Here is a 70,061-nt window from a genome sequence, read left to right as displayed (position 1 = left end):
TTGAAGGGAAAATTTTACCGCACGGCAATTCGACCGGCTTTGTTATACGACACGGAATGCTGAGCAGTGAAACTGTAACATCCCGAAACTTTTAAACTTGATTTATTAAAATTGATAATATTTATTAGCTTGATTACGTTTTAAATAATTACGAAATCAAATTTCGTTATTTTAAACGTTTTTACGATTTATTTTAAACGATAAATTTATAAACGAAAATTTATTTATTTTTCGGTAACGATATTTTTTTTATATATAAAGAATTATTTTAGCTAAACATTTCTATTTTTAGTAATTTCCAAAAATAGAAACAGAATTTCTGAATTTTAGTCAACCATGTGAAATTACGAAAATGCCCTTGGAGCACCAAGATTCCATTTCCCTTTCTTCTCCTTGCTCTCCACGTACAAAGCAAGAATGCAGAGATTTCTTCATTCCTCTCCACCCTCAATTCAGTCCACATTCATGCCTTAATCCCCAAGGATTTGAGCTTGTTCTTCACACTACTTGACACTACAAATAACCATGAATTGTCTCAAATTCTCTAACCCAAAAACCAGTTAACAAAATTGAGAAAACATCACCCCATTAACCACTGTCAACCGCCACCACCATTCTCTGTCACCACCACCTTCAACCACCACTTGCACCATTACCCGCCTCACCTCCGCCACCATCTCCGGCAAAACCCGACCCGAAACCCCCCTTGCTTTCTCTCCTCTCCTTCGATATACTCCCCTGCCTCCCTTCCCTCTCCTCTTCGTTGCACCACCAAAGCAACACCACCACTCCGTCAGTCACCAATCACCAACCCACGAACCACCAGCCACCACGCCGACCACCCAGAACCACCTCTGCTTCGCAATTCTCTTCCCCTGCCTTCCCCTGTTCGCGCGACCATTTCCCCCCCCCCCCCCCTTCCTTGCTGTTTCGCCGCCGCGAAACCACACCACCACCACCACCGTCTCTCCGGCGCTTCCCTGTTGCGCCGCCTCCCAGTCCACCCAGAACCTCCGCCCAAACCTCCGGTCACCATCACCCCTCTCCTCCCCTGATTTCTCCCCTGTTCGCGCCCCTCTCCCCCTTCCCTCACCTGTTTATGCCGCCCCAAACCACCATCACCGTCGCCTCTCGGCGCAATTTCGCCGCCCAGGCTGAGCCCCCAGCCTCCCTCCTCTCTTCCTCCTCCTCGTGTTTCTCCTGTTGTGCTCCCCTTGCTGCGCGTGCCCTTCAATTTCAGAAACAAAGTTTCTGAAATTGAAACTTCTTTTATTCCTCCTTATTTAAGTTGGGCCAATCAATTGGGCTTTGGGTAAGACAAACCCGAATTTCAGATTATCAATTCCTTAATATTCATGTTTTAACAAATTTTATGATATAATTATTTACTAATGAATTATTATTATTTTCAGGAAATAAATAAATTTGATTATCGAGTTTAAGAAAAAATAAATTACCGTACTAAATTTATCAAGGACATAAATTAAATAAATCTTGTGTAATTGATTTAGAATATATATGTATATATATACTTCGATTGAAATTTCCATAAATTATATTTATCATTAAAATTGGTGTTTAATTATATTTTCATTAAAACTATGAATTTATATATTTCTAACATTATTATTAGAAAATTCGTTATTTATAATAATTCGAAATTTCTAAGTTAAATTATTACCATATTAATAAATAATTCAATTATTTAATATTTTGAAAGAAATTGGACTCGGAGTTCAGGAAGAACGATCCATCGAACAGGAAGTATAAACTACGGTTGAGGTAACATCTATTGCTAACACCCACAATCCCCTTATGAAATGTGTTTTATGAGTTTATGAAATATGTTATAATAATATGCTTTATATTGGATTGTGGGATATGAAATGTATCTTTAAAGTGTGTTTTATGCATGATGATGATATTCAAATATGTTTATGAATGATTTTATAAGAATGATGTTTTATGAGTTACGAATAAGATACAAAACATGATAAATAAAAGTGTAACAGGTTCTGGCAGTTAGTGGGGTTACTATTTCTAGGTCGTGCACGTACCGCCGTACCGCGGGACACCCAACAAGGGAGAGTGCTCCTTGAGGATTACCGCAAGCTAAAAAAAAAAGAAAAAGGAAACTATTTAGGTACGGGCGTATGTCCAACAAGGGAGAGTGCTCCTTGAGGACTATCGCAAGGTGGGAGACGTCCCGCAAGGCTAACTTGTCAGTTACCAAGTAAAATGAAGGTTTTATGAAAGATAATGGGAACTATTAAAGTTTCAAGTTATAAATAATGTTTTATTATAATGCATTTATGAAAGATTGAAAGTGTTTTACTATGTTCTATTCTCCCTGATTGCAAAGTAAATAAAATGAATTGAAATGAGTTTACGCTGTTAGGGTAGTATGTTACTGGGCCTCGGCTCACGATGTTGCTTTTGTTTTAGGTACGAAGAAGATCAGGGGATGCCTTAGAGTGAGGATGCAACCATCAAATTCACGATCGATGCTTAATAAAGATAATCATGTATCACTAGTAATAATGGAGGAACAAATTAAACTCTAAGTCAAATTTTAATTATTGAGTTGGATTTTAATATTTATGTTTAATCAATGATAGGAATATTTATTGAATTTCATTTAGATTTCGATGTAAATATTAAAGAATTAATCGAAGTGAAGTATAATTACTGTTACTCATCAGTAGTCAGTAAATGTAAAAAGGTTATGTCGCCTTGTATTTCCCACGAGGGAAATACGGCATGTGACGCTCCGACTAAATTAGGGTTTCCGCTGCTAATTAAAGATAAGGGAAATTCCCATTAGTACACTCTTATTATTGACTTTTGCCAACGGTACATTCACTTTTAATTGTATTGCAAATAATACACTTAAACTATTAACTTCCTTATTTTCTTGACTTTTTTCATTAAATACTACCTCCGTTCCTAAATGATCTTTACGGTTACTATTTGCACGGTAATTAAGGAATTTTGGTGAACATGTGATGGTGGGGTAACAAATGGAAAATGAGTGGCTATAAATTGTCCAATAATGTGAGTGGGTGAAAACTAATATTAAAGTATTGTGAGTGGTAAGTTATGATGGGCCAAATAAGAGTAAAAATGGAATAAAGTAGGAGTGTAAAGAACTTTCAGGAACGGACTAAAACGGAAAGCGTAAAGAACTTTTAGGAACGGAGGTAGTAGTTTAACCATTGTTAATCATTAGGATTGAAAATTTAAAAATAAAATAACAAATAAAAGTCATATGCCGTAGTTTGATTATCTAGGCAATTAGAATCTATTACACCCAAAAAGAAAAGCCCTGCTCTTTTACATATATCTTTTCTGAATTCAGGTTGTTGTGTTGCATCACTTCCTTGACCCAACTGTTGTCTAATGGCTTTGGTTTTGGTAGGTTAGGTACCAATAATAACATTACTTATGGATCTTGTCTATTAAGACTGATAGGACAAAAGAAATACTTAAGCAATATGGAGTATTATTAAATACAAAGACAAATTAGCCATTAACAACGAATTAGTCCCGCGAATTAGTGTATACTCTACTTTTTATTTAGATTTTTAGATGACAGGGGAGAAGAGAGGAAGAAAAGAGGAATACGAGGTTTTTAGGTCTATGCGTTTATCAAAGTGTTAGGTTTTCTTTGTTTTTTTATTTTTAATTTAAGATTTATTCCTAATAATTAATTATGGTTAAACTATTTAATGAAAAAGTCAAGATAGTAAGGAAGTTAATAGTTAAAGTGTATCATTGACAATATAATTAAAAGCGAGTGTACCATTGGCAAAAGCCAATAATAAGAGTGTACTAATGGGAATTTCCCTAAAGATAATTAACCTAATTAATGGTGTTTAGAAGTCGGGGTGTTACAGAAACATTGTCACGTGCACAAGATGAATGTGGCGGAGATGCGCATGTTACGTTGGATGTGTGGGCATACAAGAAAGGATCGTTTGAGGAATGAGATTATTAGTAAAAAAGTAGGGGTTGCACCGATTGAGTTTAAGATGATGGAAAATCGTTTAACATGGTTTGGACATGTAAGCCGGAGATCAAGTGATGCCCCGGTTCGGAGGATAGAAGGGTGGCAAAATGATAGAATTGCAAGGGGTAGGGGAAAACCTAAGAAAACTTGGAGGAAGGTGATTGAGCACGATATGAGCTTTCTTGGGATTGAGGAAAATATGGCGTTGGATAGGACAGAGAGGAGGGAGAGAATATATATTGATGACTTCATTTGACTTATACAGTTTTCATGTTTCTGTTTTTTTTCTATTTTTTTTTGTTTTTTTCTTATTTTTATTTTTTATTTTATTTTTAAAATTCTTTTGAATTTTTTTATTTTTACATGCTATTTTGAAATGTACTTATTTTACTTATTCATTTATTTTAAACTTTACTTATTTTTTATTATCTCTTACAATATTTCTTCTATAATATATATACATTTTTCTCTTATCTTACTTTCATTAATTCTACTTTCTCTTCCTTGCTTTTTTCTTTTTCCTTCCTGCTCCTTTCTGGTTTGATTGGTGACAATGACGATCTCCTACGACGATTCATGTTAGCCGACCCCAAATCAGTTTAGGACTAAGACTTTGTTGTTGTTGTTGTTGTTGTTGTTGTTGTATGAGAACTTATTTAAGTTACTATTAATTATTTGGGTAACCCTTATTTTTCCTGAACTTTTTATTATCTGAACTTATTTTTTTTGTAAAATAATTGAAAATAAGGTGAACATAACATAACCTAAAACGGGTGGGTGTAGGATGGTGGGTTGTAGACTTGCAAAGAGAGTGTAAGGGGGGATATGAAGGCGTAGGTAACGTAGTAAATCATAACTATTTTTTAGCTTGTGTTGCGCATGGTAATAAATGAACTAATCAATTATTCTAGCTATCGTTCATGTACATAACATTAATGAAAAATATATAGAGAATCATGGAGTTTTTTTTTCAAACTAAATTAGGATTTCAAGGGCTAATCAATCAAAAACATTAAAAGCAAAAAACATACTTCGTAGAAAAGCGAGGAGTTGACACCCGGAAAACAAAACGCTGTGTTTTAAAATATAAGCATAGATATGAAGTGTTGTTCAATTTCTAATTGAAGCATCTTTAGTGTACGTTATCTTCGCCTAAAAAAAAGTTTCATTCAGATCTAGGATTTTTTGGTATTTACTACCATAAAAATAAACCAATTTTGTATTTACTGCCTTAAAATTTTATTTTTTTAAATTACTACCTTAAAATTCCAATTAATTTTTTTACTACCACTTTACAGTTTTCTCATTTTAAAATTGAGATATCTCTTTCGTCTCTTAATCATTTTAAGTGATTCAAAGCCCATTCTTCTCATTTATGTGTAAGGATTCCATAAGGATGTTGCTTTTAAAATTTTATAAAAGGTAAAACGAATTAAATATTATTTGTAAAATTCTAAAATATTTATGAATTATCAAATGAATTATTTTGAAATGTCGTTCTCAATTAAATCCTTATAGAAAAAGGAAAATAATGAACTTTGAATCACTTTAAACGATTAAGAAACGAAAGAGATATCTTAATTTTAAAATGAGAAAACTGTAAAATGGTAGTAAATAAAATAAAAAATTGGAAGTTTAAGGTAGTAATTTAAAATAAAAATTTCATTCATAAGGTAGTCAATATAAAAGTGGTGTATTTATAAGGTAGTAAATACCAAAATTTCCTCAAATCTATTAAGTTAAGATAAGTTGCAATCAGGTCCTATCAATACGTTCCATTCAGGTTTGACCATGTCATCAATCAAGTTTAATCAGTTCCAATAAATTCAGATAAGTCCAGGTTTCATCCGACGAAAAGAACACACCCTTAATTTATTTATATCATCAATTTCATTAGATTTTAAGTTTGATTTATTGATAGAAATTAAGTTGATGTTTGTGTGGAATATGTGGATTTTAAAGTCTTTGCCTCTTTGGTGGTGTTACCAAAAACTTGGAATCGAAATGTCGTTTGCGGCTCCTTAAAAGTCTTAAAACACTTACACAAATTTAAAACCGGCATTAAATGGATATACGTGCCTTTCTAATATTGCATTTGATTCTAAAAATGACTCTCTTTTTGCAAATATTCCTTAATTAATATGGGAACAGATAATCAAATCTAAACATATCACAATGTAAAATGAATTACAAGTTCTAATTTGTTTCTACGTACATTACAGTTATTATTGGTAATCACCCACTACAATTCTGATAAATTAATCTAAAAAATACATCTCTATAATTGACTTTTAGAGTTTCAAATTACAAGCAAAAATCATGTAGAAATCCATGCGTAGAGCATACGTAATATTTAATAACCAACGAGGTCTTAGCCTAGTGGTTAAGATTCAGGGTCTGTACGTGTACAATAGATCAGGGGTTCAAATCCGTCTTCCACCTTTCTAATATGTAATTGCCCTTGTAGCTCAATTGCACCCTGAAATATAAAAAAAACAATCATGAACCATTATGCAACACTTGCCTTTAACCCATCGAAAACCATTTCTTAAGGCAAGCTTTAAACTTAGTTTCCATTGTATATGCCCTATATGTATTAATCCTCGTTTTCCTCTTCATATCATTTTCATCAAAGCTCCAATTATCATAGGAGTTGCGACGACGAGACGGTGACGACGACGTAGACGACGATTTGTAACAAGGAGTAATTGCATACCTATGAGAAGGTTGTAATTGTATGGGTGGATTATAACTAAATGTTGGGCTTTCATTGTAGGTACAAAAACGAGCAGCATTATCAAAATTTTCTATTTCTAACATGTAATGTTCTATGATTTGTAGCTTGTATTGCTCAAAATTATCATGATTTATGCATTCATTTTGTGTTGTTTTTGGCCCTTCCATCTCTTTTTAATTGAATTACAAAATGGTATTTCTTTTCCACCACCCCAACTTTTAAGAAACAAAGGCAAAAAAGTTGGGATGGGAAGGAAAATAAGAGATTAGAAGGATAAAAGACAAAAACGAAGGTTTAAGGTTTGTTTTATATGCTTGAGAAAAGATAGACACAACTAAATTTAGATAATTCATGTCGAGGATAGACATTAGACAATCAATATGAATACCAAATTTAGGAGTTAAATTGTACTATATTCCATAACAAATTAACAACCCATAGCTCTATAAACGTTACATTTTAAGTAATTGCTTTATCTTTATAATATTGTTAAAAAGTTATTCATGTTTATGCCAAGAAGTTCAAATAAATTTTGATAAGTTTATATTATTGGGTTAATAAGTATTTCTTTCGTCTCTTTTTGTTCTTCCTGTTTGGAATTTTTTTGTGAGATAAAAAAAGTCGAATCAAAAAAAAAAACAGAGGGAATAAATATCAATACCTAGTATTTAAAAAACATAACCATTATCATTTCAATGACACATAAGCAACCCCATCTTGAAGACACATGTCCAAATCTTATTAGTCTTTCTATTTACTTTTTGTTATAAAAAATATAATGGTCATTCATTATTCCACTTTATTGTTATTAGTTTTCATGTAGAATATTACTAATCCTCGTCTCTTTAATTTATTAGAATTATACTCCATATGTCCCATATTATACCCCCGTTGACTAAAGACACGAGTTTTAAGGAAAATGCAATATAGTACACGAAAAATTGGAATATAGTACTTGATAATTGATTTGTATGAGAAAATGGAATATATTACATAGAAAAGGGAATATAGTACATAAAGAATTGAAATATAGTACATTGATTTTGGTTTCACTGTCAGTTTCCAGTTTTTGGTTTTTTGGTTTTGAAAGTCATATGATTTAGATTGAATCATGAACCAAAAATAATCATACCTATAGTAATTAGGTTGATTTTGAAAACCGACAACAAAAAACTGGAAACTACTATTTGTGGTTTTCTATTTTGGTTTTTAGTTTTGTAAAAAACAGAAAACTGGAAACAAAAAATGATACTGAACGGGCCCTTAGTTTTCAGTTTTTTATTGTCAGTTTTTAAAATCAACAGGATTACTATAAGGGGGCGTTTGGTTGGGGGTATTAATCAAAGGGAAAGGGAATCAACTACCTTAATTCCCTTTGTGGTTGTTTGTTAGACCAAATCAATCATTCCCTTTAACCCCTTCATTCCCCAACTTTCCTCTACCTTCATTCCCCACACCCCCCCAGGGAATCATCCTTACCCCCAAAATCCTCTTCATCCAACTAACATTAACTACCACTTTGACCACCCTTGACTATCTCCATATACCACACCACCCACCGGATAACACCACTACAGCCATCAACGACGCCATTAAAGTGTCCAACCATCACCCAACCACCTCTGGCACCACCCAACCATCACCCAGCCACCTCCGACACCACCCAGCCACCACCGAAAACCTACTCCAACTCCCTCAAAACCCCCCAACCTCCACCAAACACCAATCTACCATCACGAAACCACCCTTCCCGTCACCAACTTTACCTAACACGACCACCTCGAAAATTACCAGCACCGCACAACCACAACCTTGAAAATAACCAGCAATTCCACCTCACACGGGGCACCACCGAGCCACTACATCACCCCCACCCCCACTAGAGCGCCGCAAAAAGTGACTTTAGCCGCTCAAGACCACCGCACAAATTTGGGCAGTAGCCATTCTTTTGTCTTTCTTTCTCAAATTGAGGGTAATTTTCAGATCCAATTGTTGGGGGTGAAGATTTCTTTCGCGTGTTGGGGCCTTGGGGGTTGTATCTATGTGGGTGAGGTTTGATTTCACGGGTGGTTGACTGATTGTGACATTTTTGTGTGTTGGTGGCGGCGATGGATGGTTGCGATGATGGCGGTGGAGGAAGGGAGGGAGATTACTGGTAGTTTTGATTAGATTGAAAGGGAAGATGACCAATGAGTTTCCTTTCCCTTTTAACAAAACAAACAACTTGTGATAAGAAAGGGTATTGCTTTCCATTACCTCTCATTCCCTTTACCCTCCACGAACCAAACGGCCCCTAAGTATGACTATTTTTAGTTCATGATTCAATCTAAATCATATGAACTTTATAACCAAAAAAAACAAAAAAAAACTGAAAACTGACCTTGATAGCGAGGGAGCCTTAAGCGTTTGGGTAATTATTAATATATAGATAGCTATGCACCTATCTGTACATGCATACGCGATTAAACGGTTGCGTTTCATCGATAACAAAAGCACGCAGCTATTCTCTCACAATTCTTCTCTCTCCTCTAACCTCTCACCATTTTCTCTCTCATCAAAACCTCTCACCATTTTCTCTCTCATCAAAACCTCAAACTCTCTTTCCTCCATTGAAGTCACTCTTTCTCTCTCCTCCCAAACAATCCGACCTCCTTCCCTCCGCCTTTCACCGCCGCCTCCCTTCGATCTAACAACCGCCACTTCCTCAACCGCGCGCAGCTACTCAATCGTGTTAGATCCACGCGACATTGCGCCATAGATATTGTCGCTGAAGCCTTCTCGTCCCCTGCGACGTTGCCTCTCTGATCTTGTGCCATGGCGGTCGACATTCTCCGCCGCCGAACATCGATGCTCCGCTCTCTGGAAGTTTCTCTTTCACCGCCGACATCGAAGTCTCTCTCGGCATTGTCTGACTCATGCTCAACTAAGAACCGTGAATCCTTCCTTCTCTTAATCTGGTAAGTTCTATCTCCTTCGTTTGTATAACTTACTAAATTTGAATTTACTAATTTTGGACGAATTTTTTTGAAAGTAATTAGTTGTTAACCCTAGATTTTGTGTGAATTTGATTGAGAATTTTCATGTTCATGTATTCAATTTTGTGTGCGAATAGTTCACTTATTTCGTCAATTAATAAAGTCAAATTGCAAATAGTTTTCTGATTTAAGTGTCAATTTTATGAATTTTGATTTGATAGAGAAATTGCAATTTATTCATTATTGATTATGATTTGGTGACAGATTATTTGATAAAGAATTATAAGTGTGATTAGAATGAACAACATTTGTTAATTTTGATATTGTTGTTGTTGGTGGTATTGTGGTTAGGATTGTTGTTATGTATGATAGTTCACAAATAATAAGATTTTTGTGCGATGTTTAGTTTTTCAACTCTCTTGTTCAACTTATAAAGAATTATGTTCAATTTTACACAAAATCATGTTCAAATAAATTTAAATTGTTAAATTAATATAATGTTCAATATTTTTGTGTGATGTTCAGTTTCTCAACTCTCGTGTTCAACTTATAAAGAATCATGTTCAACTAATTTCAACTTTTAAAAGTGATGTTCACAACTAATAACATTTTTGTGTGATGTTCAGTTTTTCAACTCTCGTGTTCAACTTATAAAGAATCTTGTTCAATTTTAGGCAAAATATGTTCAATACTTTTGTGTGATGTTCAGTTTCTCAACTCTCGTGTTCAACTTATAAAGAATAATGTTCAATTTACACAAAATCATGTTCAACTAAATTTAACACTTTTGTGTGATGTTAATTATTTTTACGGATATTTCATGAAATGCCCCCGAGTTTTGCCATAATTCACCAAACGCCCATCAAGTTTCAATAATTCATAAAATACCCCTCACAATTTGTTTAAATACCCAACATACCCTTACTAATAACGGACCGTTAGTCTGCCGTTAGCCAAGTTTCCAATTCTCCCAAATGCCCCTATTCTGAAACTTATTTCACCAAATGCCCCTATTGTAAAACTTATTTCACCAAATGCCCCAAACTTAAATATAGCTATTTTGATGTTTCAGCAACTAGTTTTTGTGTTTGAAAGGTAGCCGTTGGTCATGGTTGACTATAAAAGCCCCTTTGCTGAATGGTTCTTGTAAGTTAGATGTTATTTTGGTTTGCTTTGCTAATTTCATAAGATTTTTGTCATGAGTTTTCTTTCAAAATCATCATCCACACCCAATGAGTCCACATATATTAGAGTACCTGCCAAATTTTGTTATTGTGGTAGGAAATTTGTCATTCGAAGCTCTGATACAACACTCAATCCACAAAGGTTGTACTACAAGTGTGATCCTTAAAACAATCTGAGATGGTGCAAGGGAGTAGTTGAGCAAGAAAACAAGGGGCAACAACACAAAGGATATTGCGGGGGAAGCTTAGACGAAGGAGAAAGTATTGAAAACAGGCGAAACAGTAAGATGCAAGAAGAATTGAAGCAAATGAAGAAGAAGCTAAAACAACAACAAAAAGTAGTCAAAGTTTTAATACAAATGAGGATATTGATGTTTGTAATTTTACTGTATTGTAATCATGAAGTAATGAGAAACAAATTCACATTTCATACATAATTGATGTTGCATAATCTGCACAAAATACCAAACTGGGAAGCATTTCTGTTTTTAGCCTCACTTACAAAACATCTTTGCACCAACTACATTTAATGTTGTTTTCTACTCAATGAATATGTGCAAGATCAAAACAGATGTGCAAAAAACTACCCAAAAAGCATTAGCAACTATCCAGAAGAGCTTATGGAACAATTCTCCACTTCAACCTCCATTCCTACCACAATAACAAAATTTGTTAGGTACCCTAATATATGTGGACTCATTGGGTGTGGAAGATGATTTTGAAAGAAAACTCATGACACAAATCTTATGAAATTAGCAAAGTAAAGTAAAATAACATCTAAAATACAAGAACCATTCGGCAAATGGGTTTTTATAGCCAACCATGACCAAGAACAACTTTTCAAACACAAAAACTAGCTGTCGGAACATCAGAATAGCTATATTTAAATTTGGGGCATTTGGTGAAATAAGTTTCAGAATAGAGGCATTTGGTGAAATAAGTTTCAGAATAGGGGCTTTTGGGTGAATTGGAAACTTGACTAACGGCGGACTAACGGCCCGTTATTAGTAAGGGTATGTTGGGTATTTGTACGAATTGTGAGGGGTATTTTATGAATTATTGAAACTTGATGGGCGTTTGGTGAATTATGGCAAAATTCGAGGGCATTTCATGAAATTTCCGTTATTTTTATCTTTTGAACAATATATGATGTGATTATCTATCAATTATGTTTGGCACCAAAAACATCTATCGTATTATGTAATTTGTGTAATTGTGAAATGTTAACTCAAGTTGCATTGCTTAACTTTTGGTTGTGATATGTATTAATTTCATTAATCATAGTAATTAGTATTAGCTTCATCTATTTACGCTGATAATATCGCTGAACAAATATTTTCTTCTTTTAGAAATGATTAATTTGCTACTTTGTTAGTCTTGATTTTGAGTGATGTTCAGTTTTTCAACTCTCTTGTTCAACCTATAAAGAATCACGTTCAACTTATAAAACTATAATATGTTCAACACTTTTGTGCGATATTCAGTTTCTCAAGTCTTATGTTCAACTTAAACAAAATCACGTTCAACTAAATTTAACTTATTAAACTAATATATGTTCAATACTTTTCTGTGATGATCGGTTTCTCAAGTCTTATGTTCAACTTACACAAAATCATGTTCAACTAAATTTAACTTATAAAACTAATATATGTTCAATACCTTTGTGTGATGTTCAGTTTCTAAAGTCTTATGTTCAACTTATATAAAATCATGTTCAACTAAATTTAACTTATAAAATTAATATATGTTCAATAATTTTGTGTGATGTTCAGTTTCTTAAGTCTCATGTTCAACTTATAAAGAATTATGTACAACTAAATTTAACCTATAAAACTAGTATGATATTTTCAAAAGCATTTTTTAAGTAGGTGCTCATTATTCTTTAATAATGTTCAGATTTTATAAGCAGATGTTCATTATTTTTTACTAAAATATCAAAAGTGGCGTTGTCTAAAAATTGCCATGTTCAGTTTATAATTCATCATGTTCAACTTATAGAAGATGATAGTTCACAAATAAGAACATTTTTGTGTGATGTTCAGTTTCTCAAGTCTCATGTTCAATTTATAAAGAATCATGTTCAACTAAATTCAACTTATAAAACTATGATATGTTCATAAATAAAAAACACTTTTGTGTGATGTTCAGTTTCTCAAGTCTTATATTCACCTTAAACAGAATAATGTTCAACTAAAAACATTATGATTTTCTTGCAGGAAGGTAAATGTTGATAAGAATGCGGCAATAAAAGAAAAAAAGTTGATTTAGAAATGGAAGATATGGTATGAAGAGATGTTGTAAGAATTGAAGAAGAATTGAAGGCAGAAGCAACAAGAAAAGAATCTGGAAATAAGGTCGCAGATAGAAAGAGAAAAGAGACCGATGTACATAAAAAGTGAAGCCGAAAGGAAGGAAGCAGAAAAATTAGAAGCATATAGAAAGAGAAAATAGGAAGTAGAAGTAAATAAATGAAATGTTTATTTTTTAAACATGAATGTTCATTAAATTACTTTAAATGTTCATTTATGTGTTTTTTATGTGTGCTTCTTGTATCTTACTCAAATGTTCAGATCTTTTTTTTAGGAAAACAACTGTGATAAAAAAGTTTTTAAAAAAAGAATTCAAAAAAAAAAAAAAAAAAAAGGAGGACACAGAATAATGGACTAAAAAAAGAAAGGAGAAATCACACAAAACTGCTAAAACGGAATATTTGTAGCTCATATGCATGCAGAATTGCATAGGTATGCAGCCAAAAATTTGGTAGCGTTTGGGTAGGTTTTTTTGCCAAAAAGGACCTTTTATAAACGTTTTTTTGCGAGAAAGGACCTTTTATGACGAAATTGGTGAAATGGGACCTAATACATAATTTTTTTTGTTGATTGGGACCTTTTACCGGTTTCTTGGAGTTGACCCAAGATTCCGGCAACGACTTTGACACGTGGCAACCGGAGAAGGCCACGTGTCCATTTAATGATTAAAAAAAAAAAAATCCCCCCCCAAAAAAAAAATTTATCGATTTTTTTTTTTTTGCCCCAAATCGATTTTTTTTTTTGCCCCAAATCGATTTTTTTTTTTTGCCCCAAATCGAAATTGATTTTTTTGCCCCAAATCGATTTTTTTTTTTTGCCCCAAATCGATTTTTTTTGCTCCAATTCTCCCTCCAAAATCCCAATTGCCTTAAAGTTCGTCACTAAAATTGTCTACCACGAATTGTTATTCATAGCCACACGAATGAGGTTTGCTAGTTTTCCCCCTCAATTGTTCTAATTTTGCGTCGAAAAAATTAGGGTTCTTCGCAAAATTGGGGCATAAAAAAAGAAATTCGATTTGGGGCCAAAAAAAAAAAAATCGATTTTTTTTTATTTAGGCTTTTTTTTTTTGGGCAATTTTTTTTTAATCATTAAATGGACACGTGGCACTCTCCGGTTGCCACGTGTCAAAGTCGTTGCCTGAATCTTGGGTCAACTCCAAAAAACCGGTAAAAGATCCCAATCAACAAAAAAATTTAAGTTTTAGGTCCCATTTCACCAATTTCGTCATAAAAGGTCCTTTCTCGCAAAAAACCGTTTATAAAAGGTTATTTTTGGCAAAAAATTTGGGTATTTTATGGAGTTTATAGTGGGGGTTGAACAAGTCGATAAACCAATCCTGCGCACGATAGCTCATTTCCCAGAGGAAAGGTTATCCTCCTCCCCTTCATGCGCTCTACTCCCCCCTTCCCCAAAATCTCTCCCCGCCATTTTCCCACTCTTTCACCTCCAATTTTTTGACCGTTGATTTCCCATATTTTCCAGCTCCCCAGCTTCAAATCAAATCTATAGGTATGTTCTTCAATTATTCTTCTGATTACTATTTAATTTCTAAGTCAAGTTCTGGATGTTTTACTTACTATATTTTCTTCATTTGTTCTAGCTTGATGATTTTTATTTAATTTTAACTCGATTTTTTATGTGGGTTTTAACAGTTAGGATCTGAAATTCTGAGTTGAATATTTTTGTGGGCTTTGAAATTTTGCACATACCCAACTGAGGTTTTGGCAATTCAAGGGTTTTACAAATTGGAAAACATAAAATGATAAAAGTAAATTCCATAATTGATGATGGACTTGAATCTCAATGTTGCTGGTTGCATGAGAGTCAGTGGGGATTTGATGATGGCCATGGAAATCTGTAGAACTTCAAGAAATTAAGGGGTAGCAGCCAAGCGGGGGCTGTTTCTCATCGAAACTGATTGAGCATGACCTATTAGAGTATTAGACCTTCCAATTTGATGTTTGAAACCTTTTTTGAGCTATAAATTGAAAGAACCTGGAATAAATGTGGTGATATCAACGGTGGTTGGATTAGCCAAATCATCAGTCACCTCCTCGCAAAAACCTTCACTATCCAATAAGTACATCGCCTATGTGGCCACAGAGTGTTGAATCACTGTGTTTTTCCTTTGCTAATAGTTTGTAATTGTATACTTTAGCCTATGTCCAAAAACAAAATTTGAATTCACCTCATAATGAAGTAGGAGTAGAAATGTAGAAAAATAGTACATACGGAGTATGTAAACTCGTTATAGATTCAAAAACCGTTTATGATGTGTGAGATCACAGCATGGAGAAGCAACATGTGAAATTTTATCTGCTGGCAATGGTCTTAAATTCTAAATATATGTACTTCATGAGAAAGTACTTGGATGGTTTATGAACATACACATTCCCTTCAATTAGTTGCTTTTGGAAGTAGCTTAAAGAAGTTCTTGATTTTTCTAATCGTTTTGAGTATTTGACATATCATGTAGGTGATTCATTTTGGAGCTAAATGGTATCCCGACATTGTATTTATTCATATCTACATAGACTACATTCATTGGAGGATGATACATTTTAGGCTCCAAAGAGGTAAAAATTTTCTATCTGATTTTACATAGCCTCGATTCTCAGTGGGACTAGTGCCTAAGTTATTGAACAGCATCTTGTCCTAGTACTGAGTATTTTGCTAGTTTTTTATGACTCTTGAATGAAGGAAGATGGTTTAAGAGTTACTAACTCCATAATATGCACACTTGAAAGAGGACATGTCTCAATTGTCTGTTTATTGCTGCTGGTACACCGAGTACCAACTACCAAGTGTGCTTGGCTCGATATTTTCCTGATGTTCTGACTCAAAACTTCCGAGTCTTCGGTTTAATGAATTTCTTTTTCATGCAAATGAAGGGGATTTTTTAAAACTCGGTAGAGGACATAGGAACTTTGAGACTCTGTTAGAGACTTAAAGCTAATCCCCGTTTCTCACCACGTTTAGTTGGTTAAAGCTTAGCAGTTTTCATGGCTTTATTTTTTAAGGAGAAAAATAGTACAGTTAGTGAAACGCAGGTCAGTGATCATGATTCTTTCTTCTTGCTGTAACCTGGGAAATGAAGCATTATATGTGTTATATTCCTTCCAATGGATCTCCACTTATCATAAAATTTAGAAACAGATTGTTGCACGGCCATGAGATACACAAAACAGAATCTAGGCTGTCAATTCGGAGGCTTCTTGGAATTGAAAAAGGCTGTTGAACAGGAACTGCTTATGTGTGTTGTTCTTGACTAGTGTGTATGCGTCTGGAGAAAACAGCATGGAATTGGAAAAGACTGTTGAACATGAACTGCTTATGTGTATTGTTCTTGGCTAGTGTGTGTGAGAAAACAACTGGACGGGTTACCTCTGTTTATCGCTGATTGGGGGGGGGGGGGGTCCTACATTTGTTTCTGACATAACATGCAGTTGCCTGAACTCACACCAATAAACTTCATCATGCGTACCCTAGCTATAGACAACAAAAAGGCGCCATGCTAATCATAGTAAAGAAAAGAGCACGTTGGAGGGTAAAATGTCTGTAACCTTGTGCCTTTATAAATCATTAACTTAGCTTTATTGGTGAAGGAAAACCAAGATTGTATGTGCCATAAATCACCTAGCTCAACTGATTCAGTTATAAGTCCTTGATTTTTTTGGTAGACTTGCATGTAACTACCTTAACAAATAGAAATATGGTTGTATCTATCGAAAATAAAAAAGAGAAGATGGTTGAGAATTTTTCAAACTTCACTCAAAAAGAAGGAAAGAAAAAAATATACGTAACTCTAAAATGGAAATTCATCAGGCTCATGAGTGTTACAATCCGAACTCTCTAAATGTGTTTAGCTTCTTGATCTGCTTATAGCTTATAGACTTGACTTAAGCTTTGTTCCCTCAGCCCACACTTGAAAGAGTTATTTGATATTGAGATGACCACCACAATTATTTTGCATCAAGGTAACAATACAGATAATACTTCTCCTTCAGAGATCTTTTGTAAAGAAACTCTCCTGCAGCTCAAATATGTAAGTTTACATGTGCGCGCGAGAAGACTTATTCTTGGAGACTTGTACTCGGGTGAATATGTTTTGTTATAGACAAAAATACTACTACATATCATATGCTATCTAGATATTTTAAAATAAAATGACAGTTAAAACTTAAAAGAAAAGGTAATGTGTTTTTTTTCTTTCGCTATATCAATTTGTACTTTTTTCATAACTACAATAATACAATCAATCATTATCACCAATCCGAATACAAAACTCGTGAATCCTCTGGTACACTTATTTCCTGGGAAACTTTGAAAGAGGGAAGTATTCCTCTTTGGCTCACATCCTTTTACTTTGAACTCAGAGACACCATATGTATTCCATTGGAAATTGGGTGGCTATTCTTATTTTATTCTTTTTTACTTTTAGGAAAATGAAAATAATTACTATGCTCTAAAGCTTCACCAGAACTGATGTGCTTGCTACCTGCTTTCAGCTTTCTGCCTTTCTGAATGAATGATGCAAGAAATGACTAAAACTGGAAATCAGGATATAGAATCCTCTGAGAATGACACAGATCTGTCGCAGGACATCATTGGGTCTGTAGAGGAAATACCGGAGGATACTATATTGTCACGGCAAACATCTGTCAACTTGGTTCCATTTGTCGGGCAGAGATTTGTTTCCCAAGATGCTGCCTATGAATTTTATTGCAGCTTTTCCAAACAGTGTGGCTTTTCAATCAGGCGCCACCGCACCAGAGGAAAAGATGGGGTGGGTCGGGGAGTCACGCGAAGGGATTTTACCTGCCATCGTGGTGGACATCCACAGGCAAAGCCTACAGAGGAAGGGAAGTTACAAAGGAATAGGAAATCATCACGATGTGGTTGTCAAGCATACATGAGAATTGTGAAACGGTCAGATTTTGATGTCCCTGAATGGCGTGTCACGGGATTTTGTAACAATCACAATCACGAACTTCTTAAATCAATTGAAGTTCATATCCTTCCATCTCAATGCACCATATCTGCTGATGACAAAAGTCGGATTTGCTTGTTTGCAAAAGCTGGAATGTCAGCCCGCCAGATGTTGAGATTAATGGAGATTGAGAAAGGTGTTAAACTAGGTTGCTTACCATACACCGAACTAGATATCAGAAATCTGCTACAGTCTTTCAGACACGTTGATAGAGATAACGATGCTATTGACCTCGTCAACATGTGTAAGAGATTAAAAGATGAAAATTCTGATTTCAAGTATGATTTCAAATTAGATGGTCATAATAGATTAGAGCATATTGCGTGGTCATACCCTTCATCCATCCAGAAGTATGAAGCCTTTGGGGATGCGATAGTTCTGAACACTACTCATCGTCTGGATGCTTATGATATGCTTCTAGGCCTTTGGATTGGAGTTGATAATCATGGAATGGCTTGTCTTCACAGCTGTGTACTTTTGCGAGATGAAAACCTGCTGTCCTATACATGGGCACTGAAGGTACCTATGACATCTTAATTATTGAACTCGAAAGTTTAGAACCCTGTCCTAATCCTTATCCTTAATTTCTTTTCTTTGAAAAAAATGTGCAGACGTTCTTATGCTTTATGAAAGGGAAAGCACCACAAACAATACTGACTGACCAGAATATGTGGCTCAAAGAGGCAATATCTTGTGAAATGCCCGACACGAAACATGCATTCTCTATATGGCATATCATGGCCAACTTGTCAGACTGGTTTTCTTTGCCACTTGGGTCTCATTATGATGGCTGGAAGACTGAATTTTATCGTCTTTATAGCTTGGAAGTGGTTGATGAATTTGAAGCTGGATGGAAGGAGATGGTTGATAGATATGGACTGCAGTCAAATAAACACACCATCTGCCTTTATGCATTACGGCACTTTTGGGCTCTTTCCTACTTGAGACACTACTTCTTTGCTGGACTTATGAGTAGATCTGTGACAGACTCCGTTAATGCTTTCATTCAAAGAATATTAAGTGCACAATCTAAACTTGACTGTTTTATTGATGAAGTAAGTTCTTTTTTACCATTCTACTGAGCACATATATGTGTTTATCTTTAGTGATATTTGAGGAAAGGGAATGAGTGTGTCTGCATGCTTCTATTTTAGCAATGTTTTTCCTTGACTACTTTTTCCTTACAAACTTGATTTTTTTCCAAAAATGCTTCTCTACTACTGTTTTAGATCAGTAAGTTGCAACGCTATTCGACCATGGAATTCTCAAAGCTTACCGATAGTGAGTGGAATAATAAACTGACAAACTAGTCTTTTGGATTTGATCATATTTAAGTGATGAGTCAGTCTATTCGGTTTGAAGTCGAGTTGGGTCTATATAGGTGAGGCCATACTCAGGTTTATTGTCAATTTCCTTACTTATTGGCTCGGGTCCATGTTGTTTTGGGTCAAAATCAGGGTGTGCTTATCAGTCATAGTGGTAGAACCGTGAGATTGCCAAGTTGTATTGCTGTTTTTGCTCTTAGAGAAGGAAGAGGGGTTTTTGATTTCTTCAATTTCTTGTCAATGTAATAACATGTTTGTAATTGTAGGTAGCTAGTATTGCAGAGTACAACGACAATAGTGGCTCAAAGCTGAAGATGCAGCAAAAAGTTCAGAAAGTCTCTTTGAAAACAGGTTCCCCAGTGGAGTCGCATGCTGCTACTGTTTTAACACCGTTTGCCTTTTCTCTCCTCCAAGAGCAGCTCGTTTTGGCCCCTCAATATGCCTCCGTTATGGTTGATAAAGGTTGCTTCCATATCAGACACCACACAGAGATGGATGGAGGATGCAAAGTGATGTGGGACCCTAGTCAAGAACTCATCCATTGTAGTTGCCATCAGTTCGAGTATTCAGGCATCATTTGTCGTCATATTCTCCGTGTTCTCTCAACAAATAACTGTTTTCACATCCCAGACACTTATCTTCCGTTGAGATGGAACCTTGTATCAAAAGAGAACATTGAAAAAGACCGAATGGAGCAAGTCAAAATCCTGGAATCCTTGGCTTCCACAATTGTGTCAGAATCTGTGATAACTGAGGAACGTCTGACTTTTGCCTGTGAGCAAATGTCAATGGTATTGTCCCACGTCAAACAACTCCCTAGGTTGAACGATCATCATCATCACCAACATCAACATGCAAATGAGATTGGATTCAACAGCCCATCTGGTCCATTGATTATACCAGAAGGTCCTGATTCTGAAGGTATTGTTCAGAGTTTTACTCTTGGAAATCTTCACGAGGCAAACTTGGGCAAGTTGAAAGAACAAAACCCAAATTCTGGGATTGATTATATTATGTCTAAAAAGAGAAGGCGTTGTTCTACTCCTTGCTGTGGACAATATCCACATAATGCATGTGAATGTCGAACTGGAAGTAACTTACATGCAGATAGAGATGCATCAGGCTTCTTGTAAATTAGGGTCTTAAGAGCAAGTTTCTGATTGGAAAATATTTATCAAAGTAAATGTATATAGAGATGTGCTCATCTTTTATGGTCTATCCTTGAGCTGATAGAAACCTGTTCGGCTTTAAAATGTGTCCCGATTCCTTTGGGTGTGTGTGGTGGCTGAAATACAGTCTAAATTTAGGTTCCCTCGGCTCAATTACGGGGTTATACACCTTTTTTTTGGTCTGGAAATTTCAGATTGTCCTGAAACTCTCTGAGCTTTAGTCAATTCTATGATTGGATCAGTAATGCCTATGCCCCTTTTCACTTTCTTTGTCTGCTAAAATTTTATACTGCAATGAAACAACAATCGGTATATGTTGTTTGTTACCAGAAACTTCCTGCAAGTTCCGTTCGCTGTAGAGACAAATATCGGAAGATTGGATGCTCTTACACAGGTATGTGCTTTCGATTCCATTACCAGTTTACCACCATAGTTGATACTTGATAGGTGAGAAAATGAACACTTTATTCTACAATTCTGGAAAGAATCAGATTCCATGTGGGGATGTTCCACTGATAATACAGTCCTGGTAATTATAGGCAACAACGAGCTCAAATGGAATGATCAGAAAGCAGGAGTATGTTTCAGACAACGCGAGCCATCAACAGGTCAGAAAATTTTCAATGTTTTAGATTTGTATAAATTGTTTTGGTAAGTCAGTTTTTCTTGCTTCAATGATCAATGGTCAGTTCCATTATATTAGTATATTGTAGTACTGAAATTTGATCAATGAAAATGAAATGGTGGTAGAATCAGATTCAAGTGATGTACGTACTATGTAGTAATCCGTATAATACGGACTTTGTTTGAATAATAACTATTCATTCAATGTTTCAGCAGGGAAATTAATTTATAAGAAATTCAATAATTTTGTAACGAAAAATTGCCGAAAGTTGGTTTTATGATTGAGTCAAAAGACATTTATGTTGAATATGCTTTTAACAAGGCATTATTTTTTATCATTTGGCAACCATACTTGGTACTTGGTTGGTGAGATGAGAATATGAGATCATGAGAATCATGCTTGTTTTTGGTACAGGACTTGCAGGATATAGCATCAGGTTTTATACTTAACTGGCGCGCAACTTGTATGGGAGTTTAGAGACAATATGAGTAGTCACGGAAATGATTTTGGCACATCAGGTACTCCGTATTATTTTTGGTGCTCTACTTATATTAAGGTGTGTGAAAATCTGTTTTCGAGTATTCATTTGTCACAGCTCAAGACAGTGATTTTTTTCTTTAGAATATCACTATTTTTTTTATGCAAGCAAGGAACTTCAATATATAAAAACTTTAAGAGTTACGAACTATCGTCAAAACAAGCCCCGGGGGAAGTTCGAAAGATATTAAATCATAACTAGATGTTACATCAGTTCTATACTCATCTTGGCCAGTCTATTCGCTAATTTGTTAGAATATTCCTACTCGTTTTTTTTTTGAAATGTTGGGAATGTGGGATGGTGTTGTAGATAATTACTTCGTACATAAAATGAAGTCTTGTAGAAAACTAATGACTTTTTTATTATTAGTTAAAAAAAAGGACTTTACTAAACCAACTTTTTATCACATGTCGGTCAGTCCAGCTAGACAGGTCTACGCTTGAACAACTATCAAGCATTTTTGCATTTAATGACTTGTTGCGGGTGTAACGACAATGGTTTTATACGTAGTATTATCGAGAATGCCTAAATTCTGATTTTTATTCCCTTTCGCCTTCGTCCCTCTTTAAAATAACACGAAGTACTTCGTATTGCCACATTGTAAAAGTTATTGACCTTTGATTGACCATATTGGCTTGGTGTTTACAAATAATTACAATAACATGGTTAAGTGAAATGGGTGTCCGTTGTATAAACACTTGATTATGTGAAGTTCTAAATCATTCGAATTACTTCCTTTTGCATTCTACACCACTGAAGAAACCTAAACTGATTTGATGAAGTTTAGAGAGGGAAGAATTTTATTCCATTAAACTCTCATACAGAGAACGAAAAAGAAGGGAGGCAGAGTGCTTATATACAAAGCTAATGACAGCACATTCTGTTCACATTCACAACAGAATCTCTAACTGTCTAACAAACTAACTGTTTTTAATAAATAATAAAATATTAAAATAAAATTATTTCCTATACTCCCCCTTCAAGCTGGACCCTAGAAATAAGTCCTAGCTTGGCAGAAAGATGCCTGTGAGCAGTAGATGCTAAAGGCTTGGTAAGAATATCAGCAATTTGATGAGAACTTGAGACATGAGAAGTTTGAATAAAACCATCTTCAACTTGTTCTCTGACATAGTGCATATCACGTTTCAAATGCTTGGTTTTATCATGGAACATAGGATTTTTGGCCAAGTGCTCAGCAGAAGTATTATCACAGTGTAAAGAGATGGGCAAAGGGATAGTGACTTGAAGATCTTCGAGGAGGCCATGAATCCAAACAAGCTCACTTGCAGCAGCAGACATGCTCCTGTATTCTGCTTCAGCAGAAGATTTACTAACACTTCTCTGCTTCTTGGTCTTCCATGAGATCAGATTGGGTCCAAGAAACACTGCATATGCACTAAGGGACCTACTACTAAACTGACAAGAACTCCAGTCAGCATCACTATAGGCTGACAGGGTAAGATCAGGACTAGCAGAATACCAAATACCCTCAGTTAAAGTACCTTTGAGATACTTGAGAACATGTAATGCAGCACGCAAGTGTGGAACTCTAGGAGTATGAACAAATTGACTGAGATGCTGAACAGAATAAGACAAATCAGGTCTGGTGATACCCAAGTAGAGTAATCTACCAACCAATCTTCTGTAAACATCAGGTTTATCAAGGAGATCACCCACATCAGTGGATAATTTGAGTCCACATGAGAGTGGTGCTGATACTGGTTCACAATTTTCCATTCCAGTATCAGTGAGAATATCCTGAATATATTTCTTCTGAGATAGAAATATACCTTTTTCATTTCTGTGGACTTCAATACCCAAAAAATAAGCCAAATGACCAAGATCCTTAATTGTAAAAGCTTGATCAAGAGCAATTTTAACTTCTTCAATCTGAGTAGATGAAGTGCCAGTAAGAAGAATATCATCAACATAGACAAGCAGGATCAAAAATTCACCATTAAGAGTTCTGGTAAAGAGAGAATAATCCTGTGTAGATTGCTGAAAATTAAGAGTTTTCAGAAACTTACTCAACTCTTTATTCCACTGTCTAGAGGCCTGTTTGAGTCCATAAATGGACTTCCTGAGTCTACATACCTCACCTGGCTTGGCTTTAGTGTAACCAGCAGGAGGTTTCATGTATACCTCCTCATCAAGAAAGCCATGAAGGAATGCATTGTTAACATCAAGTTGACAAAGAATCCAGCCTTTCATAGCTGCAAGTGCTATGACAATTCTAACTGTAGCTAGTTTAGCAACAGGTGAAAATGTTTGAGTGAAATCCCTCCCCTCAACTTGTTGATATCCAATGGCTACCAGCCTTGCTTTGTGTTTGTCTATTGTATAATCTGGATTCAGTTTTGTCCTATAAACCCACTTTGAACCAATAGCTTTCTTGTCCTTGGGTAACAAAGTAAGATCCCAAGTATTGTTGCTTTCAAGGGCCTGTATTTCCTTATTCATAGCCAAAATCCAATTCTCATCATCTTTGGCTTGATTATAATGTTGTGGATCAGATGAAGTGGAACATACAGAAAAAGCAAGAGAATCCCAAATATCAAAGTCTTGTAAAGCCAAACTTAGCAGCCAATCAAAATCAGGTACAACTGAAGTGTCACTTTCAGATTGAATGCAATCAGCAGAAAAAGATAAAGACTCACTGTTATTAGGCTGAATCAAAGTATTTCTGTGTGGAACATAACCTCCCACAAAATCAGTAAGCACTGAAGAAGGCTTTATTAGCCTAGTAGACTGTCTAGGAGGGTGTACAGTAGTATTTAGAGAATTAGGAGATGAATGAGGATCATCAGAAAGCAAAGAAAGATTTGGAGAGGAGTTTGAATGAGATAAAGTAGGAGAATCAGAATGTATAGAGTGATTAGAAGGGGTAAGAGAAGAATGAGAAAAAATAGGAGAATGTGGAGGTTGTAAAGAATTATCATATTCACTGGTATAGTTTTGGAAGTTGGAACATGAATTGAAGTACCAAAATCAACCAAAGAAGTAATAATAGGTGGAACAGAATCAGGTGTCATGTCATATGGAAAAATTGTTTCAAAGAACACCACATCTCTAGAAATAAAGACATGATGAGTGTCAAGATCATAGAGTTTGAAACCTTTGAAACCAGAGGGATAACCTATAAACAAACACCTTTTGGCTCTTGAGTCAAATTTATCCCTCTGAATGTGACTATTGTAAGCAAAACATAGGCAACCAAACACCCTTAAAGTGTCATATTTGGGTGGTTTATCAAATAAAACTTCAAAAGGAGTTTTCAATCCCAAAATCTTAGAAGGAATTTTGTTGATCAAGTGAGTAGCAGTAAGAACACACTCTCCCCAAAACTTCTTAGGAAGCCCTGCATGGAACCTCAAAGATCTAGCTATTTCCAGGAGACTCCTATGTTTTCTCTCAACTCTTCCATTTTGTTGAGGAACATAGGGGATACTTCTTTCATGAAATATCCCTTTGCTAGCAAACAGATTCCTACAAGATTCTTTTACAATTTCAGTCCCATTATCAGACCTGATTCTTTTGACCTGTGTATTGAATTGGGTTTCAACCATGGACAGAAAACCAGAAACAACTTTCTCAACTTGAAGTTTATTGTGGAGGAGATATGTCCATGTTGCCCTACTGTGATCATCAAGAATAGTAAGAAATAAAGAAGCTCCATCTATGTTTTTGATTCTATATGGACCCCATAAATCCACATGAATCAGATCAAAACATGCATCAGCTTGACTAGTACTAATAGGAAAAGGCAATTTATGTTGCTTGGCTTTGTAACACACAAAGCAATTATATTCAGAAAATCCCTTACAAAATTCAGAATTCACACACTTCATCTTTGACAGGGATGGATGTCCTAATCTAGCATGAAGCATGTGTAGTTTATTTCTATCCAACTCTTTAGCCTGAGAGATACCAGTAGCAGTCTTTCTTGGCAATACACCTTTATTCTCGTCAATCTTATTTACATCAGAAATACTTCCTACAGTATTACAGCTTGGTTGCTGATGAAATATACCTTTGTTGACTGCAGCACTTGACAACTTGTTGTTTGAAGATGTAACAAAGTAATATAAACCATTTGTCCTTTTTCCAGCACCTATCAATTCATCACTAGCAGGGTCCTGGAAAGTGTATCCAGTGCTAGTGAATATAACTTTTATACCAGAATGTTCAATTAGTCTACCAATAGACAACAGATTATGTTTGAAACCTCTAACCAATAGGACATTCTGTAGGACTAATTTAGAGCTCAAGACAGTATCACCAATAGTATCAACAGTCAATTGAGAACCATCAGGTAGTCCAACTTTGATTGGATTAAAAAGAGTCCTCATGTTGGTTAAAATGGTTTCATCATAAGTCATGTGATCACATGCACCAGAATCAACAATCCACAAGCATTCACCATGTAATTTACTAACACCACAATTGAATGAGTGAGAGAGAATACCTGCATAATTGGCATATGAACAACTAGCTCCAGTTGCATCAGTATTCTGAGATTGTTTGCTATTCATGACTTTCATAACTTCTTGACAGATAGCATTAAGCATGTCATTATTCAAGACTCCACCATCAGCACCTGCATTGCCCAAAGGTTCATCTCCCATATCATCAGAATATGTTACATTTGCTGCAAGCCTACCACCAGTAGAACTACTTCCCTTTGAAGCCTTAATAGTGTTATACCAGTCTGGATAACCAATGATCTTAAAACATTGATCAGCTGTATGTCCTTTGCCTTTGCAATGACTGCAAATTCGATTCATCTTTTCCTTTTTCAATTCTTTCCAATCTTTCCTACCAGAACCAACAACATGCTTCTGAGTTTGTCCACCCTTGTAAGCCTGTGTGGCCATTGCACTGCTAGTCATAGCATTAAAATCAGTAGTAACACTACTCAATTCTTTCTGCTTCTCTATTTGTTGTGTTATGGAAAACACTTTGTTAATACTAGGCAGAGGATCCATAGATAACACATTTGTCACAGTGCCATCAAAACCTCCATTCAATCCTAGCAAGAACTTCATCATTTTATCCTCTTCTTCAAATTCAGCTATCTTCTTCAGAAAATGACAACTACAGTGAATCATTGCACCACATGTGCAAGTAGGAAATGCTCTCAGATTCTGCATTTCATCCCACAATTTCTTCAGCTTTCCATAGTATGTGACAATAGTCATATTCTGTTGTGTGAGATTCTCAATTTCTTTCTTCAATTGATAAATCAAAGGACCATTAGACTGACCAAATCTTTCAGTCAATTCTTTCCACAGTTCAGCAGCATTATCAATGTAACCAAAATCATCAGCCAAATCATGGTTAATTGAACTCAAGATCCAGCTTATAACCATAAAATCAGCTCGTTTCCATTTTAGATAATCTTTATGATTAACTGCAGGTTTTGTGATCTCTCCATTAATGAAACCTTCTTTGTTTTTAGCAATCAAAGCTCGCCTTACATTTCTACTCCATCTAACAAAGTTTACACCAGTAAACACAACAGCAACTAATGAAGATGTAGGATTATCCGAATTAGCAATGAAAAATGGATCAAAACTATTACCATTACCTCCATTGTGTAAGTTGTGTTGCGAATTATTGCTCTCAGTATCTTCAGTCGCCATTGCAATCAGTAGATGAACTTAATCAAAACGCAAGAACTCCTGAGTTACGCAAGAAATTTCGCAATCGCAATCGCAGCTTGCAAGAAATTTCGCATCAAAATACTCAGAAATTAATCACAAGAAAAGTGATTAAAACAATCTCAAAATGAGATAACCTCAATCTCAAATCAGAGATTGTGGCTCTGATACCATGAAGAAACCTAAACTGATTTGATGAAGTTTAGAGAGGGAAGAATTTTATTCCATTAAACTCTCATACAGAGAACGAAAAAGAAGGGAGGCAGAGTGCTTATATACAAAGCTAATGACAGCACATTCTGTTCACATTCACAACAGAATCTCTAACTGTCTAACAAACTAACTGTTTTTAATAAATAATAAAATATTAAAATAAAATTATTTCCTATAACCACAAATATTGCAACTTTTACATTATTCACACACTGGTTTTTAATCATCTAGTGTAATTCTTTTTATATGCAAAGGAAATCATAGCCACGAGAGTTTTAAAAACTTTTCTTGGTCTACACTTTCAAGATATCAATTTTTAATATTTTTAACTAATAATTAAAGTTGTGCGTTTGAATTATTTATACTCCCTCCGTCTCTTTTTGTTTTTTACGTTTTCTTTTTTTGTTGTCTCAAAATATTCTTTACATTTTCTTTTATATCATTACATTAATGATTTAATATTCTATCAAAATTTGTGTCAAATGATTTTTTAACCAATAAAATTCATTGGTTATTTAATTTCTCACACCTTTCTATTAGGACATTAAATTTTTCTCATATTCCCAATATCATAATTTTGATAAAAGTGAAAACATTATAAATAAACGTAATTTTTCTTATTTAAATAAAAAATAGAGGAATCTCAATGCACATTAATTAGTCATTAATAAACGTGCAAAATGGCAAACGTAAAAAACAAAAAGAGACGGAGGGAGTAGAATGGAAGAAGTATATTAACCGGTGAGTGAGATTTGAGTCATTTTGACTTGGTTTTTGGAGTCAATCAGGTTATTTCAGGGCATATGCTCTAGAGTCTAGTTGGTGGATAAACTTTTTGTAGCATACCAATTATAGTGTGTTGGTGGACATGGAATATTTGAATGAACAACTTTCAAAACTAATAGACTAATCTTTTAAACTTTATTATTATGCTTTGATTAGACTTTAATTGTTTTTTCTAGGTAAAATAGACTTTTATTTGTTATAATTTTGATATTGAAGATCATAATCTCTAAAGTAGTTAGGTGATTGATTAATCATTGAATTATGTAATGCTTTGATGATGACTACCGATTTTGTCTTTGATGTACTTGGTTCAACGGCTCGTAGGATCTGGTGATCTCTATTGTAAACTTTTATAAACGAACAATCAATTGGTCAACAAGCTAGCAATTAATAACTGTTGTATTTGGTCAACCCTTATTTTTCCTAAACTTATCTTATCTGAAATTATCTGAACTTATTTTTCCTGAAATAAGTGAAAATAAGGTGAACAGAAAACATGTTTTATTTCCCGAACAAATCTAGTATTTAGTCACTCATAATTTTATGTAAAAGAGCATAATAAAGTGTAATTCTTATCCACGTAATAAATCGAGACATCACCAAAAACTACAAAATCTAGTTTCTTTCAATCTCCTTAGGATTTTTGTTGAGAGTGAGTGTTGAAGGAGACGAGAAAATCATTACAACCTAATTTTGGTCCCTGCACTTATATTATACTCTTAACTACAAAATAATGAAAGTATAGATAAGGTTAGGACTTAAGGGTCTTAGGACCCATAATAAATAAATAATTCAACTTAACAATTTTACTTTTATATTTTTTATATTTTCTTAGACTATAGGACAATTTTTCATGTATAAAAAATTGAAGATTTGAAGGGACCAACATAAATGAAAACCTAATAATTTAATGGTGCTAATCAAAGCAATGGCGTACATAACAGTATCATCATCAATTCATCATTTATAAATCACCATCAATATATACTCGAACTTTCTTTATTTTTTTCTTTCCAAAACCATATAAATTCTTGTAAAATATTGTCTTTATAGAGTAATCCAGCAAATTGACAAACTACATGTTACGTCACTCACCTTCCACCCAACTGACAGACTACTGACCATGGTCAGTTAGTTAAATACTTCCTCTGATCTTTTTTAGTTAATACACTTTTTTTTCTAAGGGGAGCTAACACACTTTATTTTGGCACACATACTTAGAAAATGTGACAAATGAAGTTAATAGACGAAAATACGCCTACGCATTTTTTTTGACAGTAGCCTACGCATTAACATACTACCTATATAAGGGTGAAATAAGAAATTTATGTTAAGAAGTGTGTCAACTAAAAAAGAACGGAGAAAGTAAGTGTATGTGATACTCCGTATGATAAAAGTAACCTTTGGAGATGAAACAGTACAAATTTTTATAAATTATCGTATATAGAGAAAAATAAACTGTCAAACCACATGTCATGTCACTCACCTTTCACTCAACTGACTTACTCAGAGCACGGTCGGGTAGTTAAATAAGAGTTATGCGATACAATAAAGTAACAATTGGAGATGGACGAAACAAAAAGAGCAAAATGAGGTGTGAAATCTTACGATAAAAGTTGTGCAAAGGAAGAAGGCCTTAAGTTGGCACAAAGAATCTCCTTCATCTAAAGCAACCTTTCCCCCAAGCAATTCCCTATTCAACAATCTCCCACCTAGCTTAATTCATCACTTTCTCTCTCCTCTCTCTAGCTAAAACCTCAAAACTCTCACATTTATGACAAATTAGAATTAGTAATTAGTACATGATCAACATATAATTATGATGCCTAATACAACAAGAGCAAGAGAAAGAGCAAGAGGTGTAACTCATGCAGACTTGGCTCCTAAACCACAAGGTCTTCATCTCTCCAGCAAAGCCGGAGCGCTCCTTACCATTCTTTGCATCCTTTGTGGCCTCTTTTGCTTCATTCTCTCCCTCTTCGCCGAAGCCACTCGCTCCGAGGTATTGTAACTAACAACATCTATTATTACTCCCTCCGTCTCGTAATTCTTTCAATTAATCACCATCTATTATCTTTTTCTTATGTTTTTATGGTTCTATTTAATGCAATTAGTCGCGTAATTCTAATGATTGTTTGCAAATTTCTTCCATTTTACAAAAAGAAAATGATGGTATTAAGGTATTTATTACCAACACTTTTACTGATAGATTAAAGAAATAGGAGCTTGTAACTTTTTACTATTGGTTATATTCTTGTACGTATATGCTGTTTTTTTTTCATTTACTTTCACTTTTTGTGACCTTGCTCGTTATATTCTATTTTGAGAGACCTTTCTTGAAAAGTAAAATCAATACGTTAATAATTAATCATACGAAATCTACAAAAAAAAAAGCTAAATATAACAAATGCGTAGTACATAACAAATCGAATCAAATAAAGATTTTCTTCATCAAAACTATATATGAGATAATACATACAAATAAAAGATTCCTATCATTCAATTAAGTGTTTAACAAAAGAAGTAAACCATCAATAAACTATAAATTAAGTTGAATGTCATTTCATTAAAGTTATTTTAACCTATGATATTTTTATTTTTGTAGGTGACATGGATGTTAATAAACAATAATAATAATAACGATGATGCAAAGAAAGGGCAAAAGGGAAAGGGGAATTACGAGTGTATGTATAGTGGAAGTGGGAAAGTACCATTGATATGTGCATCCGTCGCATTTGTAGCATTGGCAATAGCAATGCTTGTTCAACATTCGTTTTTGCTCATTGCAATGACCAAGACTTCTCCTCCGGTGTATGTTAGTTGGGACCCTGAGTCTTCTAGGCCTATCAAGTCTCTTACTTGGCAAGCTGGATTTTTCTTCATTTCTACCTGGTAAGTTTTTCAAATCCTCTCCATCTTCACATGAGTGTGTTCTTGTAATGTATGTTACTATGTTATGATCTTGTCCTGGTTTCGGAGGGAGGTCTTCCGAGTTAATCTCATTGATTGAAAAACTTTTTCCAATCAAATGATATTTTCGTAAATAATTGATGGTTTTATTATGAAATGTCATTAGACGAGGGGTTCAACTCTGGCCGCATGACATTAAACGTGGGCCACATTTACAGTCACCATTGTATTTTTGTAATACATCAACAAGATAACAACTATGTAATATACCGTAATAAAACTAGCATTATAAAACAAAACTCTATTAATATACAATCTACGACTATAAATTAGAGCTGATCAACGATGGCTCGGCCCAAAAATACCTTGTTTTGGACAGCTTTTCCCGGCCCGGCTCGACCCGAACTTTTTTTAAAAAAATTGCGGGCTTTGGACAACGTAAAACAACAATTTTAGATATAAATTTGGCCCGGCCCGAACATGGCACGAAAAGCCCGCTATTTTTGGCCTAAAATAGCGGGTTTTGGACACAAAAAATCAGCTCGAAGTTTGGCCCGGCCGGCCCGACATAATGGGCAAATTTTTATGCCCTCGGCCCGGCCCGAACCCGACTAGACCCGCCTTTTGATCAGTGTTATACTATTCACACCAAGTAATAATGTAATATACAGTCAACAGCTAAGATTATACCACCTATAATTCTCAAGCAAAATATATTTATAAAATTGCCGATTTTTTTTTTTTTTCCAATCACTAAGTTTATCTCGGAATTTCTCTATAGGAGGATGGTGCATTGTGTACTAAAGGTCGAGAGTTCAAATTCCCAACCTAATTAGCATACCTAAATTTAAGTTATTTTTAAAATGACTAAAATGATACTCCATACTCCGCACTCCATAATTGGAAAGGTGACAAACAAGGGCAATACTTTACGGGATTCTCACAAATATTGTATTTGTGTCATTATAGAACAATACATAGATAGTTTTATTTTTCATTTGTTTCTCTAACAACAAAAAAAGGTGTAGTGCAGTAGGTGGCTTCTTTTGTGGAATAGATCAAGATCATATTTCGTCATCCACTCATTCAAGATAATTATTTAGGTCATTATTAGGTGCATTCCTAAATTATGACATTATTTAGATAATATTTATATTTATGTATCTATTTCGGTGGTTAGGATCAAAGATGCCATATACTACGTACAATAACAAAATGTACTTAATTAATACAAAGTAAAATATATTTAGGCGCAGTGGCGGATCTTGGCCAAAAATTTATGAGTAGTCAAGGTTTGAAAATTCAACATCTTACAAAATACAAATTCATTCAATCAATATGCCAACAAGTCAACAACATTTACATGCATATTTTAACTTGTATATATAATCAATACTTTCATAAAATATATCTGGGGCCTGACCTCAAATAACCCCGATGGTAGAGCTGTCAAAACGGTTACTCGAGTCGGGTCCGGGTCTGGTCATCTCGGGTCTCGGGTCATGAACTGGTCGGGTCGTGTCGGGTCATTTTATCACCGGGTGCAGGTCGGGTTTAGGTCGGTTTCGGTCAGGTTGAAAATTTGTCGGGTCATGTCGGGTTATTTTTACATTTCGGTTTAGGTCGGGTTCGGTTCGGGTTCGGATCGGGTCTTTTTCTAGCCGGGTACAATTATGGGTTCGAGTCTTAACGAGTCGGGTCAAGTTCGGATCGGATAATTACCGGGTCGGTTATAATTCAGGTCGGGTTTAGACCGGGTACGATAGCTATCAGGATTAGTCAAGTTTTAACCTTATAATTAACTTTTATAAATTTGGTTAAATTTGATTTAGCGTTTTTCACTTGTTCTATATTAGGTAATTATAAAAAATATATTAACTTGATTTAAGTTATTATTTAGTTAGGTCAATGACAAATCGGGTTGTCAACAAGTCGCGTAAATTCAGGTAACGGATTGTCACGAATTGAGTCAATAACAGGTTTCATGGAATTATAATTGGTTTTGGGTTGACATCGGGTCGGGTGTTGAATCGGGTTAGGGTCATTTTTCGGTTGGGTAAGCTGACTCAGTTTTGTTATCGGTTATATTTCGGTCGGTATCAGGTTCGGGTTCGGGTCATGCATTAACGGGTTGAAATCGGTCGTCGGTTTTAACGGGTTGGCTACGGTCAGGTTATGGGTTCCTATTTTAACAAAATTTCGGATCTCGAGTCGGGTCCGGGTCCTTAAAAATACAGGTCGGTTCAGGTCGATTTCTCGAATCGGGTCAGTTTTTGACAGCTCTACCCGATGGTAATGAGAATGAATTTGTGTTACTCATATTAAAATGTAAAATACCCGATCTTATCGGTGTCATCATGCACATCCCAAAAAGTAGTGAAACTAAAACCATGAACAAGTTGCCTTTATTTCACCAAAAGGGTGATGGATGCCTGAGTAATGTTCCAGGTTTTACGTAACGCATAAGAATATGTTCTTCGTATGATGATGAGATGAGCATAAAGGAATACAAGACATATCACAAATTTCAATCATTTCTGATTTTGTTGTTTCGCTCCGTTACCGACATGTTTTCATTTGTCCCCGTACAATCCCCAAGCATCGTACGGAGCAATTGGCTCCTAAGTGGTCGTTCGTTATTACTACGTACAAACCGAATAGGTATATTTTTTGAAAATGATAAAGGTCGAAACATGTGACTTTTAAGCGGTGTCACAATGATGACATGTCATGCTTATGTATCATGAATTCATGATTAAAATGTAAACTAAAATATTTAACTTATATAGTATATTATACATGTTTCAAAAAATGTTAGGAAAATCTTAATGTTCTAATTTATTTCCTTCCTTATATCGAATACCTTATTTACATATTTTGATAGTAAAAATATTGCATTGATAGTAAAAATATTCTAATGACGCATAACCTACGTGGCGCCTATATGTACCTATTAAACTCTGACACGTAAGATTGCGATAACTAAATATTGTCGCAACTTGCGACCTTTATCATCACCCTATATTTTTAACACGATTAATGTGTGTACAATGACTAATCAAAGAAGCCTTAGGCTTTGTATTAGGGGTGTCAAATCGGGTCGTCGGTTCAGTTTCGATTCTGGTTCATCGGTTTGGGTTGAAACCAGTTCATTTTGCTATCGGTTAAGTTCGGGTCGGGTTGAAAAAATAATGGTTCGATTTGGGTTCGGGTTATGTGGTACGTGTTCATATCAGATCGGGTTCATATCGGGTCGGGTCATCTATATGCCTACGTGATCAATGTCTACGCGATCAATGGCACTTGTACTCTTTAGTTCCTTTTTCTTTGACAACATTTTATTGATTGCTTACGTGACGCTCCTAATCCTCACTGGAAATATTTCAGGGTGTGTTTTGCAGTGGGTGAAATAATGCTACTAATAGGACTAAGTGTAGAATCAGGGCATCTAAAAGATTGGGCCTCACCAAAATCAAGCTGCCTAATCGTCCGAGAAGGAGTATTCACTGCTGCTGGAGTATTCTCTCTTTTATCAGTCTTCTTAGCTGCTGGTTTATACGCCACAGCGTTACGAGTCCAATGGCTAGGCCAACAACAAGAGACTATTAGACGAGCAATCTTGGAAGCCTCTTCAATTTACGCAACTCCGCCTCGTTCACCCGAACATAATCGGACGGCGACGACGACGACTCAAGGCGTGGCATCCACCAATGTTGTTAGACATGATCAGACGACGTCGTCTATGTTGTCTCAACAACATCAATCGATCCTAAGTAACAAGGAAGATAGTTTACTATGAAGATGCAATTAATTGAAGACCGTCTTTTGATTTGTTTGACATTGTAATTATAATGGATGAGGAAAATTGTATACATAATTAACATACCAGATGTACATGTATCTTAAGAGTGTAAATATACATTATAAGAAATTTTCAAATTTATTGAGGTTATGACATTGATCACGTAGACACTTACCATGGTACGACAACTTTTGTGTAAGACCGTCTTACCGAAAAGACCACTTTGATTGTTTAACTAATTGGTTCCAATGGTTAACTAATTAGTTCTAGTGCTTAACTAATTAGTTTTGTTGCTTAACTAATTGATTTCAGTGTTTAACTAATTAGTTGCAATGGTTAACTAATTGATTTCAGTGCTTAACTAATATGACACCAAGGTGGTCTTTTGTGTAAGACCGCCTTATATAAAAGTTTGTAGTAACCTAGTAAGTTCTCGTTCTCTTCACCGAAAAGTATACTTTGTAATATTCAATTCAAATCATTAATACTCCGTAATAAGTTTCAATAACTAGAGGATAGTTCTCATATGTCAAAAAAAATTATAATCAGTAAAGTTTAGTAACTTTATAGAATTATCGCAACAGTGAACTAGAAATAAACAATTAAAGGTATGAATACTCAAAATCAATTTCAAGATATTTAAGTACAAGTAGCCCAAATTAAAGATATGAATGCTCAAAGTTGTGTGATGACAAATATGAAAATCAAACTGTTGCGATTAACCTGAAACGTGAAAAGTATTTTTTTTAGTGAAATAATAATATCACAAAACAAAAATTCATCAATTCGAATCGAGTTCAGGTCTTCATTTATGTGTCATAGTTCTAAATTTCTCTCAATAACTTTAAGTTGAGTTCGCGTCATGTGCTCGGATGAGAGACGATGTTGGGCCTTTGATTTGGGCTACGAGTACTTCACCGAGAACACTCTTTTGGATTAAAGTTTTTTTTAATAGCGGCTATCAATTTTCAAAATGGGGATACTTTATTATACCTAGCCAATAAGATGAAAGATTAATCTCAATTATTTTTGAAAAAACCCATTCTTTTTGAAAACGACGGTTTAAATTAAAAATAAAATCAACACTTTCCCCCTCACCCAACTTTCTCTCTCCTCCTCCAAAAACCCTGCCTCCTTCCCTCTGCTCACTCGTTCAATCTCTCACTTGGTAATTCTGCTACTCAATCTAATTTCTCTCTTCAATCATCACCTGCAGTATTGATTATGCTTCATTTTGTTTGATTTCTGTTTGAATTGGTGTGTAATTTTGATTTGTTAAAGTAATTAGGGTTTTAATTTTTGTTAGAATTGATTGAATTTCAGAAAGAAACGATGTCGTTGAGGCCAAATGCGAGGACGGAAGTTCGTCGGAACCGGTACAAAGTTGCCGTCGACGCCGATGAAGGTCGACGGAGAAGAGAGGATAATATGGTGGAGATCCGGAAGAATAAGAGGGAAGAAAGCTTGTTGAAGAAGCGTCGTGAAGGTCTTCAGCCTCAGCAGCAATTTGCTCCTCCTCTTCATACTTCTACTGTTGAGAAGAAGGTCTATTTTTTGGCTCCGATTTTTTTGGATTTTTAAAAAATTTAAATAATTATTGTTTGAGTTGATGATTATGGCCGATAAGTCGGATGTTATGTGATATCTGCCTTTTGATGTTTTGTAGTTAGTTTTTTTGGATTTTGAAATTTTTAGCTTAATCGAGGTCATTGTTTTCGCTATGTGCCGGAAATTTTGTACTCCGCAGTTGATTAGCTTTTAGTTAATCATTTTTGGAGTTTCGTTTAGGAAATTTTACTGGAAAGCTTGTGGCAGATTGTTTAAGCTGAACTTGATTCATTTGTTGACGAATATTCTATGTGAAATGATTATAGGTATGGTCGTATTGGGATTTGCTTATCCTCTTGGAATGTGGAGGGCTAGGCGGCTAGGGTCTAATAAATAAATAAAATACAGCTTCCTTCATCCCTGAATAAACATACATTTGATTTCGGAGTTTGGTGTTCAAGCTCAAAAGTTTAGAGTGGTTTTCCTCATTTAAATCCCTCGATGCTACCATGGTTTTCCTCGTTTATTTTCCTGGTTCAGGATTAAACTGCTAGCTCAGTTGCAGTGCTTGCAATTCTATTTTTATACAATACAGGATAAATCACTGCAACACATAGCTAATTGATTCAGCGGCTTAAGGAGAACTAAGCCGTGCTCGATCCTCTTGGGCACATGCTCACACAATTTTACAGAGTCTAAACAAAATAAACGATGTAGTATTAACATTTTGGTCTCGATTGGTTGGGAGTTTAGGATTCTGGCAGCATGATACTCCTGTTACATGTTTGAATCTCCTTGTCTCATGGTGAAGCTATTTTTCATGTGGCTTTCTCCTCCCAGTCACCTTTTTTATACAAATTCCGATAACACCGCTAAATGAGTTAGGTTTACCCCATAAACCACTAGCTTGGTGCCTCGAATAGTGTCTCTTTTGTGGACGGTACCATGGTAGTGCTTTCAATACCGATGCAGAAGTACTTTTCTATCATATTTATTTTTAGGTAATCGTTCAATAATTGGCTATAAGTTTATCAAAATTATATCGAGGTACCATGTGAAAAAACATTTCCTGATTTATTGTTAGACATCTTTGTAAAAATATAACTTTATAGATTGTTAGTCCATTGAAGCTTTTCTTTAAGCATAGAGATTAGAGAGAGTATTGAATTGTAAAGAAAAATCTCTTTGGTATGTGAATATGAGTGTAGTGTATATTTAGGTAGTCCGAAATATTGCGTCCTTTCATTTAAATGACAATCAAAATTGTTTGTAGATTATTAAAACTGGTCAATATTGATTAGGAATGTATTGGATTTGTGGGTTCCTATTTGGAACTTTTTTTTTCTGCTGTCAGTGATGAGTGTGTTCTACTAACCCAGTGTTGCTTTAATCTGCGCTCTTTCTCTAATCTTGCCCCTTTTAAATTTTCCTCTATAAAAGACAACCTTTTGCTTTAGGTATTAGCTCTTGTTATGAATTATCCTGTATATCTTTCCTGAATTTCAATTGGCTGCTTGTCTCTTTGCAGCTAGAGAGTTTGCCTAATATGGTGGCTGGGGTTTGTTCTGACAATAATCAATTACAGTTGGAGGCCACTACGCAGTTCCGAAAACTTCTGTCAATTGGTATTGATAGTTTATGTACTTGCAATAATTTTGGCATGTGAAATGAAGTATTCTATAATTGTTTACGTAATATTGTTTTTGGTATTGCATTCTGTAGAAAGAAGCCCGCCAATTGAGGAAGTTATACAAGCTGGAGTTGTTCCCCGCTTTGTGGAGTTCCTTCAGAGGGAGGATTATCCACAGCTACAGGTCTTTACTCCTGATATTTTTACTTAGCTTCGAGTTGTAGTGTCTTTTGACTTTGTTGGTGGTTGTTCATTGTTCTGAAAAGTTGAATTTTGTTGTGTAGTTTGAGGCTGCATGGGCTCTCACAAACATTGCATCAGGGACCTCAGAAAACACCAAGGTGGTAATTGATCATGGGGCTGTTCCAATATTTGTGAAGCTTCTTGCTTCTCCCAGTGATGATGTTCGTGAGCAGGTATATGCCGGAAACCTTTAACCTTATCTTTGTTTATTATTGGTGTATTGTTAAGTGCCTTAGAGTTGTGTCTGCCTCTTTGCTATGACATTCTTTGAATCTGCAGGCAGTGTGGGCATTGGGTAATGTTGCTGGTGACTCTCCTAGATGCCGGGATCTAGTTCTTAGCAGTGGTGCACTGATTCCATTGCTTGCTCAACTCAATGAGCATTCCAAGCTGTCCATGCTTAGAAATGCAACATGGACTTTGTCCAACTTTTGTAGAGGAAAACCACAACCTCCCTTTGAACAAGTCAGTGCTCTTATTTATCTCTGTCATTGTTTAAATGGCTTTAAGACTAATTTTGTTGAAACCTTATACTCTGAAATTCCATGAATAGGTGAAGCCAGCTCTTCCTGCACTTGAACGTCTTGTTCATTCAAATGATGAAGAAGTATTGACAGATGCCTGCTGGGCACTTTCTTACCTATCGGATGGACCAAATGACAAGATTCAAGCTGTGATTGAGGCAGGTGTATGCCCAAGATTAGTTGAGCTCCTCATGTATGCACCCTAGTTCTGTTATCTGTAAGGTGGTACATATTGTCTTGTGCTTTTAGTTCTATTTACATGTTCTTTTGTCTTTGTCCAGGCACCCATCTCCTTCAGTGCTGATTCCCGCCCTCCGTACAGTTGGTAATATCGTCACTGGAGATGATTCACAAACACAGGTTAGATTTCGCCAAGAGCACATACTTTCTTTGTATGACTGGTGCAACAGGGGACAGCTTGGAAGAATAGCTTTCCTGTTGTAGACAACCTTAAATTGTTTCATCTGTTCTTTAACAGTTTTGTTTGCTTTGACCCAAATGATATCTGCTATATTGACTGTGATCAGTGACAACAGTTGAATGAACTTCGTTTCCCATTACTTGCATGAAAGAATACAGACTTGTCTTCTTTCTTCTCCTTAACTGTTTCTTTGCAATCGTGCTTGTTTGTTTTAGGGTCTTTGCAAGTGTTTTAGGGTCTTTGCAACTGTTTCTTTGTTTGTTCGTTTCCCATCATGAACTTTCAACGGCTAGGAAAAATGTGCAATTTTTTCATACGTATCATTAAAGAGCATTGCTGTTTTATGGCTTGAATATTTGGAATTTTATATGATAATTATTGCCGATTAATTGTGAAACTAATGGAAGAAGTACCTAGAGAACACACTCTGTATTATATTTACCTGGCTAGTTTTTCTTGTTTGGAATGTGCAATGTGGGAAATTTTATTCCTTCATTTCAATATTACATTTACATTGCATTGGCTTAACATTGCAATTTATCATCATTGCAGTTTATCATCAACAATGGTGCATTGCCATGTCTTTTGAACCTGTTGACATTGAATCACAAAAAGAGCATTAAAAAGGAAGCTTGTTGGACAATATCAAACATTACAGCTGGAAATAAGGCACAGATTCAGGTATTACAACTTGTCTTGTCCTTGCACCTTGGAATTAATTGAAGTTCATTTGTGATATTCCTTCCATTCCAAATTTAAATTCCTATTTGCCAATTTTGGATTTCTTGAATTTTAGTTATTAGTCCTTATTCCTTTAGTGTAGGTTTTTTCCCTTTCTAATTTATATTTTTTTTAGGCTTCCACAGATTATTTTTACTTTCTTTGTTAAGTGTTCCATTTGATATTGATATTTGGAACTCAAAACAGCCGATGTTTGTTACAATTGTTTCCCACTCAACTTGTGGTAATATGCTTTGCAAGTAACCCATCTAAAGTGAGTCTTTAACCTAATTTAAAAAGGGCAGTGTTTCAAGTCGCCCTAAGACCAGTTGATTCCATAGATAAATATAGATGCCACCAGCTTTTATGGGTGCCTTGGGATAAAGGATGCGTTTGGTATCCCTGCTGCAAGTCTGTAACAAGCAACTCGGTTATATGTTTAATTTTACCTGTATACATTTTTATTTTTTTTTTGCATTTAAAGACATTAAGTAGTATGAATAAATATATGCTTATTGTTATTGCTGAATGATATAGGGTGTTATTGAAGCTGATTTGGTTGGCCCTCTAGTCAACTTGTTACAAACTGCGGAGTTTGATATAAAGAAAGAAGCTGCTTGGGCAATATCGAATGCTACATCCGGTGGAGCACCAGAGCAAATAAAGTTTGTATTCATTGTTTTGTAGTATTTATATCATCTATCTTGTGTGCAAGATGGTAACCTCAAGTTGGCCCTTTATTTGTTAGGTATCTCGTGAATCAGGGATGCATAAAGCCGTTATGTGATTTACTTGTGTGCCCTGATCCAAGGATCATCACTGTTTGTCTAGAAGGGTTGGAGAACATCCTGAAGGTTGGTGAAACAGAGAAGAATTCTGGAACCACTGGAGATGTTAATTACTATGCGCAGATGATTGATGAAGCTGAGGGATTGGAAAAGATTGAAAATCTACAAAGTCATGACAATAATGAGATTTATGAGAAGGCAGTCAAAATTCTTGAAACATATTGGTTGGAGGAAGAAGAAGAGACTGCTGTACCGGCTGCTGATGATTCTCAAGCCGGGTTCCAGATGTGGAACAATGAAGCTCCATCTGGTGGTTTCAAGTTTGGCTGAAGGTAAAAAAATTCTATCTGATTAACCCTAAAACTGTTGTTTGTAATCACATCCACCCCTCACCCCCTTGTTCCCATTGGGTCAACTACATGATAAATTTATTTTGTTACATACAAGCTGAAGGCCAAAAGTAGAGAATTTTTGCAAAAAGAGTGCACTTTTCAGATTGCGTCAAGAACTATGTTTCTTAGACCTTACTGCAAATGTTAGCACGGTATATGTCCTGAGTTTTTAACATGGGTGCTTGAGAATTGAGATGAAATGAAAATTCCAAGTAAACTTTGGTCAGATATCTGATTCAGTAGATCCATTGAAACTTTTCGCAACCCCCAAGTCAGTTGGAAATTCAGTTTTAACTCCCAGTTTTCATCCATCTATCAGAATTCTATCTTAATGTAGAAATTTATCAAAGTACCATTCTTATTTTTACGGTTTCACATTCATTCAATATAGTGGAATTTTCTCGAATCTCCCTGATTTCTACGAGGAATGGCCCTCTTGCCCATTTTCCTCCAGAAACTCACTTTTGCAAGAACTTAAGCTTACCCATCCATACACCTGGAGGTTGGGGATGTTTGTTTCTATTACAATCATCGTTAAACTTGGACCCAAAAACAAGTTTTGAATATTTGCTCACCCAAAAACTTGAAGGCATATAGTTTATTTACTTGTTTTGCGGCTAAATACGTATGTAAACACAGGTTTTGAGGCATAAGTGGCAGTGTGTTGAAGTGAACAAGATGGATTGTGGACTCTAGCTTGACGTCAGGTGGAGTTGAAGGTCCAGCTCTGCTCGGGCTGGGTTTGGTTATGAATATAGCAAGTGTCAACTGTCAAGTCTGTGTGGTCAAGGAGGTTCTGCCAATGGTGTAATTGTGATAGTGGTTTGGTGTGGTGTTCCTCCGTGTATTATTACCCTTATGTTGGGTATTTATGTCAAATAGTGGATTCTTTATTGGATCTTTTGTTGTTTGGGGGGGGGAATGGGGGTGTTAGGTCTGAAAAGATGGGTTTTGATGTTCGATACAAGTACGAGTAGTATTTTTGTCCTATAGAGTACTGAATATTTGTTTTCGACTTGCTGTTTATTCTTTTGCCTGGCAACCCAAGTTTTACTTTCCGTCGTCATACACTTCTGACCCGGGATACATGTCCAAGTGAAAGTCATAAAATCAGGTAAACCGAAAGATGATATTTGTGCTGGGTGTATGAAATAATAAATGTGTAATGGTGCTTGATAATTTTTCCGATGTATTATGAAGACGAAGTAAGATTCATGCTAGGGTTAAGGCGTGGGTTTTATGGCGCGGTGTATTGTTAACCGTTGTAATTTTTATTTTTATTTTGACAGCACAAAAACAAACAATCACTCAATCATACCCCTCATTTCTTTATTAGCGAGATATGGGTTGGGGTTATCACCGACCTACTAACTTTAACACATACTACATAGTTTGGTGAAGACGACTTCGGATTCGAAAGAGCTTGAATAGCTTCTTGGTAATCTGTTTTAATTAAAACGTTCCTGGAGAGACCCGCTGCTATCTTCAGCCCTTCCCAAATCGCTAAGCATTCAGCCTGGAGCGCCGAAGTGGCACACACCCTAAGAGATCCTCTGATGTGACTTTTCGTATTTTTCTCCCCTTGCCACCCCACCGTTGCCCTCCATTCAAATTTTTTCCTTTTTTGTATTCCCTTCCATGCTGCATCCACAACTATATTAAGGTAATCCGACAGGATAGGCTTCCCGATTGCCCACGTCATCTTTCAGATGTACGGGTTACCATACTCGGCCCTCGAACTCTGGGTTTCTCCGTTGAGGAGATCCGCCATCTTTGACCAATTCTCCTTTCCTTCTTTGGCCAGAGCCAGGATCCTTACAGGTGAGCACTGCACATTTCGAAACACGACTTCATTCCTATGAAGCTAGAGAGCCCATAGGGTGGAAATAAATTTCACCACTCTCGATTCATCCTTTTTATCTTCCTTGAAGAAGGATAGGAACTTTTTCAACCAATCCCCAATGGTTACAATGGCCATTAGTCGAGGATAAATCCCCCAAACTACCTGCCCTCTAAACATGGCTACTGATCGTACAATCTCGAAACAAATGACAATTTGTTTCCCTTTCCATTCCACTCAGCGGACAACTATCGTCAACCTGTATGATTCTTTTCTTAACATTTACCCGGGTTGCCATAGCCTTATTGATAATTTTCCAGCAGAAAAGTTATCACTTGGGTCCATAGCGCCGCCCATAATGGGACAGTTCTCGCTTACCTGTTCGTGCTGGATTAAGTGCCAATATGCGGTTGTTACGGAGAACTCCCCATTCTTTGAAGCTCCCCAACAGAACCCATCACGTTGCCCCTCTTTTGGTAACTTTGAAGCAAAAATTGCTTCCACCAACTCCGTAGTGAACTCCCTCCAGATTAAGCCACAATTCCAAGTTCAGTACTGGTTTATGTGGTCCGCTACCCATTTGATGGGAATGTCGTGGGATAGCCCTGGTTTCCTGTGAATATGCCCCATTGCAGTCCATACCTCCCCCATAGCATCCACTGTCTCCCCACTCCCAATAGTTCTACGTATCCCACCTTTAAGCCTAGCTAGGCTTTTCACCATGCTTCTTGCCGCCCAGGACGCATTCTTTAGGCAAGATCCTCTATAGCCTATGGTGACCGAGTCTTCACCATACTTCCCTCTAAACATCCTGCTTGCTAGAAGTGTGTGGTTGGAATGTAGTCTCCACGCCTGATTGCCTAGCATGGCAATATTGAGAGCATCGAATCTCCTAATACCCAAACCCCCCTCGGATATATGCAGCTCGAGGACCTCTTTTTTCCTCCAATAAATAGGGCAGCTGTCCATAGATGAGCTCCACCAGAATCGCATAATAGTAAAAGTGATTTTATCTGAGATCCCCTTTGGGATAAGATACAGAGCCATTAGGAATTTCCACGACGACAGCTTTGATAGTATCTTGTCATGAATGCTCCACAGATCCCTTGTGGTCCTTCCAGGGGTGTATCTTAGAAACCGTTGTAAATATTGAGAACCGATATTTCCTACCAAAATATAAGGTGTAAGTTCTATAATCATCAGAAATTTGACTCTTATTTCTGGGTTTATTGGGAGGCATAAAACATTACTAACAGAATTACCATTGATGTTCAACACACTACCCTAAGAAACTGTAGTTGCCCTGCTAGTCATGTCACTTACTGTATATGACAGTTGTAGACTTGTCGAAGATTTTTTCATGAATGCAACATCACATATGCACTTGGGCCCATTCCTAAGAGCTTCAGAAATAAGTTTGTGCATTCTCACTTCTCAGTTGATTCCTTGATGGTAGTAGTCCTGGCCCATTTGTTTTTTCCATCAGAAAAAGTTGTACGTTGACTCTGTTATCTATGGAGCAAACAAGAAATAATACGAGAAAAGGTTACACCAAGTATGTCTTCACTCTCCATGGAGGATGCGACCAACTCCGACATAGAACTTCATATTAGTGAAATTTGATTGGGATGTTTTACTCAAATCAGATGAATAAAACGGGTGGACAGTTGGTCACGTCCGATTTTTCACTGAGTGGTCATAGGTTCAAATCGTGCTGATTATGTGTACGGTATTATAATCTCCATGTCTTCGGTGTATTAACGAGCATTTTTATGTTCTAACTCTCTTCAACAAGTTTGTGAAAATCAAAAGTTAAGCCCGCTTCAGTAAAAATCACGTGATAAGCGCAGCAACAATAAAAATAAAATTAAAAAATTGATCTCGAACCCTAAAGAAATAAACTTAATCAAGTATCTCTACATCGGTCCAACTTTACCTAAGTACACTTTGCTCAAGTCAAATACACCTTAATCAAGTAGGCTTTGAAGGTACATTATACAGTTAATTAAACCTTGTTAAAATAAACTAAAGTATCGTTATTAGTTATCAATCCATTAAAACAGCTTAAAAAACATATTAACAACATACTTTCATGCAATCGAGAAAGAGTACAGCTTTCCCTGTCTCTTCACCATTCTTCTACTTTGTACATTTCTGTTTCATTTTTTTAATTATTACGGAGAAGTTTATTTTTGTTTTGCAGGATTTCTATAATCATAAATCTTTTACAAAGTACAACATTGAAAATGATAGTGTAATGATCAAAGAAAATGGCCACGTGGACTGCCCATCTTGATTTTAACCGCAGTAAAAATAAATTGAGTTCCAAAATGGTAAATAATAAGGTTCCACAAGAGGGACATTTGGGGTCCTTTATTTGGTTTGGTTTTGAGGGCAAATAAAGTGACATTGTGAGATTTCATTTTCATCATAAATATCTTGATTTTTCTTGTATCGTCATTGCAATTGTTATTTTTAGACCTCTCATCATTTCTCTCCCCGTACAAAACTATTCAATTGTCAATTCTTATTATTATAAATGAGATTTGGGGTGACTTAGATCTCCCACCACCGTGATATGGGTTGTCTAAGTACGAGTACAATTTATAACTAAAGTGAGTTGTGATAAGAAAATTATAAATAATTAACAAAAAAAAAAAGTAAAAAGGGGGAGAAGCAGACCAAAACGCACTCTAGAACACATATGTACTGCAACTGGTCAAAAAGTGTTGAAATTTTATTTGACTCCAAATACAGTACTCCATTTAAGCCAACTTTTATACTTCATTTGTTCCATAAATATCGCATCATCTTGGTTTTACACTAATTGCACTAGACTTTTGATCATTTTTTGTGATTCCTATCTAAGAAAAATTATAGTAATGTGAGATCTTGTTAGATTCTGTTCATATATATTTTATAAATATAATTTCTTTATTTTATAATTGTTACTTATACATAATTCGAGATATTAAGAGTCAAAGTATGCGTTAGGAAGGACTTTGAAAGCATTTTTTTTAGAAAATTTGCAAGTCGTGTCATTTAGGTTGAATCGTGAATTTCAAATTACTCATACCTAAAAATACACTGAAAATGAAAAACCGAAAATTACAAGGTGTGTTCGATATCATGGTAAGTTTTCAGTTTTTGATTTTATAATTTTCAAAATCGTACGATTTAGTTAAAAAAAATTAGTGATATATGTAATTATCGTTTTGATTTTAACAACCGGTAAAAGATTGAGAGAATTGTTTCTTGTTTTTATATTTTTGTTTTTAGTTTTCTAAAAAGCATAAAATGGAAACAAATAACAATACCTAACGAGGCTAGTTAAATACAATTTACAATTAAAATATGTTTTGATAAATTTATTAAGTTCAATTAATTCCAGCAAACATATGTTCAGAGAAGGGGAAAAGAGGAGTTAAAATTAGGTGAAAAGGTAGATCCTAAGGATTATGGAGGGGAGAGTTTGGTTTCTTGTTTCATTTTTTACAACAAAATACAATCATACTTCGCATTTCTTATAAAACATACAAGTAGGTTGTATTTGAGGGAGGCCAAATCAGTTGCATTTGTTTGTATTTGAAGAAAATGAATAAGAAAAACAAAAGGTTTATAGATAAACTTGTGTTATTTTAAAATAATTAGTGAAATCTAGACCATTCAATCTATGGGATTGTTAATTAAAGATTAAAGGTAATCAAGGGATGGGGCACAATCCCATAAAATCTCATCCTTAAGGGGTGGCTTAAGGAAGAACTACTTGGTTTTGTTTATTGCCACCCGATTAGCCTTTGTTATTATTCATCACAAAATCTTTGTTTGAATTGACACTATGATCTTTGATCTAGAGAGTTCACATTTGTCTCTTAGTGATAATTCTTAAAAAGCAACCGAATGTCTTTAGATTTAAAATTTGGGGCACTTAAATAGGAAACAAGAGGGGGGAGTCTATAAATAAATTTATAAATACACTAGTATTTCTTTTGTCAATGCATTTTTGGGAAAGAATTTGGAAAGTTTGAACGAGAAAATTTGTTCCTGCGGATGAACCATAAAGGCCAATGTAAAGTACAAATAAGGGTGGGAGGATTTGAACCTGAGACCTATCATGTACTGGTCGGCCATCGATTTTAACCAATAGGTCGAAACCTTATTGGTAAGTTTGAATGAGAAAGTTCATGTGTGCATCATAGGTTTTCTAAAAAAAAGTAAACTTTTAAGCTTATTCATTTACTTTGGGAGGGAATGGGAAGAGGCCGGACATGAAGATGATGATCAATTGAAGGAAATAAAGTGAATATGATAAATGTTGTAATCTATGTACCATCTATGTTCCTTAAAGTTTATTGCATTTACTATTTGCAGATACTCCAATACAATGGTTAACCATTAATATATCCACTTTTATAAGCGAAAAAATTTTAAAAAGTTGATATTTAAAAATACATACCGACTAACGAGACCAATCTAATAATATCTTACATAATAATGTTTTAATGTATATACTAGTGGAAATTTACGGTCAAAAATTTCATTCTTTTGACACATATTACAAAGCATAAAGAACTTTCAATGGTGTAGGTAGTACATATTAAAAAAAGGCAGGACAGATACAAGGAAATATACGTGACATTATGAAGTACAAATTTTTGTACAAATATAGATGTGTAATTTATGTTTGTGGTAATCCCTCCAACCCTATTTGCTTGCCTAGAAATAAAATGTGCTTTGTTAAGGCTTGGACAAAAAATATGCAAGGAGATGGGAGTAAACCCGGCTGTTAGGATCGGGATCCCACCTTAGGTAGGATCGAGACGATAGAATTGGAACGCATGATCATAAGTTCCTGCAAAATTGCAAAAGGGGGTAAGACAAGCGTTCCTAAATTAATAAATTCATATCTTTCAAACATTATGGATGTTAAATACATACGTGGTATTATTATTTTTTTATCGCAAATTAAGTCATGCATGGTTTTGTAATACTCCTAGTTACATAGATTAGAGAAGAGATCTGTCATTACAAGTGAATTATTGAAAGGCTATAATAGTTGTTTTGATCTTGTCACATTAACCATTTTTAGATCCGTCCTTACACACGGAACGGTTGTTAAGGGTGTAAACGAACCGAGTCAAATCGAGTACTACACTTTTCATGTTCATGTTCATGTTCATTTGTTGACCCTAAAGTTTTGATGATGACAAAGCAAACTCCTGACAATTGGTTAAGTTATGTTGCATAATAGGTTCCGAGATCCTTAGAGGGATAATGCTAAGTTAAGGAGATCCTGAGTTGGATAAACTAAGCAACGTGGAATATAAGCAAGTAATTGATCCATGTCAGACACTACATTGAAGAAATAATCATTAAGCAAGGCGAGATCCTTAGGCGAGTTCCTAAGGCGAGATCCTCATATATTATGTGGATCCTCGGCGTTCCAGAGAAGGAACAAATTGGGAAGACTTCGAGTGAAGCTTCTAAAGGTGCAACATGAAGACTACAACATATGAGTTTATGTTTAGGATTTATGTAAGTATTTAATATTGTTTATACGTAATTTGGAACGAAAGGAACCTAAGTATTTTGGTACGTTTTAAATTGAAATATATTAACTGTAATTATAAAAGAGTTTTAAGTTGGAAAATCTTTGTTAATAAATAAAATGAATTTAATTAATAAATGTAAACATAGGATTCTGTTTTCATTCTCCTTGTTTCTCAAGCAAAAGATTTTCCATGATCCTTAAAACTCTCCCACGTATTTCTGTTTAAACGTGCAAGTAGTGTTTTGATTTGGTCTCCCTGTTTCTCTCCAACTATGCCCATGTTACTGAGCAGTAACAGTTAGTGGGTAGTTGAGGAGAACATGGGTACCCAATCTTAGGTAAAACTCTCCTATAAAAGGAGAAGAGTTTTAGCTTTTCAAAACACAACTGATTTCTACAAAATCTATCTTAAAGAGCTTAAACGTTTTAAAAGAATCAGTTGGCAAAATAGAGTGTTCCTTGAGTTCCTTATTATTATAAGCTTTATTACGTACTAGAGTTTTATATCAAATTGTATTTTGGGTTTAAGGGTTGAGTGATCCTTAATTGACTTAGAGTTAAGTCAAAGAGAAACAGAGCGACTTAGAGTTAAGTCAAAGAGAAAAGGAGCGACTTAGAGTTAAGTCAGAGAGAGAAAGAGGAGCACAGTAATCAAAGGGGATTGCTGTGGGGAACTCGTGTTCGAGAGGAACTCGAGTTAGAGAGTGTATTTGTAATAGAGTTATTACATTAATACAAAAGAGTAGTGAGGTTCTTCTTGATTAGGGTCAAGAAGGTTCCTCCATTTTATATCTTTCTTCGCTCATTATTCTCAGTTTCTTTATTGTTTAAATTCCGCAAGAAACTTACCCAAGTTCCCAAGAAACAATTCACCCCCCCTCTTGTCAAGTGTTCCTACTGAACTATCAGTTGGTATCAGAGCAGGATCTCACAAAAATACAGGAAACCCTGTTGAGAAAAAGTTCCTGGAAAATATGAACGCTTACGAGAAACTCGAGGAAGGTTATTCCACTCAAAGACCTCCAATGTTCAACGGAAAATTCTACACCTACTGGAAGAACAGGATGGAGATCTACATCAAGGCAGAGAACTATCAAGTCTGGCGAGTCATAGAAGTCGGTGATTTCGAGGTAACAATGACCAATGCTCAAAATGAGGTAGTTCCTAAACCCATGTCTGATTTTACTAAGGAAGATTTTGAGAAATTCGAAATCAACGCAATGGCTGTGAAAATCTTGCATTGCGGCCTTGGACCTCATGAACATAACAGAGTTATGGGGTGCAAGAGCGCAAAGCAAATCTGGGATCTCCTTCAAATAACTCATGAAGGAACTAATGAGGTCAAACGTTCAAAAATTGATTTATTAATGTCTAAGTATGAACGTTTTGAAATGCAACCAAGAGAAACAATACAGGAAATGTTTACTCGTTTCACTAATATCACTAATGAACTAGTTTCTCTTGGAAGAAATATTCCCTCTGATGAACAGGTTAGGAAGATCCTAAGGAGCATGCCACAGGATGATAGATGGAGAACCAAGGTCACGGCATTGTTCGAAACAAAGGATTTCACCAAATTCAACATTGAACAATTGGCGGGATCCTTGATGACGCACGAATTACATCTAGGAGCAGCTGTTCCTGAGAATCCCAAGAATCGAGGCCTTGCTCTTAAGGCTGAGGAACAGGAGGACTCGGATCCTGATGAAGAAGAAGCTGCCATGTTGGTCAGAAGAATGAAAAGATTTTACAGGAACTCTAAACCTGGAAATCTAAGAGGAAGGAACTCAATGAGAAAACCAAGCGGTTCCAAGCCTGACCAAGGATGTTTCAAGTGCGGAGAATCAGACCATCTAATCAAAGACTGCCCTCAGTGGGAAAATGAAAAAGGGAAAGGCAAGGGAAAGGATCTGTCCAAGGAAAGATTCAACAAATCAACCTTTGCCAAACCCAACTTCAAGAAGGCTATGATCGCAGCTTGGGGAGATGCTACTGACTCGGAAGAAGATGAGGATCAACCAAATGAAGAAACAGCAAACCTTTGTCTTATGGCAAAGATTGATGGAACAACCCAAGATCCATCAAAAGAAGTAAGTTCCTCAACTCTTCAATCTCTGTCTAAAAATAAGTTAGTGGAATTATTGATAGAAACTCTAGATAACTTTAAAAAGCTCAATGTAATAAAGGCTCAAAGTGACAAAGCCTTGGAACTCACCAAGGGACACATGACCTGCCTTAATAATGTTAGATCTGATGTACAGGGTAGGTTCTTTGACTTGCTTGATAGAAACACTGCTCTTCAAAACTCCTTTGAGAGAGTCAAAAATGAAAACATTCTTCTCAAAGTGGAACTCAGTCAATATAAACTGTTTAATTTAAGCCTAGATCCTAGCAAGTCCACTGAGATTAGCATGGGGGTCTTTAACGTTGATTTGGAAAACTTAAACAGTGAGTTGGTCACAGTAAAGGAACAAAAGGAGAAATTAACCAAGGAACTAGCCTTAGCAAATGCACATAAACAATCTCCTAGAATCACGCCTAAGTGGATTGAGAAGGCTCAATCTAAGAGAACTGAAGGCCTAGGTTTTTACTATAAAAGGAACAATGGTAAAAAGAAAAATTATGTGGAACTGCCTAGTGTCAAAGTTTGTTCCTTTTGTGGTACTGGTGATCATGTTGTGACTGAGTGTTCCAAAAAGAAGGAACTGTTAAATAAAAACCAGAACATTGTCAAGAAGATATGGATTAAGAAAAATGATCCTTTAGTAGAAAAGGAACTCGAGGAAACCCGAGTTCCTGTATCTAACAATTAATAATATTGCAGGTCCTAGTGAGGGGGAACAACTCGTGGTATCTTGATAGCGGGTGTTCCAAGCACATGACAGGAGATAAAACCAAATTTCTCTCACTAGAGGCCTACAACGGAGGAACTGTGACCTTTGGAGACAACAAGAAAGGTGAAATCATCGCCATTGGAAAAGTAGGAAGGTCAAGTTCCCATTCAATTGATAATGTGTTCCTGGTAGAAGGTTTAATGCACAGTCTGCTTAGTATTTCACAATTCTGTGACAAAGGAAACTCGGTAAGCTTTACTTCAGAAAGTTGTCGAATTATTAACAATTACAGTAAGGAAGTTATTTTGGAAGGAACTCGCAAAGGGAACACATATACTGTGGATCTCAACAAAGTTCCAAGGAACAACTTAACTTGTCTTAGTGTTATTGAGGAGGATCCACTTCTATGGCACAAGAGATTCGGACATGCTAGCTTTTCATTGCTTGACAAACTGAGATCAAAGGAACTAGTGAGAGGTCTACCTTCCATCAAGTTCCTTAAAGACAAAGTTTGTGAAGCATGTGCCAAAGGAAAGCATGTCAGGAGCTCTTTCAAGCCTAAGAAAATGGTCAGCACAACTAAACCATTGGAACTCATCCATATGGATTTGTGTGGACCTATGAGAATTCAAAGTAGAAGTGGAAAACGCTATGTCTTGGTTATTGTTGACGATTTTTCTCGATTTACCTGGGTTATTTTCTTAGCAAGTAAAGATGAAACGTTTAATGAATTTGTTGCTTTTGCTAAGAGAATACAAAGATCCACAGGACGTCAGCTAATACATATAAGGTCAGATCATGGAACTGAATTCGAGAATCACAAGTTTGATGAATACTGCAAGGAACAAGGTATGGATCACAACTTTTCTGCACCTAGGACTCCACAACAAAATGGAGTCGTTGAAAGAAAAAATAGAACCTTGGAAGACATGGCTAGAACCATGTTAATTGCCAGTTCCTTACCAAGGAACTTCTGGGCTGAAGCAGTAAACACAGCTTGCTATATTCTTAATAGAGTAATGATCAGGGCCATTTTAAACAAGACTCCCTATGAGTTATTAAAAGGAAACAAACCCAATATCTCTTACTTTAGAGCCTTTGGGTGTAAATGCTTTGTTCACAACAATGGCAAAAGAAACTTAGGGAAATTCGATGAAAGAAGTGATGAGGCCGTGTTCCTAGGATACGCCTTAAACAGTAAAGCATATAGAGTTTATAATAAAAGGTCGATGTGTATTGAAGAGAGTGTACATATAATATTTAATGAAGCTAACAATGTTGATGAAATTCAGGAACAGGAAGATTTCGAAATTGGATTAACTCGTTTTACAGATTATGATGAGGAAATCTCTCCTGGAAGAAAGCAAAATGAAATAGCAGATCCACAAACACTAGAAACTGCTACTAACCAAGGAGTTCCTGGAAGAAGAACCCCTGATCCTGAGGAACCAGAAAATGTTGATTCTGAGGAACCGGAAGAAGATCAAGAGACCTCTGATGCAGAGGAACAAGGATCTCAGGAAACAGAAGGAACTGAGGAGACCTTAGATGTTCCAGTGGCACAATTTCAACCTAAGCCCTGGAAACATCAAAGTTCTCACCCAATGGATCTGATTATCAGTGACATTAGGAAAGGAACTCAAACAAGGTCTCAACTAAGGAACTTCTGTGCTTTTCATGCGTTCCTCTCCACAATCGAGCCAAGGAACCACACCGAAGCTTTGGAAGATGCTGATTGGATCACTGCCATGCAAGATGAGTTAAATGAGTTCCAAAGGAACAAGGTATGGCATCTGGAACCCAAACCAAAGAATCAGAAAGTCATAGGACTAAAGTGGGTGTTCAGGAACAAGCTCGATGAACATACCACAATCATCAGGAACAAGGCAAGGTTAGTAGTCAAGGGCTACAATCAACAGGAAGGTATTGATTTCGAAGAAACCTTTGCTCTTGTTGCTAGATTAGAAGCTATTCGTATTCTAATTGCTTTTGCAGCCTTTATGGGATTCAAGTTGTATCAGATGGACGTCAAATGTGCTTTCTTAAATGGTTTTCTTGAGGAAGACGTCTATGTGGAACAACCCCCTGGTTTTGAGAATCCCAAATTTCCGAACCACATCTATAAGCTTGATAAAGCTCTTTATGGGTTAAAGCAAGCTCCTAGATCGTGGTACGAGAGATTATCAAAGTTTCTTTTACAAAATGATTTTAAACGAGGAAGAATCGATAAAACTCTATTTTTAAAATCAAAAGGATCTGACTTATTAGTTGTACAAATTTATGTCGATGATATATTATTTGGTGCTACTAACGAAAATTTGTGCAAGGACTTTGCTAATTTAATGTGCAGTGAGTTTGAAATGAGTATGATGGGGGAACTCAATTTCTTTCTTGGTTTGCAAATCAAACAAACTAAGGAAGGAATTATGATCCACCAACAAAAATATGTGAAGGAACTCCTCAAAAAGTACGAGCTAGATTCAGTGAAAACAAATCACACTCCCATGGGAACAGCCACAAGACTAGATGAAGATCCCACAGGAAAAAGTGTGAATCAAACGACGTACAGAGGAATGATTGGATCTCTGCTATACCTAACCGCAAGCAGACCAGACATATCATTCAGTGTTGGGTTGTGTGCAAGATTTCAATCAAACCCAAAGGAGTCCCACATGACTGCAGTGAAGAGGATATTCAGATACCTCAAAGGAACAGACGATCTATGTCTGTTTTATCCAAGAAGTGGAACTTTCGATTTAAAAGGATATGCAGATGCAGATTATGCAGGTGATTTAGTAAACCGAAAGAGCACATCAGGTATGGTTCAATTCCTAGGATCTTGCATGGTTTCTTGGGGTTCCAAGAAACAGAATACCGTTGCCTTATCCACAGCAGAAGCTGAATATGTAGCAGCTGCTGCATGTTGCTCTCAAATACTGTGGATAAAGCAACAGTTAAGGGATTTTGGGATCATATATGATTGTGTTCCTATTTATTGTGATAACACTAGTGCAATCTGCATTTCTAAGGATCCGGTACATCATTCCCGGGTTAAGAATATTCATATTAGGCATCACTTTCTTAAGGATAATGTTGAAAAAGGTTTAATCAAGTTGGACTTTTGTCAAACTGAGAATCAAATTGCAGATATTATGACTAAACCTTTAAGCAGAGAGAAGCATGAGAAAATGAGAATGGAACTCGGGATGATCAAAATAAGATAAGGAAGCTGACAGATCCTCATGAGGTATGACTCTTTTAGATTTATGCATTACTACTGTATACCATTATAAATACATGTGCGCAAAGCATAACTGAAGTTTACCATCGTTGAGGAACAACTAAAAATTTCGAATTAAAATGTGTATTTAATTAGTCAGTAATATGAGATACGTAATTCAAACAGTTCCACTAAAATATAAGGATCATGGATATATTTTTTATGTTACAATTTTTTTCCTATCTTCTATTTTTCCACAAATTATTTTTATTTTTCATTTTCTTTTATATATCCATAATTTTCATTTATTCCCTTAAATTTTATTTTTCTAAAATTAAAAGCTAATGGATCACACCTATGGATCTCTCATACTCATGGCCACCACAAATTAAAATTTCACCACTTCAAAACACAAGGAACCCAAAATAAAAACCCCCAAAATTCACACACCACAAAACCCTAGAAATTAAAAATCCCCAATCTAAAACCCTAGCCACCATGATCGGCGGCCAGCCACCGGAGGCAGCGGCTCGGCGACCGACCGCCCACCGAATCCCAGCAGCCGCACCAAATCGTGCCTCCCTCGCCCTACATACCATCCACGAACCTCCTCTTCTCCAATCCCACACAACCACCGCCGAAGACCAGCCGTCCGCCTCCACAGACGGCGGCACCCTCCACCTGCTTCCGACGAACCGACCACCCCCCCACCAACACTCGCTCGCGAACACCCATCCACTCCCAGCCCCGTTCGCAAACCTCCCTCTTCAACCAAAACCGTTCGAGAAAAGCCTCCCTCCTCCATCCGATCCGGTCGCGAACGCCCACCCACCACCAAACTGTTAGGTTATGATACATATGACAATTCATAAATCATGCGGAAAAACCATAAAACCCAGGAATACATATTATTTACACATAATCATTTAGCATAGAATAGATGCATACTCTTTGTTGCGTGCCTTCCCTAGCTGCGCCCGAACCGAACAAGAACAAGTCTTTAGGACTCCAAGTGTCGTCCCTCCGTAGATAGTCCACAGCACGTCCGGATCCGCCTTAAGATTGACCAACTAGAATCGCCCTTAAGGTACTAGAAAATTTCGGCAATTTGAGCAAGATGTGTGTTTGAATTTTCTCTCAAAAACTCACTTTGAATACTTTGAAACTTGTGTTATAAATTGTGAGCCCTAGCCTCATATTTATAGCGGTATGGAAAGGGAATCGTAATCCTATTCAGATACAAATTAATCAAACCTAGAATCCTACAAGAACTCTAATTTAATTAATTTATCAAATAGATTTAGGAATTTAATCATTAACCGAACTCTGCATGTTTTAGGAAACGTGCACGAACACAAACACTTGCACACACACGCACGACAGCCACGATGGGCTTCATGCGTGCGCGCGAGCAGCAGCCCACTCAGCGCCCGCGCGCGCTGCGCGCTGCGCGCGCTGTGCGCGCTGTGCGCTGCGCGTGCTGTGCGCGCTGTGTGCGCTGCGCGCTGCGCGCAGCCTGCTGGGCCTGGCCTTGCTGTTTGTGCGGCGCGCTTGGCTTGCTGGGCGATGGCCTGGCTTCGTGCTGGGCCTCGTCCGGCAGGCCTCGTCCGATGCTTATTCGTACGATGCGCTTCCGATTAAATTTCCGATTCCGGAATTTATTTCCGATACGAACAATATTTAATATTTCCGATTCCGGAATTAATTTCCGTTTCGAACAAATACTTAATATTTCCGTTTCCGGAATTATTTTCCGATTCCGGTAATATTTCCGATTCTGACAATATTTCCGTTTCCGGCAATATTTCCGATTCTGGCAATATTTCCATTTCCGATAATATTTTCCGATACGTACCATGTTTCCGTTTCCGGCAACATCTACGACTTTGGATAATATTTATTTTTCCGATACGATCCATATTTCCGTTTCCGGTAATATCATCGTTTCCGGAGTATTCATTTCTTGCCTGTGACGATCTTAGCTCCCACTGAAACCAAGATCCGTCGGTTCCGAATATTCATAGATAGAGTATCTAATGCCATTAGATACTTGATCCGTTTACGTACTATTTGTGTGACCCTACGGGTTCAGTCAAGAGTAAGCTGTGGATTAATATCATTAATTCCACTTGAACTGAAGCGGCCTCTAGCTAGGCATTCAGCTCACTTGATCTCACTGAATTATTAACTTGTCAATTAATACTGAACCGCACTTATTAGACTTAACATAGAATGCATACTTGGACCAAGGGCATTATTTCCTTCAGTCTCCCACTTGTCCTTAGGGACAAGTGTGCATTTCCTAATTCCTTTGTCGCTCGATGCTTGCTCTTGAACATAAGGTAAGAGTTGTCATCCTTATTATGTCCAGAGATGTTCCTCGGTTTCAGAGTTCAACTGATCAAATAAACAGATAATCATAGCCTATGATTCATCCGAGCACGGCCATGCATTTCACAGTTTCTAGCTCTCCGAGTGGCCTTGTACAACTTTTAAGCATCTCATCCCGATTTATGGGAGGACAATCCCAATCTTGCGATCTTGAGATTAGACTTCGTTTGATAGGTGATTACCTGAGCGTTGCCTTTATAGCCTCCTTTTACGGTGCGACGGTTGGTCAACGTCAAAGCAACCAGTTCTCAAACAAGTAATCTCAAATCACTCAGGTATTGAGGATTTAGTGTCTAATAATTTAATGAAATTTACTTATGACAGATTTTCATCTCTTACAGTAAAGTTTCATAGGTCTTGTCCGATACTAGTCTTCCCAAAGTAAGTATCTATGCAAATGATTATGACATTGCCATGTCCACATAGTTCAAGAAACAGAACTACTAGTCATCTTGCATTCTAATCGTCTAACGTTTTCTATGCGTCCAATTTTATAGAAAACTCCGATTAGGGACCATTTTCAACCTTTGACATTCAAGTTCACTTGATAGACATTTCTTAGTCACAGGACTGGTCCTGACAGTCTATCTTGAATATATCGTCAAATTGAAGGGACTCATCATTTAATAAACCACAAATTAAATGGAAAAATGAATTCTTTTCATTTATTGTGAATGATTAACCAATAATGTTTTACAAAGATTTAAACTCTAAAACTTTAAAACATTAAACAGAGACATCAAAGCCATTCTCCAATATGCTTGATTCCCATAGCTGCAGTGTGCGAGTTGTGCTTCGCTTGCGGCAGAGGTTTAGTTAATGGATCTGATATGTTGTCATCAGTTCCAATTTTGCTTATCTCGACTTCTTTTCTTTCAACGAACTCTCGTAGAAGGTGAAATCTACGAAGTACATGCTTGACTCTCTGGTGGTGTCTAGGCTCTTTTGCCTGTGCAATAGCTCCGTTATTATCACAATACAGGGCTATTGGTCCTTTAATGGAGGGGACTACACCAAGTTCTCCTATGAACTTCCTTAGCCATATAGCTTCCTTTGCTGCTTCATGTGCAGCAATGTACTCCGCTTCAGTTGTAGAATCCGCAATGGTGCTTTGCTTAGCACTTTTCCAGCTTACTGCTCCTCCGTTGAGGCAGAAGACAAACCCAGACTGTGATCTGAAATCATCTTTGTCGGTTTGGAAACTTGCGTCCGTATAGCCTTTAACAATTAATTCATCATCTCCACCATAGACCAGGAAGTCATCTTTGTGCCTTTTCAGGTACTTCAGAATGTTCTTGGCAGCAGTCCAATGCGCCTCTCCTGGGTCTGACTGGTATCTGCTCGTAGCACTGAGTGCGTACGCAACATCCGGGCGTGTACATATCATAGCATACATTATTGAACCAATCAATGATGCATATGGAATCCCATTCATTCGTCTACGCTCATCAAGTGTTTTTGGGCACTGAGTCTTGCTTAGAGTCATTCCATGAGACATGGGTAGGTAGCCTCGCTTAGAGTCCGCCATCTTGAACCTATCAAGCACCTTATTGATATAAGTGCTTTGGCTAAGTCCAATCATCTTTTTAGATCTATCTCTGTAAATCTTGATGCCCAATATGTACTGTGCTTCTCCTAGATCCTTCATCGAAAAACATTTCCCAAGCCAAATCTTGACAGAGTTCAACATAGGAATGTCATTTCCGATAAGCAATATGTCGTCGACATATAATACTAGGAAAGCAATTTTGCTCCCACTGACCTTCTTGTATACACAAGATTCGTCCGCGTTCTTGATGAAACCAAAGTCACTGACTGCTTCATCAAAACGTATATTCCAGCTCCTGGATGCCTGCTTCAATCCGTAGATTGACTTCTTTACCTTGCATACCTTTTTAGCATTCTTTGGATCCTCAAAACCTTCAGGTTGTGTCATAAACACAGTTTCTGTTAAAACGGCGTTTAAGAAAGCAGTTTTGACATCCATCTGCCATATTTCGTAATCGTAATATGCAGCGATTGCTAACATTATTCGAATAGACTTTAGCATTGCAACTGGTGAAAAGGTTTCATCGTAATCCACACCGTGGACTTGCCTGTAACCTTTTGCAACCAATCTAGCTTTGAAAACTTCAAGTTTCCCATCCTTGTCCTTTTTCAGTTTGAAAACCCATTTGCTTCCAATGGCTTGGTAGCCATCTGGCAAATCGACCAAATCCCATACTTGGTTTTCAGACATGGAGTCTAATTCAGATTGCATGGCTTCTTGCCATTGCTTGGAGCTAGGGCTCGTCATAGCTTGCTTGTAAGTCGCAGGTTCATCACTTTCAAGTAATAGAACGTCATAGCTCTCGTTCGTCAAAATACCTAAGTACCTTTCCGGTTGAGATCTATATCTTTGCGATCTACGCGGGGTAACATTTCTAGATTGACCATGATTCTCACCAGATTCTTCTAAAGATCTCTGAGTTTCATCCTGAATGTCATCTTGAGCATTCTCTAGAGTTTGTTGTTCGACTCGAATTTCTTCGAGGTCTACTTTTCTCCCACTTGTCATTTTGGAAATGTGATCCTTCTCCAAAAAGACACCATCTCGAGCAACAAACACTTTGTTCTCAGATGTATTGTAGAAGTAATACCCCTTTGTTTCCTTTGGATAGCCCACAAGGATACATTTGTCAGATTTTGGATGAAGTTTGTCTGAAATTAATCGTTTGACGTATACTTCACATCCCCAAATCTTAAGAAAAGACACATTCGGAGGCTTTCCAAACCATAATTCGTATGGAGTCTTTTCGACAGCTTTAGACGGAGCTCTATTTATAGTGAGTGCAGCTGTATTTAGTGCATGTCCCCAAAATTCTAATGGAAGTTCGGCCTGACCCATCATTGACCTGACCATGTCTAGCAAGGTTCTGTTCCTCCGTTCTGACACACCGTTCCATTGTGGTGTTCCAGGAGGAGTCAATTCTGATAGAATTCCACATTCTTTCAGATGGTCATCAAATTCATAGCTCAGATATTCACCGCCTCTATCAGACCGCAGTGCCTTAATCTTCTTGCCTAATTGATTCTCTACTTCACTCTGAAATTCCTTGAATTTGTCAAAGGATTCAGACTTATGCTTCATTAGGTAGACATAACCATACCTACTGAAGTCATCAGTGAAAGTGATAAAGTAGCTGAAACCACCTCTAGCATTTGTACTCATTGTTCCACATACATCTGTATGGATTAAACCCAATAGTTCATTTGCTCTTTCTCCAACTTTAGAGAAAGGTTGCTTTGTCATTTTGCCAAGTAAACATGATTCGCATTTACCATAATCCTCTAAGTCAAATGGTTCTAGAATTCCTTCCCTTTGAAGTCTTTCTAAGCGTTTCAAGTTTATATGGCCTAATCGACAATGCCACAGATAGGTGAGATCTGAATCATCCTTTTTGGCCTTTTTGGTATTTATGTTATATACTTGTTTGTCGTGATCTAATAAATAAAGTCCATTGACTAATCTAGCAGATCCATAAAACATCTCTTTAAAATAAAACGAACAACTATTGTCTTTTATTATAAAGGAAAATCCCTTAGCATCTAAGCAAGAAACTGAAATGATGTTTTTAGTAAGACTTGGAACATGGAAACATTCTTCCAGTTCCAAAACTAGCCCGGAGGGCAACGACAAATAGTAAGTTCCTACAGCTAATGCAGCAATCCGTGCTCCATTTCCCACTCGTAGGTCGACTTCACCCTTGCTTAACTTTCTACTTCTTCTTAGTCCCTGTGGATTGGAACATAAGTGTGAGCCACAACCTGTATCTAATACCCAAGAAGTTGAATTTGCAAGTATACAGTCTATAACGAAAATACCTGAAGATGGAACGACTGTTCCGTTCTTCTGATCTTCCTTTAGCTTTGGACATTCTCTTTTGTAATGGCCTATTCCATCACAATAAAGACAGCTTGATGTGGACTTGTCCTGCTTTGATTTAGCATTGCCCTTGGACTTTCCACCTTTCTTGAATGGTCTCTTTCTAGCCTTGAGTAAATCTTTGGCTTCACAGTCCAGTACTATTTCAGCCTTTCTGACAAGGTGAATAAATTCTGCAACTGTTTCTTCTCTTGGTTCACTTAGGTATAGTTGCTTGAAGCGACCAAACCCACTGTGTAGTGAATTGAGCAAGACAGAGACTGCCATCCTTTCGCTTATTGGTGTTCCTAGTAGACTTAGGCGATCAAAATATGAACACATAAGATCCACATGGAACCTCAGTGGGACGCCTACCCTTTGTTTAGTGCGAAGGAGCTGAACATGTGTTTCTTGGACCTCCATCCTATAACACCTGTTGGGAGAACTAACCTTTAGACCAGACATTGATTCAATCAACTCATGGACGTTCAGGTCTCTGTCCTCCGTACTTCCACGACAGATATCCCTCAGATTCTTGATGAGCGTAAAAGGTTCATAGGCTACAAACCTTCTAGCCCAATCATCAGGGATATTGTTCAGCATGAGACTCATAACCTTTTTGAGATCCGCATCCCAGGCGTAAAATCTCTCAGGGGTCATGTCTCTGGCATAGTAGCTTGGCATGGGATGTGACAGTACATACTCAAGTCCATTGAGTTTGACTATTTCAACTAGCTTAGCTTCCCATTCAAGAAAATTTGTCAGGTTCAGCTTGACCATAAGCTCAGAACCCATGATGATGTTTTGATTGTTGTTTGCCATATTAAAAACTACAATTGAAAAGAATAAACAAATAAATAACCATTCACAGTTTCTCTTAATAAACTTAAATTCTAGCATACATGCATAATTCAAGGTTCATTAAGCATTTTATTCAAATTATGTGTTCCGGCAGGTGTGAATAAAATGATTCCAAGATCCTAAAATCATTGAAGAACTAAGCACAGTTTGTCGACTTAATCCTAGAACATCTTAGGTAAGCAAAAGCCTTTTTCTAATAGTCTAGAAACTATTCTTGGTTGATAGGTACGTCTAAGAACTTATTAGGTAAACCTATCGATTTTGCCACGACATAAAAGGACTCCTTACTTATATCGTTGAGTTTCACCAAAACTAACATGTACTCACAATTAATTATTTGTGTACCTTGCCCCTTTAGGACCAATAAGTAACACCTCGCTGAGCGAAAACTATTACTAGATTGATGTAAAGGATATCCAAGCAAGTGTATATTTTGGCATGGCACCTTTTAACTCAATTTTTAAGTTTGGAACTTAAGGCTCTTACTATGTTGGTTAGATTTTAAGTGAACTAAAATCCTTAATCATGCAACATAATCAAGCTTTTGATCTCATGCATTTTAAGACATATTTAAAACAATAAATAACTTAAAACATGCATAAGATATTTGTGATCTAGTATGGCCCGACTTCATCTTGAAGCTTTGACTTCAAAGTCCGTCTTGAAAATCTCCGTGGGAGGCACCATTTTCTTCAAATAGGATAAGCTATAACTAATTACAACTATTTGATGGTTCGCAGACCATATTTGAATTGAAAAATAACTTTGGTACTTTAGACCAATTACATTCAAATTAATGGTACGCAGACCATATTTTCTATCCTATTTGGGCCATACTAGTCACTTCATAACCTGCAAAACAGTACATATACAATATATACCATTCACCCATTCATTATCATGAATGGCCCACATAGCTGGTTAGTAAAACACATTATGCATCACGTAAACATTTGCAGTAATTAATCAAGGGCACCAATAATCTACCAATTATTCAGTCCTTATTAATTCTAATCAAGTTGTTTTAACCTTAAGGATTTGTAGACCTAATCAAGAGTTTATGACTAAAAAGCGCTCCCACTTAAACCAATAAATTCATATGCTTTACCAATTTTAAACATAAAAATGTATTTCTAGTCTAACCGGAAACATACAAATTTAATTAAAATTTAAAGCTCATATCAATTTATAATTGAATCCAAAAATTTAATTTAATTTCAGTCGTTTTTAAATTAACTCATGATTTTAATTTTAGTAAAATAATTAGAATAAATAACATTTATTATAATTATAATATTCAAAATTAAAATCCAAGAAAATAATTTAAATTATTAATTTCAAAATTAATTAAAATTACGTGAACTGAAATTTTCAAATTAAACATTCAAAACGATCTAATCGTAACGCAAACACCCTACGCGTTGCACGCCCATGGGCCGTACGCACACAGCCATTGCTGGCCATGTGCGCGCAGCCCATGCGCTCGTCGCATAGCTGCTGCTTCCCTATCGCAAGCCTCCGCACGCATTGGTGCTCGCTGCGCGCGCGCGACATCGCTCGCTGGGCGCGCGACATCGCTCGCTGGGCGCGCGAGCCATCGCTCGCTGGGCGCGCGACATCGCTCGCTGGGCGGGCGACATCGCGCGCTGTGCGCGCGAGTAATGCTGGGCGCAGCGCTCGTGGCACGCGAGCTTGCGCTCGCTGCGCGCGAGGCTGCGCGCTCTTGTGCGAGGCAGCGCGCGTTGTGGCGCAGCTCGCTTGCTGCCCACACGCGACTGCCTTGGCTCGCCCTTCGCCCATGCCCATTCGTTCATTGCTCGTGGCACACGACACAAGGCAGGGCTGTTGCCTTGTGCTCGTGCACTACGCCCTTGCTCATTGCATTCGTGCCGCACGGGCGACGAGCTCCCTTGCTCGTCGTCGCATGCCCGCATTATACAACACCCCTTAAGGGTAACACGAAGCGTCCATTGCTTCGTGCGTGCAAGTTATATGAACGAATCGCATAAAAATTTAAAATTTATATTTAAAATTAATGACAAATTAATAAATATTATTAATTTCATAATTTTAGGGCGAAAAATCGAAAATTTATTATCCAATTGATTTCCGATTGATATGGATTCAAGTCTAGGTCATAAAAATTTAAAATTTATCGTAAATTTACAATTTTTATGGTGGTTTTTAATCATAGGTTTCTAATTAAATTACAATTAATTATGAAAATCAAATTAATTCTAAATTATTCTAATTTTCAACAAATTAATCATAATTACAAATTAGATTGCATAATTAACAAGACTAGGCATTCAAACTTGTTAAACATATGCAGTAGGTCAATCAAAAATTCAAGATTTATCAACAAGAATCGCAAATATTTAATTTAACATCTTAAATTTACGAAATTTTGCATTCGAAAAACTAAAACCTTCGAAAAGTCATAGTTAGGCTTCGAATTTGAGAATTCTGGGTTCGGCAGAAAAATACTATTTTTGTCAAAATTTTAGAATGCCTTTTACATGCGGAATTGACACAAAAATCACTCAATTCGGATGAGTAACGAAGAAACTGCCGAAAAACTGCGTACGTATAATTAAATAAACGCAATTTGCAATTAATTAACAATTACGAAAATTAATCACCCCTTTTAATTCTTGCAAATTTGTAATATTTAACCATGTTCATGCAATTTAGATTATGAAAATAATAAGGGGCTCGTGATACCACTGTTAGGTTATGATACATATGACAATTCATAAATCATGCGGAAAAACCATAAAACCCAGGAATACATATTATTTACACATAATCATTTAGCATAGAATAGATGCATACTCTTTGTTGCGTGCCTTCCCTAGCTGCGCCCGAACCGAACAAGAACAAGTCTTTAGGACTCCAAGTGTCGTCCCTCCGTAGATAGTCCACAGCACGTCCGGATCCGCCTTAAGATTGACCAACTAGAATCGCCCTTAAGGTACTAGAAAATTTCGGCAATTTGAGCAAGATGTGTGTTTGAATTTTCTCTCAAAAACTCACTTTGAATACTTTGAAACTTGTGTTATAAATTGTGAGCCCTAGCCTCATATTTATAGCGGTATGGAAAGGGAATCGTAATCCTATTCAGATACAAATTAATCAAACCTAGAATCCTACAAGAACTCTAATTTAATTAATTTATCAAATAGATTTAGGAATTTAATCATTAACCGAACTCTGCATGTTTTAGGAAACGTGCACGAACACAAACACTTGCACACACACGCACGACAGCCACGATGGGCTTCATGCGTGCGCGCGAGCAGCAGCCCACTCAGCGCCCGCGCGCGCTGCGCGCTGCGCGCGCTGTGCGCGCTGTGTGCGCTGCGCGCAGCCTGCTGGGCCTGGCCTTGCTGTTTGTGCGGCGCGCTTGGCTTGCTGGGCGATGGCCTGGCTTCGTGCTGGGCCTCGTCCGGCAGGCCTCGTCCGATGCTTATTCGTACGATGCGCTTCCGATTAAATTTCCGATTCCGGAATTTATTTCCGATACGAACAATATTTAATATTTCCGATTCCGGAATTAATTTCCGTTTCGAACAAATATTTAATATTTCCGTTTCCGGAATTATTTTCCGATTCCGGTAATATTTCCGATTCTGACAATATTTCCGTTTCCGGCAATATTTCCGATTCTGGCAATATTTCCATTTCCGATAATATTTTCCGATACGTACCATGTTTCCGTTTCCGGCAACATCTACGACTTTGGATAATATTTATTTTTCCGATACGATCCATATTTCCGTTTCCGGTAATATCATCGTTTCCGGAGTATTCATTTCTTGCCTGTGACGATCTTAGCTCCCACTGAAACCAAGATCCGTCGGTTCCGAATATTCATAGATAGAGTATCTAATGCCATTAGATACTTGATCCGTTTACGTACTATTTGTGTGACCCTACGGGTTCAGTCAAGAGTAAGCTGTGGATTAATATCATTAATTCCACTTGAACTGAAGCGGCCTCTAGCTAGGCATTCAGCTCACTTGATCTCACTGAATTATTAACTTGTCAATTAATACTGAACCGCACTTATTAGACTTAACATAGAATGCATACTTGGACCAAGGGCATTATTTCCTTCACAAACCCGCCTGCAACAGATACGAGCCCACCCACAAATCTCCCTCCCAGACCCGACTGCGACGCAAATGCCCACCCGCCCAGATCTACCTCCCAAACCTCCCTGTGTTTATATTCAGTTCGACAAAAAAAAAAAAAAAAAAAGTGGATTGCTCTAAGGGGGAAGTTACCTCGTTCCGTGTTCCTTTGGTTGAGGATGCACATTTGGTGAAAGGATTTGAAATTAATCAGATTGGGTACAACACATGTACTAGGGAATTCGTTGATTGATATGGTGGGTTATGTTTTTTATTAAAGAGATGTCGTTGTTATACAAAAAAAAAAAAAAAAAAAAAAAAAAAAAGACAAAGAAGATTAGAATGGTAGTTCCTAAGGTGAACAGTTCTCTGTTGTTTGTTGATATATCTTATGATAATGAGAATGATGATGAGAAAGTGGAAGAATGAAAAGACGCAATTGAGAAAGGATATGGATCTATATGCAGTTGAAAAAGGAACAACCTAAACTTGCTACATACCCAAGCCATCTTTCCTGATCCTATCCATTTGTGTTACATTACGCTTTTGATTTTTTTTGGAACTTTTTATTTTATTTTTTATATTTTTTTTTGGTATGTCACCCTCTGCTGGGAAACATACGATTTTTATTCTTTTATTTATGTGGAACTCCTAAAAGATCGTATCTCTAAAAACTTGACTTGTTAATTATTATGTTTTATATTCGAATTTAGTACGTTGGAACTTAACTTTGAGGCTAACTTAGTTTGCCAACCGTTGATCGGAGGGCGCTCTAATCGGTATATATTAGTATTGTGTATTTCTACTTTTTGTTAATGCCAACAGGGGGAAATGAATGCAAACTTAACTTAAATTGATCACTTGAATCCGTCTCACTACTCTCTTCTCGATGTAAGTTTATAAAATTTTATTTCTCGTTTTTAATTTTATTTTCGTTTATTAAAATTAATTTCAATTTTCCTTAAATTCATTTAGGAAGTTTAGATTAATTTTTATAAAAATAATTTATTTAATTTATTGCTTTATATTTATGCTAATTGATTACTGCTGCATTTAGTGAAAGTTTGCTTTTGTTGTCATCACCAAAAAGGGGGAATACTGTTGACCCTAAAGTTTTGATGATGACAAAGCAAACTCCTGACAATTGGTTAAGTTATGTTGCATAATAGGTTCCGAGATCCTTAGAGGGATAATGCTAAGTTAAGGAGATCCTGAGTTGGATAAACTAAGCAACGTGGAATATAAGCAAGTAATTGATCCATGTCAGACACTACATTGAAGAAATAATCATTAAGCAAGGCGAGATCCTTAGGCGAGTTCCTAAGGCGAGATCCTCATATATTATGTGGATCCTCGGCGTTCCAGAGAAGGAACAAATTGGGAAGACTTCGAGTGAAGCTTCTAAAGGTGCAACATGAAGACTACAACATATGAGTTTATGTTTAGGATTTATGTAAGTATTTAATATTGTTTATACGTAATTTGGAACGAAAGGAACCTAAGTATTTTGGTACGTTTTAAATTGAAATATATTAACTGTAATTATAAAAGAGTTTTAAGTTGGAAAATCTTTGTTAATAAATAAAATGAATTTAATTAATAAATGTAAACATAGGATTCTGTTTTCATTCTCCTTGTTTCTCAAGCAAAAGATTTTCCATGATCCTTAAAACTCTCCCACGTATTTCTGTTTAAACGTGCAAGTAGTGTTTTGATTTGGTCTCCCTGTTTCTCTCCAACTATGCCCATGTTACTGAGCAGTAACAGTTAGTGGGTAGTTGAGGAGAACATGGGTACCCAATCTTAGGTAAAACTCTCCTATAAAAGGAGAAGAGTTTTAGCTTTTCAAAACACAACTGATTTCTACAAAATCTATCTTAAAGAGCTTAAACGTTTTAAAAGAATCAGTTGGCAAAATAGAGTGTTCCTTGAGTTCCTTATTATTATAAGCTTTATTACGTACTAGAGTTTTATATCAAATTGTATTTTGGGTTTAAGGGTTGAGTGATCCTTAATTGACTTAGAGTTAAGTCAAAGAGAAACAGAGCGACTTAGAGTTAAGTCAAAGAGAAAAGGAGCGACTTAGAGTTAAGTCAGAGAGAGAAAGAGGAGCACAGTAATCAAAGGGGATTGCTGTGGGGAACTCGTGTTCGAGAGGAACTCGAGTTAGAGAGTGTATTTGTAATAGAGTTATTACATTAATACAAAAGAGTAGTGAGGTTCTTCTTGATTAGGGTCAAGAAGGTTCCTCCATTTTATATCTTTCTTCGCTCATTATTCTCAGTTTCTTTATTGTTTAAATTCCGCAAGAAACTTACCCAAGTTCCCAAGAAACAATTCACCCCCCCTCTTGTCAAGTGTTCCTACTGAACTATCATCATTTAATTTAAGGGAGCTTGAACTCGAGCCCGAGCCCGGGCTTTCAACCGAGCTCAAATATCTGTTCAAGCTCGGGTCATTTGAGAGATTTATTGTTCGTGAACGGTTCATGAACATCTTGTTTATTAACCGAGTCGAGTTCGTAAAAGAGCTTTTTTCTTGAACCAATTTTTGCACTTTTAATTTTAAACATTTGAAAACATAGTTTTAACTGTGCACTATTTTAGCCATTTAGATTCAAAATATTTTGTTCTATTATATAATGATATATGTTTTGGACGTTAAATTTAAATTTAGAATACGATTTTTATCTATAATCACACAATTATGTATGGAAATTTTGACTATGAACCCAAATAGTTGAGCTTGTTCATGAACATAAATAAACGAATTGTTCATGAACTTAAATATTGTAGCAGATTCCCTTGCGAAACAAGTTATTCATCGCAGCTCCGAATTGTTTGGATGTAACTTAATAAGTTTTTGCCTCTAATTTCAGTCTTCTCATTTGCCAAAACTTAATTGAGTTTTGGACCAATGAAACGGCGTATTGATAGAGTATAAAATTAATCTTGGGGTTTCAACCATCAGCCTAAGCTTTTGGTTGAGTTGGTCATTTGACATGGTATCAAAGCCAGTGTGACGCAAAGGTCACGGGTTCATATCTCATCCACCCGTCCTTTCAAAGTGGAACATTTCGTGTTGGGTACGAGGAGGCCTATGATGCATCTACACTTCAAGCCTACAGGGGTTTTCATGTAAGGGGACATGATAGAGTATAAAACTAATCTTGAGACTTCAATCATCAGCTTAAGTTTTTGGTTGAGTTGGTCCTTTGACACTTATAACTTGAACTTTCATAAATCAATAAAGGCTACAACAAATTATAAAATAATAATAAAAAAAAAAAAAAACAGAGAATTGTTTTTGTTTATGAAGTTGGGTTTGATTTTAAAGACAAAGTCAGTTGTTTTAATTTAGAGATCATTTTAATGAGTAAAAGTAGCATTGTCTATTCATGTACGAACCTAAATTCCTAACCAATTATGCTATGATCTTTGAGCGATCTAAGTGAAAGTAGGATCGTCATATCCTAAGCTACTTCGATCACAATGATCTTATCCTATACGATTTTAGCGATCCTGGTATCCTTACCGATTCCGTTGCGATTCCAGTATCTCTACGATTCTGCTTACGATATGCGCGATCATTTTGCGAAAATTAGATTGTAGTATCGTACGATCCTACGATCTGGATCGCGATTCTAACAAAAAATGGGGGTAACATTGTTTTTTTACTTTTATGGGTGTATGCAAGTGTGGTAAATGGTGGACATATTCTAGATTTCTAGTTACTATATAAGGAGATGGGGTAATTTTTAAATACATACTAAAATAAAATACGAGGGAAACAACTAGGGACAGTCAGGACATAGGGAGTACTA

The 70,061-nt window shown here is 36.3% G+C and overlaps 3 protein-coding genes across 5 annotated transcripts; all 3 read left to right on the top strand.

Annotated features, from left to right (window-relative positions):
- Nucleotides 1-14,540: 14,540 nt before the first annotated feature.
- Nucleotides 14,541-20,964, top strand: LOC110788049 (protein FAR1-RELATED SEQUENCE 11). The gene is made up of 5 exons (XM_021992692.2): nucleotides 14,541-14,726; nucleotides 15,694-15,793; nucleotides 17,726-18,726; nucleotides 18,819-19,262; nucleotides 19,799-20,964. The coding sequence occupies exons 3-5, from the start codon at nucleotides 17,746-17,748 to the stop codon at nucleotides 20,663-20,665; spliced, it is 2,292 nt and encodes a 763-aa protein (XP_021848384.2). The 5' UTR covers nucleotides 14,541-14,726; nucleotides 15,694-15,793; nucleotides 17,726-17,745; the 3' UTR covers nucleotides 20,666-20,964.
- Nucleotides 20,957-35,401, top strand: LOC110788050 (uncharacterized). 2 transcript variants are annotated; one of them, XM_056838703.1, is made up of 5 exons: nucleotides 20,957-21,095; nucleotides 21,241-21,309; nucleotides 21,741-21,844; nucleotides 31,129-31,415; nucleotides 34,821-35,401. In XM_056838703.1, the coding sequence occupies exons 3-5, from the start codon at nucleotides 21,827-21,829 to the stop codon at nucleotides 35,230-35,232; spliced, it is 717 nt and encodes a 238-aa protein (XP_056694681.1). In that variant the 5' UTR covers nucleotides 20,957-21,095; nucleotides 21,241-21,309; nucleotides 21,741-21,826; the 3' UTR covers nucleotides 35,233-35,401. The 2 variants fall into 2 exon arrangements, with proteins under 2 accessions (XP_056694681.1, XP_021848385.2); XM_021992693.2 differs by lacking the exons at nucleotides 20,957-21,095; nucleotides 21,241-21,309; nucleotides 21,741-21,844 and adding an exon at nucleotides 28,137-30,525.
- Nucleotides 35,402-36,247: 846 nt separating this feature from the next.
- Nucleotides 36,248-42,696, top strand: LOC110788051 (importin subunit alpha-1). 2 transcript variants are annotated; one of them, XM_021992694.2, is made up of 12 exons: nucleotides 36,248-36,403; nucleotides 36,559-36,780; nucleotides 38,312-38,408; nucleotides 38,506-38,597; nucleotides 38,698-38,829; nucleotides 38,936-39,121; nucleotides 39,210-39,373; nucleotides 39,462-39,540; nucleotides 40,154-40,282; nucleotides 40,859-40,986; nucleotides 41,070-41,441; nucleotides 42,141-42,696. In XM_021992694.2, the coding sequence occupies exons 2-11, from the start codon at nucleotides 36,568-36,570 to the stop codon at nucleotides 41,437-41,439; spliced, it is 1,590 nt and encodes a 529-aa protein (XP_021848386.1). In that variant the 5' UTR covers nucleotides 36,248-36,403; nucleotides 36,559-36,567; the 3' UTR covers nucleotides 41,440-41,441; nucleotides 42,141-42,696. The 2 variants fall into 2 exon arrangements, with proteins under 2 accessions (XP_021848386.1, XP_021848387.1); XM_021992695.2 differs by having other exon boundaries at nucleotides 36,294-36,403; nucleotides 36,542-36,780; nucleotides 42,141-42,559.
- Nucleotides 42,697-70,061: the final 27,365 nt, after the last annotated feature.

The sequence above is a fragment of the Spinacia oleracea genome, chromosome 3 (assembly GCF_020520425.1).
Source record: "Spinacia oleracea cultivar Varoflay chromosome 3, BTI_SOV_V1, whole genome shotgun sequence".
NCBI lineage: Eukaryota > Viridiplantae > Streptophyta > Magnoliopsida > Caryophyllales > Amaranthaceae > Spinacia > Spinacia oleracea.
This window is presented reverse-complemented; position numbering and strand designations above follow the sequence as displayed.

Coding starts and splice junctions, on each gene's coding strand:
- LOC110788049 (XM_021992692.2), top strand. CDS start 17,746: ATGATGCAAGAAATGACTAAAACTGGAAATCAGGATATAGAATCCTCT. Junction 18,727..18,818: donor CCTATACATGGGCACTGAAG/GTACCTATGACA, acceptor AAAAATGTGCAG/ACGTTCTTATGCTTTATGAA. Junction 19,263..19,798: donor TTGACTGTTTTATTGATGAA/GTAAGTTCTTTT, acceptor TTGTAATTGTAG/GTAGCTAGTATTGCAGAGTA.
- LOC110788050 (XM_021992693.2), top strand. CDS start 30,343: ATGATGCCTAATACAACAAGAGCAAGAGAAAGAGCAAGAGGTGTAACT. Junction 30,526..31,128: donor CCGAAGCCACTCGCTCCGAG/GTATTGTAACTA, acceptor TTATTTTTGTAG/GTGACATGGATGTTAATAAA. Junction 31,416..34,820: donor TTTTTCTTCATTTCTACCTG/GTAAGTTTTTCA, acceptor GAAATATTTCAG/GGTGTGTTTTGCAGTGGGTG.
- LOC110788051 (XM_021992694.2), top strand. CDS start 36,568: ATGTCGTTGAGGCCAAATGCGAGGACGGAAGTTCGTCGGAACCGGTAC. Junction 36,781..38,311: donor CTTCTACTGTTGAGAAGAAG/GTCTATTTTTTG, acceptor GTCTCTTTGCAG/CTAGAGAGTTTGCCTAATAT. Junction 40,987..41,069: donor GGAGCACCAGAGCAAATAAA/GTTTGTATTCAT, acceptor TTTATTTGTTAG/GTATCTCGTGAATCAGGGAT.